This window comes from Pipistrellus kuhlii, unplaced genomic scaffold (assembly GCF_014108245.1).
Source record: "Pipistrellus kuhlii isolate mPipKuh1 unplaced genomic scaffold, mPipKuh1.p scaffold_m20_p_40, whole genome shotgun sequence".
Classification (NCBI taxonomy): Eukaryota; Metazoa; Chordata; class Mammalia; order Chiroptera; family Vespertilionidae; genus Pipistrellus; species Pipistrellus kuhlii.
In genome coordinates, this window is record NW_023425541.1 from 4,182,148 (window position 1) to 4,253,894 (window position 71,747).

The 71,747-nt window shown below is 43.1% G+C and overlaps 3 protein-coding genes across 5 annotated transcripts in view; 2 read left to right on the plus strand and 1 right to left on the minus strand.

The window, feature by feature from the left end:
• Window positions 1-17,731: 17,731 nt before the first annotated feature.
• On the minus strand, window positions 17,732-21,535 carry RTL5 (retrotransposon Gag like 5). Of its 2 annotated transcripts, XM_045571929.1 has the most exons (2): window positions 20,366-21,535; window positions 17,732-18,310 (listed from the first exon to the last, which is right to left on the minus strand). In XM_045571929.1, the coding sequence occupies exons 1-2, from the start codon at window positions 21,327-21,329 to the stop codon at window positions 18,105-18,107; spliced, it is 1,170 nt and encodes a 389-aa protein (XP_045427885.1). In that variant the 5' UTR covers window positions 21,330-21,535; the 3' UTR covers window positions 17,732-18,104. The 2 variants fall into 2 exon arrangements, with proteins under 2 accessions (XP_045427885.1, XP_045427886.1); XM_045571930.1 differs by lacking the exon at window positions 17,732-18,310 and having other exon boundaries at window positions 19,427-21,535.
• A 295-nt stretch (window positions 21,536-21,830) lies between these two features.
• On the plus strand, window positions 21,831-43,114 carry NHSL2 (NHS like 2; the record flags this gene model as incomplete). Its single annotated transcript, XM_036411518.2, has 7 exons — window positions 21,831-21,990; window positions 24,801-24,928; window positions 25,233-25,428; window positions 27,468-27,599; window positions 28,725-31,040; window positions 32,503-32,635; window positions 33,790-43,114. Coding segments are annotated over 7 exons (3,390 nt in total), but the record flags the coding sequence as incomplete, so codon positions are not given.
• Window positions 43,115-62,682: 19,568 nt separating this feature from the next.
• Window positions 62,683-71,747, plus strand: part of PIN4 (peptidylprolyl cis/trans isomerase, NIMA-interacting 4) — a 9,654-nt gene continuing 589 nt past the window's right edge. Inside the window, exons 1-3 of one of the 2 annotated variants that reach the window (XM_036411569.1) lie at window positions 62,683-62,832; window positions 65,368-65,441; window positions 71,671-71,747. The exon at window positions 71,671-71,747 is cut by the window's right edge and continues 43 nt beyond it. In XM_036411569.1, coding sequence (XP_036267462.1) covers window positions 62,790-62,832; window positions 65,368-65,441; window positions 71,671-71,747 — 194 coding nt within the window. In that variant the 5' untranslated portion in view covers window positions 62,683-62,789. Of the gene's footprint in view, window positions 62,943-65,367; window positions 65,442-71,670 lie in introns of both variants that reach the window. The other variant, XM_045571921.1, reaches the window with a different exon arrangement.

Genomic DNA, 71,747 nt, shown 5'->3' on the forward strand with positions numbered 1-71,747 from the left:
GATTTATTGTATCTATAATAATAAAAGGGTAATATGCTAATTAGACCAGACATCTTCTGGATGTCATTCCAAACATCCTTCCTGATGAAGTTGAGGCTGGGAGAAAGCCAGCCCAGGTTCTGGGTGACTGCAGGCAGCCCAGGGGAAGCCAGACAGAATCCCAGGTGCCTGCCAGCAGCTGGAGGAGGGAAGCCCAGGTCCCAGGTGCGGTAGGAAAGTCAGTGCTGGCAGCTGGGGGAATGAAGGCCTACTCTTGCATGAATTTTTGTGCATCAGGCCTCTAGTTATTTAATAACAGGCTTATTGAGATAGAATTTACATGCCATATAGTTAACCCACTTAAAGCATACAGTTCAATGGTTCTTAGCATATTCCAAGATATGACTAACTATCACCACCATCTAATTCCAGACATTTGATTTACCCCCATAACGTTTATCCATTAGCAGCCACTTCCCGCTTCCACTACTACTCTATTTTCTGTCTTTATGAATTTGCTTACTCTGGGCATATATAAATGGAGTCATACAATGTGTGACTTTGTAAGTCTGACTTCCTTCACTTAGTTTAGCATCAAGTTTTCAAGATTCATCCATATTACAGTATACATTAGAGCTTCATTCCATTTTCTTGCTGAAGAATATAGCACATTTTGTGTATCCATTCATCTGTTGATGGCATGTGGGATGTTTCCACCTTTTGGCTGTTATGCATAATATTGTTATAAGCATTTGTGTACAAATTTTTCTGTGGACATGTGTTTTCAATTTTGGGGTAAATAAGTATGAGTAGAATTTCTGGGTCATATTGTAACTTTATGTTTAAACTCTAGGGTTCAAGGAAGTGCAGTCTGTTTCCCATAGTGGCTGCACCATTTGACATTTTCCCCAACTATGTATGAGGATTTTAATTCCTCCACATTCTCACCAATACTTGTTATTATCTGATTCTAGTATTCCTAGTAGGTGTGAAGTGGGGTTTCATTGTGGTTTTGGTTTGCATTTCTCTGGTCACACACACACACACACACGCACGCACACACACACACACAGACGAAATATTTTGTGTTTATTGTCCATCCTCTTTTTTTGTTAAATATATTTTCATTGATTTCAGAGAGGGAAAGAGAGATAGAAATATCAATGATGAGAGAGAATCATTGATCTGCTGCTTCACACTGAAGATTGACCCCGCAACCCAGGCATATGCCCTTGACCCAAATTGAACCCAAGACTCTTCACTCCTCAGGTTGATGCTTTATCCATTGACCCAACCTGGCTAGGGCTGTACATCTTCTTTAGAGAAATGTCTATCCAGATCCTTTGCCCGTTTCTTTTTTAATTGGGTTGTCTTTTTATCAATATTATTGAGTTGTAAGAGTTCTTTATATATTCTAGATACAAGTTCCTTATGAGGTATATGACTGATAATATTTCCTCCAGTTTTCTGGGTTGTCTTTTCATTTTCTTGATGGTGTCTTTTAAAGCACGCTTTTTTTTTTTTTTTTTTTTTAATGAAACCCAACTTATTTCTTTTGTTGCTGTGCTTTTGGTGTCATATCAAAGAATCCATTGTCTCAGCCCTGATTTTTGAGAATGGCCATTGCGCTGGGAATAGGTGAAAGGAATGGCTGCAGATTACCAAACCAGAGAAGGTATGAAAGTGGCAGAGAGGGGTTCTCTGTGCAAAGTTCAGCGACTCCACTGAGCACCAAATGCAAAATCTCTAAAATCTCGGCCCCCTGATTGAGGGCTAGACTGTGAACCCTGCACAGTGGCCCGGACACCAACACTGACATGCTGTCTTCATTTTCTTAAATTTATTTTATGCAAAGCCCATTTCCTGCTCCTCTTTTAGCTTGAACCTGGCTGGGCAACTCAGACATCTGGAAAGACAGGCTCATGGCTAGGTCAGGAGGTGATCTGGATGGCCTTGGGTGACTGGGGAAAAGCCCCTGTCATCCTAACTAAATGTAGGGCCTGAGAAGAAGCCTTTCCTTCTTCTGTTTTGGGGCCTCAATAATCACATCTTTAATATGAGAAGGGTCTGGACTAGGGTCTCTGGCTACCCATGGGCTTCAGGGTCTTCACTTCCCCATTCTCACACAGTGGCTGAACATGGCTGGCAGAAAATATTCACTGTGGAAGTGAGTTTCAGCAAACCACAAAGCATTTACGGTATGATCCCATCTTTGTTTGGCATAGGAAAATTTCCGGAAAGATACATTCCAGGTATCAGCAGGGCTTGTCTGTGGTGTGTAGGACTGTGTGTGTTATTTTCCTCTTTCTATTTGTAAATTCTAATTTTCCACTATGATTAAGAAAAAAAGGACAAAAAAGAAATAAATTAAAGTTGACAATTTCTTTATAAAGAAAGAGATTGCCTAGAAGCCATTAGCAAGGAAAGAAATTGAGAAAGGTAGCAAACTGCCCAATCACCGCTGGAGCTGGTGGCAACTGTGTCAATGTGCCTTTCACACTGCAAAGTGCCCTCTCTGCCAAGGAGCCTGACTATCCAGAAAGTAGACTCTGAGATGGAGGTTAGTGTGCAGAAAGTTTATTAGGGATGTTTTGGAATTAACCCCTGTGGAAAGTGGCTAAGGAAGCAACACTGTGCAGAGAGGCTCAAGTAAACAGCACCACAGTCTCAAGGAAGGTTTCAGGTGACCTAATCTCAGTTCAGAGAGGAAACACAAGCTAAGTTGTGATGAGGTAGATTCTCAGAGCCAACTCTGTCCAATTCAGGTCCCACCCTCTGTCCCTGGTGACACAGCTGCCCAAACTTTCAAGTGATTCATTTTGGTCAAATGGACAAATCTGTTCCTCCTCATTAATGCTGAACCAGTTTGTTCCCCCACACCCACTGGTTGATTTTCAGATGAGCCAGTCTCAGTCTTAGAAATCACAAAGTGAAATATGACTTAAATGATGCAACACATAATGGCCCTTATTCTCCTGGAAAGCTGCTCTCTCTGTAGGAGATCAGAGCTTTCTTGTACCAAGGACAAGCCTGACCCGCCCCAGTTTGGGGGGACATGGAAGGTTTCAGTCATTCCACTGAGTTAATCTTAAGTTAATCTTATTTACCTGTGAGATCAATTGGCTGCAGGCACCAGGCAAGTGACAACAGTGGTGGGGGAGCCTGACACCTGGGGACTGACTGGTTTATCAATCCTTTTAATAGATGGGATTGCATGTAGCTAATTGAGCACAAGACTGGCATGAGTAAGTCCTCTCCTTGTGATGTGGCACTTCTCGCTGGAGGTCCTGCAGTGCAGAGGGATAAGGGGAAGAGAAGAGGGGGCAGATGACAAGTGGTGGCTCGTTCTTGATCAGTGTAAGGAATGTTATGGGGGGCAGGCACCTCTGACCTGTGTGTTGCTGTGCAGAGGGTGTACAGGGCAGGGCAGTGCTTTTCAAATATGATATTTGCACTTGGGAACTTGTAAGAAAATCAAAAATTTGGACTCTATTCCGGACTTACTTGATTAGAAACTCTGGGAGCAGGACCCAGCAATGTGTGTTTTAATAATTCTAATGTTCCCTAAAGTTTGAGACCCATTGGAGGAGTTATGTGAATAAAGCCTGGTGCAAGGAAGCCTGAGTTGCTAATTATGACTTTGGACAAGCCATATAACCTCTAAGTGTCTCTCTTTCTTCACCTGTAAAATGGGGGAGTCAGGAAGAGTACCTGTCTCATAGGGTTGTTGTGAAGATTAAATTTGTGAAGTGCTTGTGAGTTATATATATATAAATATTAACTGCTATTGCTGGAAATAATGGAGCCTAGGACTTCTGTCTGCTCTTTCAGCATGACAGTGGTTGTGAGTAAAAAGCTGCTATGATTTGACAAGTAAAAAATATGCTATAAAATTGTTACTTTATTGTGATTGTACTTATCTAAAAATGTGTATACATATGGATAAGATAAAATTATGGGTGATTTCTTTTTCTAATCTCAAACTTTTGAAATGTGGTTAAATAGAATATATCTTTGGAATCAAAATATTAAGTAAATTCAATCAGACAAAACAAATGTATTGGATCATGGATAGCCAATGGGCAGAGTTGAAGGAAAGACTACTCAAGTCCCAGCTAGTGCTCTTGGTGGTTAGAAGGTCAACCCAGGTACAGAAGGGTCACAGGTTCAATTCCTGGTCAAGGGCACGTACCTGGGTTGCAGGTTCGATCCTGAACCCTGATCTTGGCATGTGTGGGAGGCAGCCAATCAATGTGTTTCTCTCACATTGATGTTCTCTCTCTCTCTCTCTCTCTCTCTCTCTCTCTCTCTCTCTCTCTCTCTCTCTCTCTCTCTCTCTCTCCTCTCCTCTCCTCTCCTCTCCTCTCCTCTCCTCTCCTCTCCTCTCCTCTCCTTTCTCCTCTCTTATCTCCCTCCACCCCCCATAATCCCTTCCTTCCATTCTCTAAAATTCAATGGAAAAAAAATATCCTGCCAAAACCAGTAAACCAGTTTGGCTCAGTGGTAAAGCGTCGGTCTGCTGACTGAAAGGTCCCAGGTTCGATTCCGGTCAAGGGCATGTACCTGGGTTGTGGGCACATACCCAGTAGGGGGTGTGCAAGAGGCAGCTGGTCGATGTTTCTCTCTCATCGATGTTTCTAGCTCTCTATCTCTCTCCCTTCCTCTCTGTAAAAAATCAATAAAATATATATTTTTAAAAAATATCCTGGAGTGAGGATTAACAAAACAAAACAAAACAAAACAAAACAAATGACTACTCAAGAGGATGCAAGTTATACAACTGCCATATGTGGGTCCCAGTTTCCACTCAGGGACAGAAAGGCAGTTTTGGGCTCATCATATCACATCAGAGTAAAACACAAGGTCACTCAGGATTAGAAGAGAAAAGATGTGAGCTAGAATTTGGTCCATCTGGGCAATCTGAATAACAGAAAAGAGGATGGCTGTCCCAGTGAGGACAACTGGGAGGGAGGATGAGTGCTGGGCAATGGATTCATCCTCAGGAAGGGCAAAAGTTTCTAGCTGAGAATCAGCATGTTCTTGGAAGCTGTGAGACCTGGCTGGCAGCTGTGGAGAAGTCTAAATATTTGGTGAGGGCTTCAACTAGATCTCCATCTGTAAAGGAGTAAATGCACTAGCCAGCAGGATCTATGTCACCATCTTTCCACCTATATATCTCTAGGTACCAGGGGAAGTATTGTTGGGCTGTAAAATCCTGGCATAGGGCCAGAAGCTGACTTCAAGATCAAGATCTAGGTCGGATTATTGGGGTTGCTGTGTGGTCTGAAACTCCAACCATAGTTGTCACTCTCAGCACTACTTTCCTTTTTTTAAACTATAATACCTAAAACAAAGACACACCAGCAAATTTTCACTAAGATCTCAATATGATGTTTGTCTCTGCAGAGTATTTCTTTGCACCCCAGTAACCACTTGATTTTTAAAAAGTAGCATACCTGTTGCTATATGGTTACTATAGAATTTACTAAGATGCACTAGAATTTCTGCAGTTTATCACTTGACTCCCCTGATTTTTTTGTGGCCTTTGTTTTGACTTTGAAATATGATATTGTGGTATGTTTCTCACTTAACCAGGTTCTTTTTTTTTCTCTAATAACAGTTTTATTGTGCATATGCCATATAATTCACTCATTTAAAGTGTAACAATTCTATGGTTTTTTGTATATCTAAAGTGTTGTGCAGTCATAATCATAACCACAATTTTAGAACATTTTCTACACCACAGAAAGAAGCCCTGTATCCCAGTTCCCCTTACCTCCATCGCCTGGCAACCACTAATCAATCCTGTATCTATGGATTTGTCTATTCTAGACATGCCATATAAATAGAATAATTTATTATGTCCCATTAGTAACTGGTTTTTTTCACATGGCATAATGTATTCAGGATTCATCTATATTGTAGCAACTGTCATTACTTCATTTTTTTTTAAATTTTATTTTATTGTTTAACATATTACAAATACTAGTTCATATGTCTCCTTTTTCCCCCATTGACCTTCCCATGGCCTCCCCTATCCCCTAGCACATGCTCTCCCCCCCCCCCCAGTACCTTGAGTCCATTGGGAACGCTTATATGTATGCATACAAGTCCTTTGATTGATCTCTAACCTTCCCACTCAACCCTCCCCAGCCTTCCCGCTGTAATTGACAGTCTGATGCTTCTCTGCCTCTGTCTCTACCTTTTGGTTCATCAGTTTATAATGTTCTTTATTATCCATAAATGAGATCATGTGGTATTTTCTTCCACTGACTGGCTTATTTCACTTAGCATAATGTTCTCCAGTTCCATCCATGCTGCTGCAAATGGTAAGAATTCCTTCTTTTTTATAGCAGCTTAGTATCCCATTGTGTAGATGTACCACAGTTTCCTAATTCACTCATCTGCTGATGGGCACTTAGGCTGTTTCCAAATATTAGCTATTGTAAATTGTGCTGCTATGAACATAGGGGTGCATATATCCTTTCTGATTTGTGTTTCTGAGTTCTTAAAATATATTCCTAGAAGTGGGATTACTGGGTCAAATGGCAGTTCCATTTTTAATTTTTTTTTAATTTAAAATGTCATGCTGTTTTCCACAATGGCTGCACCAGTCTGCAATCCCACCAGCAATGAAAAAGGGTTCCTTTTTTTCTGAATCCTCTCCATCACTTATCATTTGTTGATTTGTTGATTAAAGCCAATCTGACAAGTGTGACGTGGTACCTCATTGTTGTTTTGATTTGCATCTCTTGGATGATTAGTGACTTTGAGCATGTTTTCACATGTCTCTTGGCTTTCTGAATGTCCTCTTTCAAAAGTGTCTCTTTACGTATTTTGCCCATTTTTTTATTGGATTGTTTGTCTTGCTTTTAAGTTGTATGAGTTCCCTGTAAATGTTGGAAATTAAACCCTTATCGAAGATAAAATTGGCAAATATGTTCTCCCAGGCAGTGGGCTTTCTTATTGTTTTGTTGATGGTTTCTTTTGCTGTGCAGAAGCTTTTATTTTGATGTAGTCCCATTTGTTTATTTTCTCCTTAGTCTCTCTTGCCCTAGCATCTGTGTCTGTAAAGATATTGCTACAACATATGTCTTCAATTTTGCTGCCTATGGAATTTTGTAGGATTTTTATGGTTTCCTGTCTTACATTCAGGTCCTTTAGCCATTTTGAGTTTGGTTTTGTGTTTGGTATAAGTTAGTGATCTAGTTTAACTTTATGTATGTATCTGAAAATTTTCCCAGCACCATTTATTAAAGAGACTGTTTTGACTCCATTGTATGCTCTTGCTTCCTTTGTCAAATATTAATTGAGTATAGTGGCTTGAGTCAATTTTTGAGTTCTCTATTATGTCCCATTGGTCATACAGTTTTAAGAACTTTTGCTTGGTAATATAGCTTGATGTCTGGTATTATGATCCCCCCAACTTTGTTCTTCTTTATCAGGATAACTGTGGCTATTTGAAGTCTTGTTTATTTCAGATAAATTTTGGGGGAGTTTTTTTTGTAGATATTTGAAATATGCCATTGAGATAATAAACTCCCTTAGTCCTTTAGTTATTGCATTGAATATACAGATTGCTTTAGGTAGTATGGACATTTTAATGATGTTGATTCTACCAATCCATGAACACGGTATGTTTTTCCATCTGTTTATGTCTTCCTCTATTACTTTTTTCAATGTCCTTTGGTTTTCCAAGTACAAATCTTTTATGTCCTTAGTTAAGTTTACTCCTAAGTATCTTAATTTTTTTGGTGCAATGGTACATGAGATTGATTTTTTCATTTCTCTTTCTGTTAGTTCATTATTAGTGTATAAAAAGGCAATAGATTTCTGGGTGTTAATTTTGTATCCTGCTACACTGCCAAATTCATTTATTAAGTGTAGTAGTAGTTTTTTGATGGAGTCTTTGGGATTTTCTATATATGGCATTGTGTCATCTGTGAATAACGACAATTTTACTTCTTCTTTTCCAATTTGGATGCCTTTTATTTCTTTTTCTTGTCTACTTGCTATAGCTAGTACTTCTAGTACTATGTTGAACAGAAGTGGTGAAAGTGGGCATCCTTGTCTTATTCCTGTTCTTAGGAGAAATGGTTTTAGTTTTTGACCATTGAGTATGATGTTGGCTGTGGTTTTGTCATATATGGCTTTTATTATATTGTAGTATGATCCTTCTATATCCACCTTTCTGAGAGTTTTTATCAAAAATGGGTGTTGGATTTTGCCAAATGCTTTTTCTGCATCAATTGATATGACTATGTGGTTTTTATCTCTCAATTTTTTTATGTGATGCATCACATTTATTGATTTACAGATATTATACCATCCTTGCATCCCAGTAATAAATCCCACTTGGTCTTGGTGTATGATTTTTCTGATGTATTGCTGAATCCAATTTGCTAGAATTTTGTTGAGGATTATAGCAGCTATGTTCATCAAGGATATTGGCCTATAGTTCTCTTTTTGTGTGGTGATCTGGATTTGGGATTAGGGTCATGCTGGCTTCATAGAAAGAGCATGGAAGTATGCCTGCCTCTTAAATTTTTTTGAATAGTCTGAGGAGCATAGGTTTTAGTTCTTCTTTGAAAGCTTGGTAGAACTCCCCTATAAAGCCATCCAAACCAGGGCTTTTGTTTGCTGGAAGATTTTTGATCACTGTTTCAATTTCTTCTGTTATTGGCCTATTCAGGTTTTGTTGTTGTTGTTGTTTTTTTGTTTGTTTTTTTTTATTATTCTTCTTGGTTGAGTTTTAGGAGCTTGTTTTTTGTTATTTTGGGTTTTGTTTTGTTTTTTTCCTTTTTTCTTTAAGAATATGTCCATTTCATCTAGGTTATCCATTTTGTTGGAATAGAGTTGTTCATAGTAATTTTTCATAATTGTTTGTATTTCTGTGGGATCGGTTGTTACTTCATCCCTTTCATTTATGATTTTGTTTATTTGTGTCCTCTCTCTTTGCTTCTTGGTGAGCTTGGCTAGAGGTTCATCAATCTTGTTTACCCTTTCAAAGAACCACTCTTGGTTTCATTGATCTTTTATGTTGCTGTTTGTTTGTTTGTTTTTGTCTCTATTTCATTTATCTCTGCTCTGATCTTTATTATTTCCTTCCTTCTGCTTACTCTGTGCTTTTCTTGTTGCTCACTTTCTAACTCTTTGAGTTGTAGGGTTAGATAATTTATTACCATTGTTTCTTATTGTTTGAGGTAGGGCCATAGAGTTATGAACTTTCGTCTCAAGACTGCTTTCACTGCGTCCCAAAGATTTTGGACTATTGTGTTTTCATTGTAGTTTGTTGCCATGATGCTTTTAATTTCTTCTTTTATCTGTTTGGTAACCAAGTCATTGTTTAATAGCATGCTAATTATCTTCCAGGTGTTTAATTTTTTTGTTGCTTTTATTGTTGTTGATTTCTAGTTTTATGCCATTGTGATCTGAGAATATGTTTGATATGATTTCTGTCTTCTTGAATTTGAAGAGACTTTGCCTGTGACCCAATATATAGTCTATCATTGAAAATGACTCATGAGCACTTAAAAAGAATGTATATTCTGTGGATTTGGGATGAAATGTTCTGAAGATGTCAATTAATTCCATCTGATCTAGTGAGTCATTTAGGATTGATGATTTTTTGCTATATTTTTGTTTAGAGGATTTGTCCAATGGTGATAGTGGGGTATTAAAGTCTCCTACTATGATTGTATTGCTGTCAATCCCTCCCTTGATATCCTCCAGGAGGTTTTTTTGTTTGTTTGTTTTTGTGGGTTTTTTTTTTTTTCATGTATTTGGATGCTCCTGTATTGGGTGCGTATATGTTTACCAAAGTTATTGCTTCTTGTTGGATTGCTCCCTTAGTATTATGAAGTGGCCTTCCTTATCTTTTTATGTCCTTCACTTTGACATCTAATTTGTCAGATATAAGTATTGCTATCCCAGCTTTTTTTCAATTCCATTCACCTGAGAAACCTTTTTCCATGCCTTCACCATCAGTCTGTGTGCGTCCTTTATTCTGAGGTTGGTTTCTTGTAGACAGAAGATATATGGGTCATGTTTTCTAATATACTCAGCTACCCTATGTCTTTTGATTGGGACATTTAATCCATTTCCATTTAAAGTTATTATTGATAGGTACTTGCTTGTTCCCATTTTTATTCTTTACCCATGTGTTCCTTCTTAGCTTTCTATTTCTTTTCTTTTCTTTCTTTCTTTCTTTCTTTCTTTCTTTCTTTCTTTCTTTCTTTCTTTCTTTCTTTCTTTTTCAGACTCTTTAGCATTTCTTGCATTGATGGTTTGGTGATAATAAACTCCCTTAGTCCTTTTTTATCTGTGACGCTCCTCATTTCACCCTAAATTTTGAATTATAGCCTTGCTGGGTACAGTATTCTTGGACTCAGACTCTTCCTTTGCATGACTTTGTATATTTCATTCTATTCCTTTCTGGCCTGATGTGTTTCTGTTGAGAAATTAGTCACTATTCTGATGGGGAGAGATCATGGGGAGACAAAGAAACTGCCCACATATGGAAAAAAAAGCAGGCATCACCAGAAAAGAAAGTAAACAAAGTGGAAGCAAGCAATCTGTCAGAGAAAGAATTCAGAGAAATGGTCATAAGGAGGTTTAAAGAATGGAAGACAAATTCGACAATATGTTAAGAACCAAGAGAAAATGAATAAGAACCCGGAAGAAATGAAAAATGACATTGCTGCTATAAAGAACTTTCTGTCTCTCTCTGGCCACTTTTAAGATTCTTACTTTGTAGTTGGTGTTTGCCAATTTAATTATAATGTGCCTTAGCATCGGTCTTTGGGGGTTCATTTTGCTTGGGACTCTATGAGCTTCTTGGATTTGTGTGGGTTGTGTTCCTTTATTAGGGAAGCTTTCTGTCATTATTTCTTCAAACAGATTTTCTATTCCTTACTCAGTTTCCTCTCCTTCTGGCACCCCTATTATGAGCATGCTGTTTTGTTTTGTGTTGTCCCAAAGTTCCCTTAGGCTCTCCTCCTGCTTTTTATTTTTTTTTTTCTAGAAGTTGCTCTACTTGGATATTTTTCTACCTTATCTTTTAATTCACTGATGCGGTCTACTCTTGATGCTTTCTATTGAGTTCTTTATAGCAGTGATGTCATTTTTCATTTCTTCCTGGTTCTTTTTCATTTCCTCTTGGTTCTTACATATATTGTCAAACTTGTCTTCCATTCCTTTTAGCAAAAGGCCATCAGGCAAATATTGATTATTTCTGAGTAAAAATTGGAGTTTAGGGAAGAGCAGAAGGCAATACATCCTGGCCAGCTAGGATCTCCAAGCAAGGCATTGTGAGTAGATCTGGGGCCTGGGGCAGTGCTCTTTTTTAGTATTGAATTGGGATGGAGGCAACTTAGAAAAAAGAGAGACCTACTGCTTTTCAAACCATTTGTCTCCTTGGTCGCAGCCTCCAGGATATGCTGCTCTGGTTGGCAGGGACTCAGCTGACAGGTGGCAAAGCCAGGAGGTTAGGAAAAAGCATTTGGTATTTTGGAAAAGTACCAATTCTGACTGGTGTTTTGGGATGCATGGCACAGTTGATAATCTTTCCCTTTCTCTCTGGGAGTCCTACGCCTGGCTGGAGTGCTAGGGCAGAAGCACCCATTAGCTCAGAAAATACCTTAGAGCCAATAAAATGTCCACTTAAAGATTATTTCCATGTAAATAGGAAATCTCTTTGTGAAAGATTTTTAAAATAAAGCTAAACCCACCAAAATTTTACTGGTAAGGAAATGGCAACAAATCAACTTTTAGGGATGGGTGTATGATGAGCTTGATGCTGACTCAGGACCAAGAGGAAGAGGGATCTACCAGACTTCAAGACTTTTGTAAACAGTTCTTGAAAGAGAAACCACACACTTGTCTTTCTGCCAGCCCCCTTCCTCCTCCCATACCTTCAAGCTTCTCACAGCTGACAGTGCAGCCATTATCTTTTTTTCTGACATCCAAGGGCAGAGGTCGTTAACTTGAGCTCCATGAACCTCCAAGGGCTATGTGGAGAGAATTTAGGGGATCTGTGAACTTGGATGAGAAAAGTATTTGATCTTTTTTTCACTAACCTGTACTAGTAAGAGCAATTTAGCATTTCTTCAACTTAGGAATATAGGCTACAAGCCACAATAATATTAGCAGTATCTGTGACTTTATTTCCTAATAGAAATAACAAATATTTTCATATCATATTATGGTTGTTGTATCTCAAAAAAGTTACTGATTTTCATCATTACTTCAATCTATAGACTTGCCACTAAATTTTGTCCTTCATTGCACTATTAAAGTAGTACTATAACAAGATCATAATTTCTTTTTTAAAAATATATTTTATTGATTTTTTTACAGAGAGGAAGGGAGAGAGAGAGCTAGAAACATCGATGAGAGAGAAACATCGACCAGCTGCCTCTTGCATACCCCCTACCGAGGATGTGCCCGCAGCCAATGTACATGCCCTTGACCGGAATCGAACCTGGGACCTTTCAGTCCGCAGACCAACGCTCTACCACTGAGCCAAACCGGCTTTGGCAAGATCATAATTTCTTAAAACATATTTTATAACTATTTCAATGGGAGTGGTTTCCTTTGTAATTCTATATATTTTATTTTATGCGTCTGAAAACATTATTCTGAGGAGGGGTTTAGAGGTTTCACCAAACTGCTAGAGGGATTGGTGACCTAGAAGAGATTAAGACCCCTGCTCTGGATCTTGGCACTCTCCTGCTCCACTTGCCTCATTTCTGACCCACAGAACTTTCCCTACTCTGTCTGGCAAGCTCAAAAGCATTTGCATACTAGTTGTTGTGACAATGGGCAACTTAAACTTTCTGTGCCATTTATTATATTAATCTGCAGAATGAAAATAATACTACCTACTTTATAAGGTTGTTGTGATGATTCAATAAGTTAATAAATGTAAAGCACTTAGTGCCCAACAAATAGTAAGTGCTAATAAGTATTTACTATTTTTTATTATTGGTTCATATCAATTATCTCACTAATCTATCCTATTATTATTTCCAATTTTAGAAAAGGGGAACTGGGACTTAGAGAGGGAAAATGACAAACCCAAGGGTACCCAAGGAAGTGGCAGAGCCAGACTTCAAAGACAGGTCTGTGTGACTCTGATGTCAAGTGGAGGTCACTCTCCACCACACCACTAAGAGCACATGATGGCCCCTCAAGAGGCAGAAGCCAGCAACAGGGTGCTTAGTTGGGAATGAACAACCATCTTTGCAAGCTCCTGCTTTTTCTTTCCCAACTTTTCCCTGCCATCCACATGTCCAACTTGATGGAGGTAGGGGTGCTCCGAGAGTCCTCAGCCAGATCTAAAGAGGTCAGGGCTTCTCCAAAAGACTACTGCCAATGCAGACCCACCTGCAAAGGGGACAAGTGCATGTTCTCACACTGAATAAGAGTCTCGCAGCAACAAACTTTTTTGGAGTCATGAATCTGCCTTTGGTCTCTGGAACTACTCAAGCTTCACAGATCAATGGGATTGGAGGAGTGAGTAAGGATTCAGAAGGGAAAGAGTTTGTCTGGGGAGTGAAGGCTGCCTCCTGGAGAAAGTGGTCTAAGAACTGAGGAGATTGCCAGTCGGAGTAGCGCCAAGAGTGTTTATGAATTTTTAAGGCAGATGGAATAAGGATGTTCAAAGGCCCTGGTATGCAAGGAATAAGGGAGCAATTCAGAATGTCTGAGGTTTGGATTGAATGGAAGAGGGAAGAGGATGGCATGGGGAGGTGAGACAGTATACATAGTTTATGAGCATGTAGTGAAGAATGCCAACATCCAGTCCACAAGTCTTCTAATAGAGGAAGGAGAACTACAAAAGGGTTTTGTATAGGAGCAACAGGACCTATCCCTCTCCCCTGCAAGCATGCAGAAGGTGGGTTGATTAGAAGGGGTAAAGACTATAGGCTGGTTAGACCAGCAAGCAGGCTACTTCAGTAGTCCAGATGAGAGGTAAGGAGTGGCTGAACTTGAGGGTAGAAGTCTGGAACTTCTGGAAACTCTCTCTAGCTTATGTGTCCTCCATGATGAGGAACTGGTAGGATTGTAATTGCTGGGAGACTTGCCCTTCTCAGGTTTGGTTGTGCATGAGTCCTGTGAGGCAATGTTTCCTCAGTTCAGAGGATAATCACCATGAATCCACATACTGACACCTTCCATTTTAGCCTCTCTCATATTAACAGTATACAGCAAGAACAGAATAAAAAAACCAGGACCCACCTTTCTGTCACCCTCACCCACCCCAGTAGAGTTGCTAAGGTAAGGGGCTCCAGCTCTATCCCAATGTGTCACAGGCAGGAAGGAGTACAGGGACTCAAGTAGTAGGTCAGAACCTGCCCTCTGTCAAAGGAAATATCCACCCTCCTAAGCCTTTCAGAGACTGTTTTCTTACAATTAAGTCCCGCTGTTACCAGGGCAACTAAGAACTCTGGGCTTTGTGTTTCTGTGTCTGTTGAATCCCTGGGGACAAGTGGCCTGCAGAGCTTTCCCTAGCCTGGGAAGGATGAAAGAAGTGCTAGTGGGGGGTGGAGACCCCCCAGTTGGGGGGGAATCTCTTGCCTTGGTAATGCCTATTCTTATTTTGTGGGAGGGGCAAGCGCTCCATGTGTGTCAGTTCTGATGATGTTTCCAAGGGTCAGACTTCTGCACCAATCCTATGTCACCTCACTCTCGGTGGGGGTGTGTGTGTGTGTGTGTGTGTGCAATCTGAGCAGGTGTCTAGCAGGGGCAAACTCACATCAGACCATGGGATATGCTGGGGTCATTACACAAATATTTTTTTGATCACTTACTACGTGCTTAGTGTGGGATCTCCTGACTGGTTTCTGCTCTGGGGAGCTCCAAGGGAAGGCTCAGAACCAAATTAGCCATTAAATGTCCCTGTGCTAGTTAGTCCCAAGACTCTTTTATGCAGTGGTCTGGGCTGGGCATTAAACTTGCTTAGAGTTTTCTTTCAGACATAGAAATTCCTGGAGATTCGGATTCCAGGATCAGTGTGGGTGTGAGTGGAGGGTGCTGGTTAAGAGTTATAAATACCAAACTGCTGGGGTTCCCAGTAAAATTGTGCAAATGAAACAAGTGACCTTGAGCTACCAGTTCCTCACAGAATGAATGAGGGGAACAGTAAATTCAGCAAAGTTTTCTCTTTCTTCCCCCATCCCTTGGGAACAGGATTTTTATGGCCCTCACCATCCTTATCACTTACCCACTGCCCCCATTCTTTTCTTCCTTCTCCTTTTCCTTTATACTAGAGGCCTGCTGTACAAAATTCGTGCACAGGGGTGTGTGTTCCTCACCCAGCCTGCACCCTCTCCAATCTGGGACCCCTCAAGGGATGTCCGACTGCCCGTTTAGGCCCGACCCTACTGGGATCGGACATCCCTCTCACAATTGCTTGCCTGCTTACTTTCCTGATTGCCCCTAACTGCTTCTACCTGCCAGCCTGATCACCCCCTAACCACTCCCCTGCCAGCCTGATTTCCCTTAACTGCCCTCACCTGCAAACCTGGTCACCCCTAACTGCCCTCCCCTGAAAGGGTGGTCCCCCCAACTGCTCTCCCCTGCAGGCCTGGGTCCCCTCCAACTGCCCTTCCCTTCTGTAAGGTGCAACCTGACCACCTTCCATTGACTGCCCTGGACCCCAGGTAAGGCTTGCCTATCTCTTGGACACCCTCCCCCACCCATTCTGCTGCAGCAGCCCAGGAAGGCATAGGCATTTCTGGCACCCTGTCTGCTGATTCATCCTGAATCCCATCAACTGAAGTTCTCAGATTTCTTTTTCCACAAGTTTCCTTTAAGATTCATCTTCCCCACTCAGTCTCCCGCAGTTGGTTTCTGAACCTGGCTGCAAGATCTCACAGGTGCACCTGGCAAAGGTCATATCAGTACATCCTTCCAGGTTAGGGAGATCTGGATTGTGATTCCATTTTGGAGGGGAGCCTCCAGTCCTCCAGGCTTTATACATTCTACAGATGCTCCTAGCAGGCAACATCTAGGTCTTCATTCAGCAGCCAACTTATTCATTCATTGATTCGTTTATGCGTCAGACTAGGTTTGAGATTCTACTGTGCACACAGCCGTGTGCTAGACCCCAGGGATCCAACAGTGACTGTGGTCTGAGTAGGAATGGGACTCATGCAAGTTCCAAATGGAGTCAGTGGCAGAACCAGACTGGAATCAAGGACCCTATTCCCTATACTCATGGGGCTCCTAGCAGAGTTGGGCAAGGCTCACTCTTCTTACTTTCCCCACCTGCTCTGATGGGCCATGAGACAATCTGGGGTCACTTATCTCTGCCAGCAATGAACATGAGAAAGGGCTATGGAGACCTTATCTGAACCCTGAAGCAGAACAGGAAGCCCCAGTGCTCACGATGCAACTCATGGCCCCCCAACCTTGTCCCTCCCCAGAGGACAGCCAGCCACACACTCATGCAAACTCATCACCACAAATTTGGCACTAGCACTGCCTGTCTTTCTCTGCAGCACAGAACTTCCACCTGGCTGGTTCACCCAGAGCCTCCAGAGATCATGTACTTGATGCAGCTCTTGTTGCTTGGGCAAAGACCCAGAATCTAGTCAGGTTAAGGCTTGAGTTCATCAGTGGCTTTTCTAGGAAATAGCATGGTGGATTAGAGTTGAAAGTCTGTGAGTTTGGAAGTCACACAGAACTGAGTCCACTGTGGAACCTAATATCTCTAAGATCCAAGTCCCTCAGCTCTAAAATGAGACACCTGCCTAACTGAATTGTTGTGGGAATGAAATGAGATGATGCTTGTGAAAGTGCTTGGCACATGGTCAGAAACACACTGGTTGCCTCCCTCCCTTCCTTCCCCTGAAAGGGGCAAAGACAATGTACCTCTGAAACTGGGCTTTGTCTCTTGCTGTAGTCCTGTCATCTGGAGGGAAGGTGGGCAGTATGGGGCAGACCCAGAAGACAGTAGGGTCTGTGAGTGGAGGCAGTGAGGAGCTGATTACTAGGAAGCTGTGGGGCTGAGAAAGAGCCACTTACCAGCTAAAAACCTTGGGCCAGTGACTTCTCTCTAAGCTTGTTTCCTCATCTCTAATATGAGGGTAAATGAACTGGGATAATAGATATCAAGTGTGTGGCTCTGCACTTGTTCTTAGTAGGGGGCTCAATAAACCTTCCCACCCATTGTACCAAAAATAAATTTCCAATTCATGGCTGGAAAACTTGAGTAAATCCCAGAATGGGGCTCAGTTTCTTCTGACCCACATGCTATGAGAGCAGTGAAATCTTGCTGGGAGGGTCTGTGTGTACTGTGGGTCTGTTTAAAAACTGCACCTGCTAGTTTACTGGTGTCACACAGCACCATCTAGTGCCCAAAAGTGGAAAGGCCCTCCTGCCTCACCCTGCTTGTCCTCCCTCCCCAAGGCCAGGGTGTGTGAGGGGGTGGGGTGGAGGGTGTGAGAGAGAAAGAGAGAGAGGTGTGGGAGCACTGTTATAGGTGGTATAGCTGGGCCACTCAGAGCTTTATATCCCAGTTAGTGGGGAAGTAATGCTATTTTTCAGATGCCTAGTCCCTCCACTTCCTTTCAACACAAATACAGATGACTATAGGTAGGTCCCTTGAGCCTCACTGGGCCATAGTTTCCTCATCTAAGGATTGCAAGGCTTCAGGATAGGGTTGTTTCAGGCAAGGTGCCTGGTAAGTGCCTGATGCCTCTCGGTCCCCACCTATGCTTGCTCAATAACCCAGACAGACACAATCTTTACACACCCTTTATATTTTTATTGAGGAGAAAGCTTTAGCATACAGAACAATTTCTTATCTTCACAACACAGTAATGCAACAATAACACCATAACAATAACACATTTATTTCCAACCTGTTTTCTCCCCAGTCTCTGGGAATCCTTGAGCTGTTTTCATATCCCTGCATGCGTTTTCCCCCACCCCTCTTTCAACCCAAGAAAGTGCCCATAGCCAATAGCTCCTCTTACAGTTCTGGTGTTTGTCACATCACAACAAATATTAAAGACCTGGGAAAGGGGGGAAGAGGGTCAAAGGGGGAACCCAGGCCCCCTTGCCATCAGAGGCCCAGGAACCAGCTCATTCCTCACCCACTCTTTCCTTGGCTGAGGCTACAAGGTCTCAGGGTGAGAAGCACCATGGGAACAGTCAGAACCTGTGCCAAGGAGTCCCTGGAGGTGGGGATGGAAGGCACCTGTCCTTTGCACTTCTCCGGCAGGGACATGAGCAGTAGGGCCATTGTGTTGATCATCAGCAAATAGGGTCCACAGCCTTGAAAAACAGTAGTTCCCCTTTTGGAACTCTTCTGAGGAAATAGCTGAAAAATAGACAAAATTTTCTTTACAGTGTTCACTCCTGCACTGGTGGGAATGGGGAAACCAGGTTACTGAAATATCCAATGAATTAGGAGAATACCTCAATTATCCAGTGTGCATGACTGCATAGGTGGCAGCCATTTTAAATCCTGCTGATCATGAGCTTGCAGGATGATCTCAGCTTTGAAAAGACATACTGAAAACACACTAGAAAGAATGACAGCAAATAGTATTTGCGTCTGTGTGGCGGGGTTCTGAATATTTGGGATTCTTTTTGTCCTTATGTTTTCTCTATTTTCTACATTTTCTATAACGATTATGCATTACTTTTCTATTTGGAAGAGGAGGAAGCCTTTTTAAAAGGTAGCAACAGGTAATAGGAACCAAGCTCCCCTGGTCCCGAGCTGAGAAATTTAAGATAAACAAAAGGGCTTCTTACCTTCTGCTGATGAGTAGAGACCTCCCCAGCAACCAGCCAGTGAACTGGTCATCCTCCAGCTCCTTCCTCTTGCTTCCAGGCTCAAAATCCTAAAACTGAGGTGAGACTATCTGCCAGACTCCAGTGAGGAACATAGGCTTGATTTACTCTGCTCTATTCTGTCTGACTACAGACACTTTGACTGCACTTACCCAACTGCCAGGCTCAGTGTTGAGGGCAGTTCAGGCCAGCAGTGGATTTTCCTGGAATTCTGTGGCCAGTAATATAGTTTCTAGACCCACAGAAAGCAGCAGGACTCTTTATATGAGTCCCTAGGTTTGTACCCAGAAGTCCCAGGAGTTACTAGGAGGCAGTCACCCTCTTCAGTCTTGCCATGGCTTGCCCCCCATGTGAGAGACGTGAGGATGGCCTGGCTGACAGGCTACAGTCTCTGTAGAGAGAATTTTTCTCTCTTCTGAGAACTAAGGAATCCTTTAAGTTGAAATTAAAGAGCAGGCCTTGTGCTCTCTCTGTCCTTGGCAGTCTGGAAAGGAATGGCCAGTTAGGTCATCTGTGAATCCCCAAGGATGGCAAATCTTCTGCAAAGACCTTTTGGTGGGGGGCTGCAGTCCAAGACCTGGGCTGGCCATCCCTAAGGAGTCACTCCTCACAATGTCAAACTGAGTTGTTGCTGCTCTTATCTCCTCTTCTTCCTCCTCCCCCATTTTCCAGGCAACATCAAGGAAAGGGGTAACACTGGGTTCTGTCCAGCGGGGATGCCCGGGAGGACAGTGTGGTAGGAAGAGAGGGCCCCAGATTTTGTGAGTTTGTCCAAGGACCTTGATACGGTAGTCTTTGGGAAGGTTGAACTAGCTTGCTCAGTCATCAAGAACAAACCTCAGTGAAATGTCCACTTGACAAGTGGCTTTGCCCACCCTCACTGGACTACATGTAAGGTCCTCTTTGGGCCCTTCTGCTGGAGAATGAAGCAAGTGTAGGCTTCTAGGCACATTTAGAGATCCCATCCTGCTCTCCGTCAATTATATCTAGTAAATATCCTCAGTGGCCTTAGGAGTTTAGTGTAGCCCGCCCTTTCGCTCGCTCACTGGGGCAGATCATTGAGGCATTGGGTGAAGCTTTGGTGAGCCAGTCAGAGTTGATAAAACCATAGAACACAGTATTAGGAATGACTAGAGGGGAAATGTGAGGGTGTGACCAGTTCATTTATGGGAATAGGCCCAGAAACCTGCTCAGCAGCTTGTGGTAGATCTGAGCAGAGTGCAGTCAAGACGATAACTATTGCTGACCCCTCCTTTACCAGGTGGTCATGGCTGCAAGATGGTCTGTAGTTCTACAGGTCTTCTTCAGGTTTTTCAGGTCTGGAACTCCCTTAAATACTAGTCAGAAAAGGGGCAAGGTGTGGCAGCAATAGCAAGGAAAGGGGACGCAGTAGAAGGGTGTGTTCTGGGTGGCCATCTCCGCAGCACTCACACGCGAATTCGGCCACGGGGAGCCCGGTGGCCCCCCTGTCTTGGAGTGAGGCGGAATAGTACTGGGGGCCGTCTTCGAGTTTGGCGTTGCACCAAGCGACCTGCCTGGCGAATCAGTGATGGTGAACTGTAGAAGGGTGAATTGATACCTGGAAGGCCCTCCAGCAGTGGGACTCGATCCTGGTTCCTCCGTCTGTTGGCTTGTATTATGGGAGTTGATGCATCTAGGAAATTTTCATGATAGTAGCCAGAAGTCTGGGATGAAGCATTGGCATAGGTCGGCATCACGTCCACGAACTCATCTAGGTCATCATCCTGGGCCTCATCCTCTGTCTCTTCCTCCAGTTCTGGCTCCTGCTCTGTTTCCTGCCCTGGTTCCTGGCCCTTGTCCTCATCCTTATTCTCACCCTCATTCTTCTTCCTGATTGCCTCCTCTTCCTTGTCTATGTCGCTGACCTCCACTATCTCGTCTTCATTATGATAGTCCTCCTCCTGTTTCTGTTTCACCTCCTCCTCCTTCCTAATCTCTTCCTCCTTTTTCCTCTTTTCCTCCTGCTCCCTCATCTCTTGCTGAATAACTCTCACACACCTCCACTGGTCCTTGTGAAGCCTGCGCTTCAGGAATTCAGGCAGGTAGACCTGGTCGCCTGAAAAGGGCTCTAACTCAGGCCACTCCAGAGGTGGCATGGGAAGCTGTGGGGGCAGCTCCTTGGAGGTGGGCAGGAGCAGCGCCAGAGCCGGCGGGGGTGGGCAGGGCTGCGGGGAAGGGTCGACCTGGCCTTCTGAGGTGTCGCAGTCCTGGGTGGTGTTGACCAACAGCTCCTCTGAGGCGCTCCCGGGATCTGTGCGTGGGGGAGGCGAGCACATGAAGGGCAGTTCGCCCTCGGGCACGGAGTCTATCTCGCTGAGCGGGAACTCAAAGTTCTCCTCTAGGACCTGCACTGGCCAACGCACCAAGCTGGAGATATTGCCCCTCAAGGAATTCACGTCGGCCAGGGCTCTTCCGAGCTGAGGGCCCAAATTGTCATTCTCCCTGCGAAGGGCATTTAATTCTTCTCGCAGGGCCACGTTCGCCATGCGAAGGCTATTGAGATTTCCTGATACCTCGGACATCTGGACTCGCCTGGGGCTCTGGGTCCGCGAGCGGAGTAGTTATGGGGGTGGGGCGCGGACAGAGACCTAGGCACTCGGAAGGAGGCCAAAATATGGAGGGACATGGGAAGGGAGCGGTGGGGCCAGGTAGGCCGAGCCACACCCACAGGGGCGAGCACGGGGAGCGGGCGCTGCAGGTGCAAGGCCTGCCAGCTGGGTCTGGGGTGCGTTACCTCGTCCAGAGGACCGGAAAGGGCAGACAGCGGCAGGAGCCCAGAGGTGCAGAGCGGAGGTCGCGGGAGGCGAGTCAGCAGCACCAGGCGGCACCGGAGCAGAGCTGGAAGGAGCGGACTGCTGCACTATCTGTAGAGGGAAAATATTGCCGCTGCCTGATCCCCGCCTTTTAAGTTCAGCCTCGCCCCGCCCAACCCCCAATGGCAGGGGCGGGACTTCGGGCATTGTGGGCGCCCAGTGGCCGCCTCGCCCACCCTGGGCTGAGCCTCTCACTGACTCTCTCCTTCCCTAGCTGCAGCTAACTCAGGTCGGGAAAATGCGACAGCGACTGCCCACTCGAGGTCGTCATGGCGACAGCCAGTGAACGTGTTCCTCTCCTCAGGCAGGCCCCCGAGTGTAGAGGAGCTGCTTCGAGAGGCGCAGCTTAATCTCCAGAGCCTGTTGCAAGGTACCGAGAGGGTATGGGGCTTTGTCTGGACCCACAGGCCAGATACGCAGCAGCTGAGTAAGGCACTGAAGAAAGACAGGGACCAGTGAGAGAGAGAAAAAAGTTTAAAACCCATTGTAAAATAAAACACACATTTTCCATCTGTCACCTTCCAGACTGATTCTAAATCACTACCACCACCACCACTTTTTTTTTTTTAGCTCAGTAGTCCATTGGGGGCGGGGGGAGGAGGACAGAAATTGAGACAGGGCAAATGGTAAAACCATTCATTTCCAAAGACAGATGGGTGAGAGACTCTCACAATGTAGCCCACATACCTCCCAGACCTTCCTTGCCACATCACCCATACCTTTGGAATCCTGGCAGTGAAAGCCAAAGAAGGCACCTGCAGAGTCTCCCTCTGGGCTTCACTCATTCTACTCTTGCATTAGCCTTGTCCACATTATCTTCTGGATAGCTACTGCTTTACCAAAGCAAGCCCAATTACACAGCACCTAGCGCTCACTTCACCCCCAATTCCCAACCCACTGTCTTTGAGCATATAATATGCAAAACTGGGTCCACAGACCCAGAGAAGCAGCCCAGTCAGGGTGCCTGAGCAGTCACACTGTACCCACCAGGCAGGTGGAGAAAACCCAGACTTGGAAAACAGAGCTATCATAGAACATAATTCTATTCACATACCTACCTAGCTGTGTAACATTATGCAGATACCCACCCTCTCTGAGCTTCACATCAGTAGTCTTTAAAATGGGAATTCCAATTCTCCACATGGCACAGTTTTGTGACAACTAAAAATAGGGCTTAGCAAGAGTGTTTTGCTGCTGGAGAGACCTTGATGAGATGCAGCATCAACTCTCAGTACATGTCCTTTGGAACATGGGATGAGCTAAACACAATATTAAAGTTAATATAAGAAATAAGGTGTTCCCTGATGAGACTTATAATATAAAAAAATACACATTTACCAGATGAATTTACCTAATGTAAGTGGCAAAAGTATTAAAGCTCAGGTCTATGAGAAACTATTGGTGAGCTGCAAATACCTGGGTGGAGATTACAAAGGGGCATGCATATGTCCAAGTTCACTGAACTATACACAAGTATGTGCACTTTACTATTGGTAAGTTATATCTCAATAAAATAATACAAATAAAAATTCAGTGCTAAGTCACAAGCTCCATACCCCCTTTCAGCCTTCACATCCCATTCAAACCTCTTTTCTAAACCTAGAAGACATTCCTCCCTCTTCCCACTCCAATCCTTATACTTTCTTTATAGTTATATTCTTGCCTCCTCTAAGAATACCTTTCACACAAGTTCTGCACTTTGCACCATTCCCTCCATAAGCACTCATATGAGGCGCTTTGTACATCCAGTTCAGGAGGACTGTTATAGTTCTGAACTGCTTTTCCTTTCATTTGTTCACTCATTTACTCTTTCATCTACTAGTCCTGGGTATATATTTTGTCCACCTGACCAGACTGAGCTTGTCAACATAAAGAACCATGTCTCTTGGGTTTCCAGAAGCACCTGGCACAGGGCTTGTTCCCCAAGAAGTGCTCAATAGACATTTCTTGAGTGAGCATTAAATGTGAAAAAACATCTTATCAGCTCTCATTTATTCATGCCAATGAATATTAACACTGGTGGAGAATAGAAAGTGGCACATGGCCACCCAACTGGACTATAGCCATAACCCCCACCTCCTTGCCAGGGCAGCTCTGACCTTAGAGAAGCAAGATACCAAGGGACACCATGAGCCTTGTGTTCAGATAAGAAAGGAGCTACCATGCAGGAAAAGAGTCAATGTATTCTGTGATGCCTCCATGGACAGTTAGCACTGCGGGAGGAACCTAGAGGGAAGCAGATTTCATATCAAGATGAGGAACAAGTTTCCTGACTCCTGACAGCCCCAACTGTCCTTGGATGGAATCAGCAGCATTGGGAAGAGGGCTGCTCCCTCTTCTGCAAGTGTATGCAGAGGCTCAAGAGACACGCTGAAGAGCTGCTAAGGAGAAAGTCTGAGCCCAGAATGGGGTGTTGGACCAGAGAACCTTTGAGGACCCTCCTGACTCTGTTGATTCTTAAATCTTTGCTCAAATATGCATAGAGCCCTGCCTGTTGATTCCTTACTCTCACTTCCTTCATTTCATTGGATTCCTTCCCTTCCTTTGAATTCATCGGTTAAATGAAACCAATTCAAATCTTATGCATCCTTCATATTCCCTGATGATGCCACTGAAATTCTCCTTCCTTCTATGCCACTTCCTCACTTTCCTCTCCACCTACACTCCCATGGACCTGTCACCACCTACAGCAGGATTAAGATGCAGGAAGCCAGGCTTTTGGATGCTTGAGTAAGAGTTCTTGACATTCAAGGGAACACCTCACATTGGACTTCCCAATACAAATCTCCATCTGTTTCACCCAGGTCTCTTCTCAGCTAAGGTTACAGAAAACCTGAAGAACTGCAGGGCTTCAAAGAGAGAACCTTGCAGCATAAAGTAGCAAGAGGTGTCTGCACCCTGAGCCTCCACTCCAGTTGAACACTTAAGGTGTGGACCACAGAGACAAGGACTTAATCCTAGAACTGGCACAACTCAAATTTCTTGATTCTCTTTTCTCCTTGGCTCTCATAGTCCCAGAAAGTATTCATTTTCCAGAGGTTCAGAGGCCAGGAAATATCCTAAAGAAATAGTGCAAGTCAGGCCTGGCAGCTAGAGCAGGAGCCCTGGCTCATGGTCCCTCCCCTACTTGGCACTTGACAGTGGCCCCCTAGAGTTTGTATCTACTATGCTGTTTTTCAGAAGAATATGAGGAGCAGTACTCAGAGGCCAGACTGCTGGGGCAGACCTTCCGCTCTGCTGATGAGGCCCCTGAGCCCACTCCCAGCCCAAGGCCCCAGTCTGCCAGGCGTCTGGAGTTTGTATTGATGGTGAGTTGCATCTTCCCCTGCCTGGGAGAGCCAGTACAGAGCTCTCCCTGCACCCATCAATAGGGGATCTTGAGCTGCTTACATTATCCCCTGGATATTGCTGCTCATCTCTGCTCACCAGCAGAGCTACCCTGAGGCCCAGCCCATATGGGTCTTTCACACTAGGTGTCTGGCCTGGCAGCCTGTCCATGTTCTCCTGCCTCCCAGACGAAGCCTCCAACCAGCCTGCCTAGACAGCTATTTTGTGGGCATGGCTCATCTCCAGTCAGGAGCACACCCTTCCCATCACCTTCTTTCCCAACAGCCTACAAAACAGCAGCTGAGAGAGGATGAGACTACCACCCAGGGTGTGAGGGCCCCTGAGGCCTCCCTGAGCCTGTCTACCACAGCGGACAAGCAAGTTGCCTGGAATATCCCCTTCCCTCTGCCCATCCTAGAGGAGAAGCGGTGGCTTCAGCCTTGTTCCACGCACTCTGACATTGTGCCCATCAACATCTCTGGTAGAGTTGCTTAGCACCACCTCTGTTTGCTTCCCCCCATGCCAACTACAGACCATCCTCTCCAAATGCACTGGATGCTGGGGGAGGGAGCAAGACTTTCTCTGCTACTGGCTCACCCTGCACTGTCAAGGTCATGGCTCCTGCCAGGGAATGGAGGCATGCAGAAGATGGGGCTATGGCTGCTCTTTCTTCACTCTACTAGCACTTCCACACTAACTGAGATCATCTGATAGCAAACAAAATGTTCTTAAAGAAAACTCTGAAACTTTATGAACTTAAGTGCTCTTTGGAGTGTCCATGGGTATTTAAAATTTGTGAGTTATATTTGGGTTGGGAAAAGGAAACTTCTCTGCTAGAATCTATGTTTGGATAGGTGTCTGAGGGAAAGCGTGGGGTTCAGAGTGTTGATGATAAAAGGTAGGCTCATACCTAGGGTGCAGACCATGGGCCTGATGGCACTTTAAGTAGACACTCAGTCTTTAAGTGAGATGGGTCTCCTCAATTCACACATGGCAAGTGTTTAGGAAGGAAAGTAACAGAAAGAGACCAAGGCCCAAAAGGCCAAAGGGGGTGAGGGGGCAGTACTACCTCAAAAGTGGGGGAAATGATGTATGTAGCTTAGTTGGATGTGGCTTTGGGAACATGTGACACTTGTTATTAATTCATGCTCCACATTCCATTTACTGTAAGTGGAAGAGGAGGAGTCTTGGTCATTTCAGAAGGAGATAGGGCCAGCAACCCAATGAAATCAAGACTTCATGACCTAAAGGAACCAGAGGCGTTGTGTGATCTAGCATTGGCTTGTGGTATGCTGGGAAAAGTTGATTAAGATGAGGACTCCTCTGGTCACATGTGGTGACGCTCTCTGTATATGGGGCCATCCAGCACCATTGGTGTCATCTCAGGAAAATAGAGGAAGAAAATAGAGCCCACAGCCTAGGGAGATGTACAAAGAGGCGTGATGGTGGGCACTTTATTTCTAAACTTCTATCTTACTCTCAATAAGGCTGGCCCTGAGCTTTGTCCATGGAGTCATGTGTGGGAGGAGGGTATCTATGCAGCTGTGAAGCTGTGAGGGGAGAGTTTGGTTAGCCAGCTATTGAATGAGAGACAGTGAGGAGAGCAGCATATTCACCCCCTGTCTCACCCTGACCCTGTCCCAGCAGTTCCACAGGAACAAAGACTGACCCAGTGCTTTAAGAGAAATAGATCTCAGTCACTGCCCAGGGGTGAACTTTGACAAAATGTAATCAAAGGTGGCTGGAGGACAGACTACCAAGCTGCTTCCCAAATAAAGGGGGAGGCAAGGCAGCTTCTGGGAGACACTGTCCTCTGTCCAACATTAAGACTTTTTTTAAAAAAAAATATATTTTTATTGATTTTATAGAGAGGAAGGGAGAGGGAGAGAGATAGATAGAAACATCCATGAGAAAGAAACATCAATCGGCTGCCTCCTGCATGCCCCACTCTGGGGATTGAGCCTGCAACCTGGGCATGTGCCTTGACCAGGAATCAAACCATGACCTCCTTGTTCATGAGCCAACATTCAACCACTGAACCACACCGGTCAGGCTAAAGGCTTTTTATTATTTATTTATTTATTTATTTATTCATTTATTTACTTACTTACTTAGAAAAGATTATAGTCAAGCAACATCTAGTCTCAACCTGTCTCTCTAAATCAGTGGTTCAGAATGTACATCTGAATAATCAACTACCTGGGGAGTTTGAGAAATAGCTTCTACCTGGGCCCTCCTCTCAAAGACTCCAATGTTCTGGAATGGGGTTCAGGTATTGGAATTTCAAAAACTGCTCAGTTTATTTCTATATGTAGTCAGGATTGGGTGAGGCCTATGTATGCCTTGGGGCTCTGGGTGTCTGAGGTCATGTTGGGAGGGATATGGAAGAAGGGCCACCTGCCTGGATGCTACTCATGCTCATCGCTACTGCCATCATCCCTTCTCTCTATCTCAGGCCCATTCCCACTGTACTGTAAACAGAAACCAAGATGCACCCAAGTGTCTTTATTTTGGCTACAGGGCAGCAGTTCGATAAACATGCAAGTTTGCGACACTCCTTGTTTAACACAGAGACAGCCGTGAACCCCAAGTCCACCCTGAGACGGAGGCGGACCATTATTGGATTCTCTAACTTTTCCCAGCGAGATCAAGGTGACCCCACCAGAGCTGATTCCTCAGACCCTTCCCCTTTTTCTCTCCCACCAATTCTGCCACCTGGGTGGTATTGTGGTTATGGGGATCAAGAATAATTTGAGGGAGGGGGCTTTGGACATCCTGAAAAGCCAATGTGGTGATTAAAGATAGCCAAGGGTCTTTGGTCAAGAGGAGGAACTGAATATGAAGAACAGGACTCCCAGGCTATAAATTTATTATGTTATTCTTTCTCATAATGATTGGAATATATTTCAAATTTAGGCAAGTAGGTAAAGGGAGGAAGTATCACTAAAAGAACCATCTTGGCAGAACCATTATGCTGTTAAATGAATGCTGTCCAAAGAGAACAGGCCTTGGCCAGGTTATATAACCTCTCTAAGCCTCAGCTTCTTCATCTATAAATTGGGGCTAACGATGCCAACTGATGGAGTTGCTGTGAGGATTAGAGTCATTGTATGTAATTTGCCTGCCATGTGCCTGGTACATAGTATGTGTTCAACAAAGGGTGACTGTTATATAAATTATCATAGCAGTAGAAGTAGTAATAATAATGATTATAGAACAGTAATAATTGTGTGTATGAGTAATCTTTGGGGATTCTGAACATCTGAACGGTTGCCTCACATCTGTAGATTATCTTAAGTATCTCATGTTGCAAACCTAAAAACTTACAGGTGCCAAAAATGCAACCAGACTCTGGGCTTTCCAACTGTGGCTTACTCCAAATTCATTTCTGGGGCTAAAAGTCACACCGTGCTGTCCTTTATAGTTCAAAAACTTCTGCTTTCACCTCGAGAGAGGTGAACTCTGAGGTCTGTGATGGTTTCATGAACCTGAGGTGAAAGGCCTGGAAAACCCAAGGTAGTCCCACCTGCTACTTCAGCTCCAAAAGGAATAATCAAAGCTGGAAAGTCTTTGGAAGCCATCTGGATAATTCAAGGCCACCCTGTGACTCACCATGTCATGATGGGCAGGGACCCAACTTCCCCCGCACTCTTATCTGCGGAAAGGAAGAACCAAGGAATTCTGTCCATGTTGTTGGCAAATGCTTCTTGGCAAAAATTTAGTGCTGCTGGGGGATCCCTGGCTGTACCAATAATGTTCTATTTTTCCCTCCTACAGGTCTCAGCAACAGCCCCACAGGCAGGTTGGCTTGCTCTACCAGCTCAGACATCAAGCCCAGTCATTCTGTTCCAGAAGGTGTTCATGGAAGAGTTTCAGTTGGTCAGGAAGCTCGTTTCCCAAATATCACCTCATCAGTACTGAGAAATCCTTCTAGTGATCCAGACAAACCTCTCCAGGTGTGTGGTGGCACCAAGCCTCCTGGCATGGAAAGCATTGGAATGGTGTATAGTGTCTCCAGTTCTTGCAATGGACCAACAGAATCTACATTCTCTGCTTTGTGGAAAGGAGATGCTTTCACCTATATGACTCCAAGTGCCACCAGTCAGAGCAATCAAGTCAATGAATATGAAAAAAACCCTGCTTCTGGAAATTCATGGGTCTCTCTGCACACACTGCCACCTCTGGTTCCTAAGGAGGCTGCTGCACTCCTTGTCACTCGTGATAACCCAGCAGGATGCAGTGGATCAGCTGGCTTCTCTGAACCCTCTACTCAACAAAGGCAAGTATCAGAGCGACCCTTCAAGATTGGCCTTCTGACTGGTGGCACCTCAAGGCTGGAGACAGGCCCAGGTGGGACCAGCAGGTTCCGGGAGCGGTCACTCTCTGTACCCACAGACTCAGGCACCACAGATGTAGACTATAATGAGGAGCAGAAGTCCAGTGAAGCCTGTGCCCTGCCTTATGCCAATACAAGTTCTGAGGGCAGTAACAGTGCTGACAACATTGCCTCCATTAGCTCCCAGCAAGAAGCCCACCACAGAAGGCAGAGATCCAAGAGTATCTCACTCAAGAAGGCCAAAAAGAAGCCTTCCCCACCAATGCGCAGTGTCTCACTGGTCAAAGATGAACCAGTCCTCTTGCCAGAAGGTGGGTCAGCACTACTCAAGGACCAGAGGTCCAGGAGCCTTTGCCTCTCCTTGGAACACCAAGGACATCATTCATCCCAGGGTCACCCAGCTGTGCCCATCTTCAAAGACCCAGAAGATTCACAATTCTCCCACCACTGGTATCTTACTGACTGGAAGTCTGGTGATACCTACCAGTCCTTGTCCAGCTCCAGCACTGCCACTGGCACCACAGTCATTGAGTGTACCCAAGTTCAGGGCAGCTCAGAGTCTCTTGCCTCCCCTTCCATCTCCAGAGCTACTACTCCTTCCCAACTCTCCATTGAGGTAGAAGCCAGGGAGGTAACCTCTCCAGGAAGGCCCACTGGGCTGATGTCACCGTCCAGTGGGTACTCCAGCCAGTCAGAAACACCAACACCCACTGTCTCCATGTCCTTGACCCTGGGCCACTTGCCTCCTCCAAGTGGCAGTGTCCGGGTGCGTCCAGTGGTACCTGAGAGGAAGTCATCACTGCCCCCACCATCGCCAATGGAGAAAATTTCTAAGTCACGATTATCGTTTGACCTACCATTGACCTCTTCTACCTACCTGGATCTATCTGGGATGAGTATCTCCTTACGAAGCAAAACCAAGGTGAGCCGGAATCACTCAGATACAAATTTTGGGGCCAAGTTGGTCCAGAAAACTGGCCCCAATCAGCCAGTCATGCCCATGGTTACTCAGTCTGACCTACGTTCTGTCCGCCTCAGGTCAGTAAGCAAGTCTGAGCCAGAAGATGACATTGAGAGCCCTGACTATGCTGAGGAGTCAGGAGAAGTCTTTACCTTACAAGAGAGAAAGATGAGACCTCCCATAGCTGAGAAACCTCCGCTGGCCCGAAGGCCTCCAAGCTTGGTTCACAAGCCACAGTCTGTCCCTGAGGAGTACCCATTAACTTCGCCTACATTAGCTATGACCCCTCAGAGCTCAATTCAATACATGAGGCCATTCCCTCCAGACATCTACACGGTGGTGAGGAAACCAAAGTCCTCCAGCTTCCCTGAGGCCAGAAGCCCAGGGGAGTCAACAGCACCCTCATCTCTTGTTTTTACACCTTTTGCCAGTTCCTCTGGTGCTTTCTGCTCAGGAACACAGCAACCTCTCCAGGGAAGTACAGAGGATGAGGGCCCAAAAGTGAGAGCTCTGTCTGAAAGAATTAGCCTCCAGAGCCAAGAACAAGCTGAGAAGAAGAAAAGCAAGATTCCACCTCCTGTACCAAAAAAGCCCAGCGTGTTATATCTGCCTCTCACCTCACCCACAGCTCAAATGGAGGACTATGTTGCTGAACCGAGGCTGCCTGTCAGCCCCATCATCACCCTGGAAGAAGATGCTAAGTATCCCCCCACTGGTGACCACCTGCAATCATCTGGTACAATAAGGACAACTTCCACACCACAGGCTGATGATGGAAGGGAGGCAAGCCCTCCAGGTTAGTAAATTATCTGATGGCTTTTCTTTTCGATCCCAGGAGAGATGGTGGTGAGAATGTAGTGCCAGAGACAGAAATCCATGATCCTGACCCTGGGATGACCAAATTAGTAGGGACACCTCTTGAGGGTTTGGGTTACTCTAAATGGGCCTCACTGCCCTTGGGATCAGGGGATTGGGACTGGCCCAGGGGTTGATCTCCAAAGCTCAGTTTGAGGCAGCCTACTCTGGAACCCCCAGTGCAGAGGTAATGAAATTAAACTAGGTCTTATCACTTTGGGACCTTAGAAGCCCATTTACCTAATCAGGCATGATCCCCTGCCCTAGGAACTCTCTACATCACTGTACAGTACTTTTCACTACCCATGCTGAATTTAGTTTCTTGCATGGGACTTATACTCTCCCAGGCTGAGGTCAAGTGCTGTGGTGGGCTTGCAGGCTTCTGAAGCAATGCAATATGTACCAGCAGCAGACTTTCCTAGTGGCTTTGAGAGAAAATGGAGCCCACTTTCTTGGCTGTTTAGCTCTTTCTAGAACAAGAAGACTAGGCTAGATAATATTTGTCATCCTTTTTTTATTTTTTTCCTGTCCCTTTTTGTTTTCACTGTGGCAAAATATACATAACATAAAATTTATCACCTTAACCATTTTTAAGTGTACAGTTCAGTGGTGTTAATTATATCCACAATGTTGAGCAACCATCACCACCATCCATCTCCAGAACTCTTTTTATCTTGCAAAATTGAAGTCTACAACCATTAAACAGTAACTCTCCATTGCCCTCTCCCTCCAGCACCTGGCAACCACCATTCTGCTTTCTGTCTCTGAATCTGTCTACTCTAGGGACCTCATATAAGTAGAGTAATGAAGCATTTGCCCTTCTGTGACTGGTTTATTTCACCTAGCATAAGATCCTCCAAGTTCATCCATGTTTCTCACTCTTTTTTCTTTTTGAACTCTTAACACCAAAATCTTTTGGCCTTCCTTGAGTTGATTTGGACTTTCAAAATAAAATAAGTCATTGTGACTAAAACATGCAAACAAATCAAAGCCATAGGTAATTTTAAAATATTCATCCTTAAACTCCAAAGGCTCCCCCTGAGATTCAGAAAGGTCACACTCCCACCCATTGGTTGAATCATTGCTTAATTGCTCTTAGTTCCTTGATCTTTAAAAATGACACATTTAAAATAAGAAAATGCTCAATCATCCTATTGTAATGGAAGAGGCATGAGAGAATAAAGACCCAGGCTTAATCTTTAGCGCTGAATCCACCTTGGCCAAATCACTAACCTTCTGAATATTATGTTCTTTGCAAAATGGAGACATTGAGAGTCTCTGTCCTGCACCCATCAGTAGATGGGTGGACAGAGTTGCACTGAACATCAAATGAAATACATATGATAATGTGCTTGGTCCTCACTATTGTGGTCAAAATAATTCCTTCTGGTTCTTATACCTAGGGAGTACTATGGAACCAAGTACTGAAGAAAAAAGTGTTATCAGTGATAAAACAGCTGAATGGATTGCAGAAGATGATGATGATGTGTTTGTGGCTTCACGTACAACTGAAGATTTATTTACTGTGATACACAGGTCTGGACCAATTTCCTTAGTTCCTATTGTAATCACCTTTACTTTTTATACCAAAAGACAAAATGCTACCTCTAAGCAGCCATTAGAATTGAAACTAGATACTTAACTTCAGATTCCCACATATGTGAAACAGTCTAGGACCTCACATCACCAATTCACTGACATCTTTGGATGAAGTGGAGGAGGGGAGGAGAAAGGAAGACCAGGTGCCAAGAGAGAGGCCCCTTGTCTTCTAGCAACCGCAGGACCTATTGAGGATCTTTCTGCTCTCTTACAGCTTTGTATGCAATCAGAGACATTTAACCCTTCATAGAATTCCTTGTACCAAAAAATCTTATCAAGAAGTGAAGTGGAAAAAAAAAAAAAGAAGAAGAAGAAGTGAAGTGGGGCATCAGGCCAAGTATCAAAGCAAGAACTTAGGCAGAGGGACACCTGATGGGGATTCAGTTATTGGACAAGCGCACAAAGCGAGGACTTGGTGGGGAGGAAACTGAAAGGACCCAGTTGTTGGAGCTAGACCACCAGTTCAGAGCAGGATCAGTTCCCAGCCTGTCTTGATTCAGTCACTGAGCTTGTAGCCTTGACTCCTTAAATTCTTCTTGGGTCCCATAACCTTGGCAGAACTGAGCCTGCAGGCACAGGCCAATGACTCCAGCTGCAGGCATTGAAACGAGTGAAGGGTTGCCCAGCCGATGTGACTCAGTGGTTGAGTGTCAGCCTATGAACCAGAAGGTCAAGGTTCGATTCCCAGTCAGGCATATGCCCCAGTTGCAGGCTCAATCCCCAGTAGTAGGGAGCATGTAGGAGACAGCTGATCAATGATTCTCTCTCATCATTGATGTTTTTATCTATCTATCTATCTATCTATCTATCTTTCTTTCTTTCTTTCTTTCTTTCTTTCTTTCTCTCCCTCTCCCTTCCTCTCTGAAATCAATAAAAATATTTTTTTAAAGAAAAAGACAGTGAAGGGAGATGGGGCCAGACAAGGGAGCAAAGGGACTCAATGGTGAGAGAGAAAGGTAGTGAGTATGATTGCTTGCAAGGCTGCTGTATAGAAGTTACCAGATCATGTCAATGGCATTCATGAAGTTATATGAAGCATTAGGAAATGTCCACCACACGAATTCACTCAAAGCAAAACTTCTCTTCTTTAGGTCCAAAAGAAAGCTGCTTGGCTGGAAGGAGCCCGGTGACACCTTTGCCGGAGGCAGCAGACCGAGCTCCCACTCACCAATAAGGAACACAGCTGATTCTCCAATTAGTGAGCCAACTGCCTCTGTAGGGTCAAGCGGCAGTACCAGCCTAGATGCTGGCAGAAACGATGATTTCAAGGCCTTGTTACAGAAAAAGGGAAGTAAGGCAACTCCAAGGTCCCGCCCCTCAGCAGCTGAACTGTTGAAGACCACTAATCCACTTGCTCGGAGAATTATTGCACAGTTTTCAAACGACTACGACACCACTGGTAGTCCCAGTACCTAAGCCCTGGGTTGAGCAAGTAGGATTCAGTTACTAAATTGAGTATAAAAAGGGGGGAAAGGAAGGGTTCTAAAAAGAAACCATGGAAATAACAAAAGAGCCTACATTTCTTTTACTTAAACTCACACTCTGGACAGCAGGCAAGAGACCACTTTATCTAGAAATCATCAGGCACTTTAATCATATGCAGATTTTTATGTTTTCATACTTAAAATCTTGCCATTATTGACTACAGATTTTCTTATTTTCTGCCAGTGGTGTGCATCAAGAAGAAATTCTCAGATGCAAGGGCACACATGCATCTTTTCAATGAATGACCGACTGCTCCATCCCTGGGTCCTGTTACTGAGGAGCACAGTGTGAGAGCAGATTGGGGGCTGTCAAACCTGGGGAAATAGGGAGCCATTGTTGATTATTTACTTCCTTGGTGAGGCCTTAATGACTTGTGTGGAGAAACAGAAAGACTCTGATGCCTCTTCAACTACAGTTTAACTCTCTCCCACTAGAGATTTGCAAGTGTGCACTTATTTTGGCATGAGTTGATTGGATGGCTTTTGTGCAAAATATGAATGTTACTTGATCCTGAACTTCATGCCTTTTTCAGTTTGTCTACATGGTGATCAGGGTGATGAGTTTTGATAACAAACAGACCCCCCCCCCCCAAACACACACACCCCTTAACTAGAAAAGGTCAGAACCTGGTTACTTTGAATGAACCAAGCTCAGCCAACAAAAAAAAGCAGCTATTTTTCAACTCTGATCTATCTGAGGTAACTTGCATGCACGCCTTTGGACCCTTCTAATGTCTGTCAACAATGATAGCTAAAATCTGTGCCCAGCTTATGCTGCATTTGAAGAACTCTCATTTCATTATCATATAACATTCATTACAGGAAGTAATTAGCTGAACTAATGGCATCATCAAAGGCTTAAGGAGTAGAGAAAGTAAGTGTAACTTGCCCACAACCATTCAATTCAGATTGTGGTTTGTTTTGTTTAAAGGAATTCTTACTATGGTCCAGAACTGAGAATGCATAAACTAAAAAGATACATCCAGAATCTAAAAGGCAGCCTTGCAAGTTGCTATGGCCCATAACACAAAAAGGCCTAATTAGTTAACCAAATGGGGACAGAGGGTAAGAACTGGGTAATTGGGATGCTGATGCAACTCCAAAACAATCATTGTGACTCCTCTTGCCCCCCCCCCCCCCAAGGCACTAAGTCTCCTTGTCAGTTCAATTTTCTAAGCAAATCCAGAGCAGTGATTCATTTGATTTTCATGTCTGGTTTCTGGGAGGTTGGGGGGAAAACAGACCAATAATTAAACAAACAAAATTGGTTGAGCAATAATGGAAAGGTATTTGTCCACTGTCCAAAGAGAGGGAAAGAAGTCAAATAAAATAGTATTCTGTTTCACAAAGAGGGTTCCCTTACCCTTTACTTCTTCATCCCCCCCCCCCAACAGATTCACTGGTCAACAACCTCCTAGAGGATGCAGAAACTGCCCCAGATATAAGCAGATCTTGATTTTGATAGATCATGTTTCTCACAAGTAAGAAGCAAACTTTTAGCACAACTGCCCACACTCCAGAGAACAGAGCAGCTGAAAAACCACACTGTGTGCTGAAAAGACTTAAGCCTCTCACACAGAAGCTCTGGGCCTAAGCACTTGGTTGGTACAGTTCTGAATTCTAGACTTCTGAGTACAGGCCAGACCCACCCTCTCCCTTGCAATCAGCACTTTCCCCTGATTTAGACCAAAGCCATGTAATATAATAAACAACAAAATCCCAGACGCTTTGTAAAGAATTAAAACTATTTGGTTGGTGGTATGGATGTTGAGGATATAGAGCAAGTCGTTCTCAACATAACAGAAGGATCTGACCAAATTTCAAGGGTTTTACCGGAAGTAAAATAGATTCATTACTGGCCTTAATTTATATATGAATGCCACTCTTGTCTGTCCCAGTCTCATAATTCCAAAAGATGCAAACATCTCGCTCTGTAGGGAAATGAAGGAGAGTTTGTGCTTTTGCCTAACAAAGATAAAGAACAGCCAGGGCCTTCTTAAGAACCATTATGAATAGCTAAACTCTAAAACCAAGTATGAGACTCACATCGTTTAAGACTTGTTACTTCTGCTGATTTTCTGGAAGCATCTTGTGGGTTTTACCTCTCCCCTCACCTTGCTATCTTTAGTGGATTCACCAAAAGATTCTAAGCTAAATTCACTGATACCTTTATATTTTCCAATTACCTTGAGTCTTTCTTCCTCTACAATAATCTGTATGCCTGGATTTTTTAGAACATCTCCTACATCATCACTCTGGCCCTCAGATGCTCAGTGGTGTTCCCATTAGCACAAGAGCATTTGGGGCAAAGATTTTATGGTCAGAGGTAACATTGAGGACTGGAAATATTTACTTAATGTTTTACAACAGGTGGACCTAGTTCCAAACAACCAAACTACTATTTCTACCAATCATCAATGAACAGAACACTGAACATCTTTCCTATTCCTAACACTCAACCTCTCTCCTCCTTGCTTGATTATCGTAACACCAACTCTCTCTCCCACCTAGGCACAACCCATAGTATTTGCTGCCTTCTGCACCTATTCTGCTGAAACTGGAGAAGAGAGGCTGAAAGCTCCTCCAGAAAGGCTTTCAGAGAACCTACTACTGCCACTATTACTAGTGTGAGAAATAATAATAACAATTTTTGAAGGCGGAATACAGAAGAGGTGCAAGTGAAATGAAGTTGGCCCCAGGGGGTCAGCTAATAATTAAAGTTGTTTCTGTCCCCTTGTTTCCTCTGATTCCAACTAATAGCAGCAGGTGGCTCTGTAGACTGACTTCAGTCCGGTGAAGAGAGCAGGAAGTCAACCCCAGGAGAGGTTAGTTGGTAGCTAAAAGTGCTTTGCACTTAATTGTGGCATGGATGTTGAGGATAGAGAGCAAGTCATTCTCAACATAACAGGAAGCTTCACTGGTGTCTCTTCTCCTTTGTCTGCTTCAGTCTCTCTCCTGGGACTTCCACCTGGCCTCAACTTGCCCCTTATCTGAAACCCCTGTAAATTACTTCCCTACCTGACAGCTTGCCCTTTAAGGAGGCAAGAGCAAGGCAGCAAATTAATTCATGTTAGCTTAATGGCCACAAATTGACCAGTTGATCTGGAGACTTCACATTAAATATGCAAAGACAGATGAGGTTCCACAAGCATTTTACCAGACATCCATTTTAACTCTCTAGAGTCTAGACAACATGAATTAGGTTGCTATCTCACTATATCATCCATCTGAGCAGATCTGGCCAAGCACCTGCCCTCTTCCTCATAAATGAACTATTCCCTAAAAAGATGAGTTCATGGTCAGTGCTTTTTTCCCCTCACCATTGCAGCCTTTCATTATCACCAGGTCTGTAACACATTGGTGACCTTTCACTTTAATATGATTTACCAGGGCCAGGACTAGAGTGAGGTGACTGAGGCGCCTGGGGCGCAAAGTTTAAGGAGGTGCCCGCTCTCAGGGCTGTGCAAGTGCCTTACCCTCATCCTGGCCCTGCGATTTGCACTCCATAAAGTATTATCAGTTTCTTCTTCCAATGAACAAGCATGGTTCTTCTGATTTGGGGGATAACTCACTACCTGTTGTTGTATCAGATGTCTTAATTGCTATCTGTTTTTCACTGCTATAAACCTTCGTATGCTTAGACATAAAAGAATCTTCATTATTATCAGAAAACATGGTTGCTTTCTAAGTAATTTTCTCCAAGTGGCAAGTTAGTGCCCATTTTAGTAAGGGATGCTGACAGAATATCCCATCAGCAAAACAGTGAATGAGTTGGAGGTCTGTAGTTGGAATCCAAGGTTTATAGTTTCTGCTCCATTTTCCCCAGACCTTGCTTTCCAGCACCAACTCTTCTGAGTGCCTCCTAGTTTGCGCTCTTCCTAGTTAAGAAAAGCATGCTCTCAGGAAAGAAATACATTTATTTACTTTGGGGTTATAAGGCTTAATGCTACCTCTTTTGAAGGTCATTTGCTGTTTAACAGGGGTTTTAAAAGCCTTACGCCAAAGGAATGAAATTCTACTGTAGAATTTTAGGCATCAATTAGTTGCAGAAGTGGTGGGTGTTTTGTTTTGTTTTGTTTTGTTTTTCACCATCAAAAGGCCAAATTACTTGACAGCTAACTCCAGACTATAGAAAATACCTTAATTGCCTGGTATTATTTTAGTAAATGACTAGTAATCGATTCAATCATCCTGATACTCAGTGCTGTTCAATATGGTTCCTACCAAGAGATTCTCAGAAATGCTACCAAATGCCACTGAAAAGGCCTAGATAATTCATATTGTACATTAACATTTTCTCACAAGTGGAATTAATACTATTTATCATTTGAGTAAAAACAAAGGGATTTAAGTAGTTTGTGAAGATGTGTCCTGTTTGTAAAAGGTGAAACTGTCCAATATTGTCTGATTAATGTCAGTTGTCCAGTATTGGTGGTGATTATTAAACTTATTAGAGGTACAGCTTTATTGAACACAAGCCTCTGCTCCCTGCCATCTGTTTTGTGCTATCACTTCAGCTTGGTGTGAGAATGAGACCAGATCTATACCACAGCACCCACTCCCTCCAAAGCCTTTGTGTGTATTTCAGCTATAAGTGATTAAGCATTTAAAAGGACAAGAGAGGGGAAACGAGGTCCAAAGAGCTGCTTTTGTCAAAGGGCGGCAAAAAAAATCTAATTATTTAAACAATGACATTAAAGAAATAGTTTTAGAATACTTGGAAACAGATATATAGAGGAATACAGTAGTAAATTGTTATAGACACACATTTGAGATGTTTTTCATATGTTTAGGAAAAAAGAATTTGCATAAGTAATTGTGTGAAATAGGTATATACTTTGTTCAGTAAAGCCCCAAATTTAAACCAGTGGCTATCAAAGCGTGATCTCAGGACCAGCAGCAGCCCTGGGATATGTGTGTGTGTGTGTGTGTGTGTGTGTGTGTGTGCGCGCACACAAACACACACACGCACATCTATTCCAGTGATGTTACTTCTTCAAGCCCCTGAATCACTGTAGCCACGACTCTCCAATGATTCCAACCTCCCAATCATTTCTGCTATCATTACTAGTAGAGTGATCAGTCTCTGGCTAAGTGATATATTTTGTCATGTTGGTCAGGTATGTGTTGCTTAGTGTTATGAAATTATCAGATTAAATCAACTACTTGCTCAACCTGCAAAAATATTTTATTTAACTTAGCCAGCATATCTGGCCTGTTTTTTACTTAAATTTTTTAAATTCACAAATAAGGAAAAGGAAAAGATGTTATATTTGTTTGGTATTGCTGGTTTTTCTCTAGAAGGGCTCTGGCAGAAGTATATTTGATTTTAAGGTTTTGCCTAAATAGTGAAATTTGATATCAATGAATTCTCAAACTATGAACTGAAACAACCAGTTAACCCCTCTCAACCTCTCTTTAGTGCCAAGCTTTATAGAAATTTATTCCTTACATTATGTTGAGCTTTTTTAATGTCCAATTTTATAAAATGTTATGCATGCAAACAAAGCATCATGCTCATTATACAAGTCATCCTCAAACTCATTTTCTCCTCAATATGTATGATGGTGAAGAAATATCAATATGTATGTTCTTATCTCTCCTGACCAATTGTAAATTGCAAATCGTTTCATTACTTTTTAAACAAGACATATTTACTCTGGCTAGTAGTTAAAATTTTATTCTTTTTATTATATTTCATTGCTACATTTTTTCTACTGACTCCAAAACTTACTTTGGGGAATAGTTATCATTTCTAGATTATTGTATTTATCTTATGCCTATATTTATCTGTAGTCATGGAATAATAGAGCTGAAAATAACCAACTTCTCATTTTACAGATGAGGAACTGAGGCCCAAAAAGGTTAAATAACTTAAACAAGGTCACACAGTGGTATGACCCAGCCTCAATCTCAGGTCTTCTGTCTATGGGTCCAATGTTTTTACATTTAAAGTATGACATTTATAGAATACCCACAGCTGGCTTCTACTTTTATGACACATGAATTTCCCAGATATTTCAATGAAATAATGTATATGCTTTCATGAAAATGACCAAGAGTTCTTTAGCTCATGAATCCAAAGACAAATTTGATTTTCAGTTTAGAAATAGTAATTCCTTCCAAATTAAGAATATGTGCTCTGCTTTGTACAATGAATGTTTTCCTTCAAGGTTGTTTGAAAAATTATTGTTTTGGATAAAATTCCATATTTTAGAAGAGAAGCTTCCTATGTAATGAATCTTTTGGTGATTTCTTTTGAAAAACAAAGAATCCTCTTGTCAATGTCTCCTAAAAGACTATACTTTTCTTTAATGTGAACTTTTGTAACTGGTGTTTATTTAAAGCAGGGCAAGCCAATATAGGCTTTCCTAGAATCTACTTTATTCTTCCCTTCTTAAACTTTGTGAGATTTTTCAGACTGTTAGATGCTCATGAGATACTTAGTTGTGCTCTAAAAACTTTACCTAGCTTGATGTTTTGTCAATCCCTGGGCTCAAACTCTGTTGCCATCTTATCAAACAAGAACAGAATTCCCTAATCCCTAAATTCTGCATGCAGTCTCTTTTCTAGAACATTCTTTGCCTAGTACTCATTAGTGTAATTGTCTCCTCAGCTATTCCTGGGTTTCCCTCCATAGTTCATGCATAACCTCATTATTCTGTGGAGTTTCAGGCAGTGGTCTTTTAGGCCTATCTTAGTGATATGGAGTAGTATTTACAGATATTTCCATTTACAGATTGTTCCCTTTTTTTCTCCTGGACCTTTTCTGGTTTGTCTTTTCAGGATTGCTTAGAGGATGGTGGTATTTTCCCTATCATCCACACCAGGGGTTGACAAACTTTTCTGTAAAGGGCCAGATAGTAACTATTTTAAGCTTTGTGGGCCACATATGGCCTCAGTAACAAATTCTTCTTTTGTTGCTGTTTGTTTGATCTTTCAAATGGTATGTTTACACCTTAAAAATATAAAAACCATTATTAACTCTTGGGCCATACAAAGCCAGTGGCTAGATTTGGCCCACTTGTCATAGTTTGCTGAGCCCTGACACAGACCATCTTCTGTGACCCACCCTATGTGATCACTGGCTTGTGTACTGGATAATATGGCTCACAAGCATACACAGAAGTGGGTAGAGAGGAGCTGCATATGCCAACTATTATTTTCAATAGGGTGCCCTTTATGACTTCTCTGTCTCTTCCTCCACCTATCTATCTATCCATCATCTATCTATCATTTTCCCTTACAACCTCAGTGTAGGAACCCTCATTGTTTTCTCCAGCCCTCCTATCCTGATTATCCAATGTGCCTCTGCTTCCTTAAGTTTGGAGCAAGCTGGCACGGAAGAAAGGATTTCTGAGATTTCTTATTTCTTTTGTCCCATCATTAACCCCAAATTGTGGTTCATCAGTCTCACCCTGCCTCATACTGCCATCATGAGTTTAGGGCTGTCTCTAGAGAGTCTGGTGGCCCAGGCCATGAGATTCCAGTCCAGTCTACAACTTTCTAGGGAAATCACCAGCTGTTGATTTGGTCCTAATAGCTGGTTTTAAAATCCAGAATGTCCACGTGTTCATTTTCTAATGTTATTTGGACCTGTTCTAGACTCAGCCCCAGCAAAACAATGAATTGTGAAAGTATTCTGTGCCCCCCAGTTTTTTCTGGCCAAACCTCCTGTCTCCTGGGCCCCAGCTTCTGAGGACAGATTCGTTGGGATGCCCTGGGCAGCACCACAACCAGAAGGCATTCAACAGACTACCACCTTCTGTTTCCTGCACCTCTAAAAGGGTTCCTTAAAGCTTATTCACATATCTCTCCATCTTTCTCCATCTCTAGCTCTAATTCTGTTACTTGCTGGTCTAGAGCTCAGTCACATTTTAATATTTGCTTGTATAAACTTGGGGAGATGCACGTGAATGGGAAGGCGTGTACCTGTGTGTACAAGCATGGTTTCTCCACCTGGTCTGTGAAGTCACATTCCCTAATGTGTATCTCTTACACACATGCACATATACCCTATCCAGTGCTCACAGCAGTTCTCTAGTCCAGATCCAGATCTGATGGGGCTGGTGAAAGAAAAGGGGATTGTGGGAGCTCCTGAGGCATCTCCCTTTTCTCATTGTTTCTTTCCTACTGACTTTTGCTCACCTCTCCCAAGAAATTTAAAGAAACCCCTCTGTGACAATTCTGGACAGGCTAACTTTCAGAGAGCTATGACTATCATTCATTAAGGACTCAGACATGCCTCTCAGGCTGCAGATTTTCCTATCTAAGCAAATTGTTTTATAGGACCTTTAGCTTGCTTTTTGTCATTTGAGTCCAGGGATCTACCCACTAACTGTAATCTAAATTTTAAAAAGTCAGACACAAGTTACTTTCAGGATTTCCTAATTTGAAAGTACTCATGAAGTAGCTTCTTTCTGCCTTTTGTTTAGGATTTCCAGACTTAGGAAAGGAAACAGGCTTGCACTGTGAAGTCTAAGGCAGCAAAAGTACACTTGCCAAAAACAAAATGAGGAAGGAGGATTGACTAGTCCTACTATGCATAGTCAAGAGACGGACTTTTGTGAAATTAGTTCTCATGGTTCAATGCTTATTGTGTTCCAACAATGCACTTAAGAAAAACAAACAAGGGAGATTGAAATTTACAGACCAATATCCTAAACTGAAAGGCAGTGATGAGAATGTGTCCATCGATAAAAATTTCAAGAAGCAACAGAAACTAATAAAGATCAGAATCCCAGTCTTTCCAGAATTCCAACACAAAATGGAAGGGAACCCTCTGTGGGTGATATTACAAATGGTTTTTATAGTCTTTCTTTTCTTTTTAAATAAAATGATTCCTTACTGGTTTGCTGCCATGAATTCATTTGCATTCTTTATATAGCTAGAGCTGTTTGTGTCTTCTTAAAATAAACAACTTCTGTTAAAAGCCATTTTTTGTTTCACCCTTTGTTTTCATAGTAGCATAGTGTTATTCAGATACTAAGCCCAGATACTAAGCCTTGCTCATGAGCATGTTTTACTGACTACACAAGTATGGGGCCCACACATGGAATCTGATTCTCATAAACCCCTGAGAACCCAAAACAGACATGCAGAACATGGTGTCTTGCAGAAAAGTGGCACACTGAGCCAGGAACCTCAGCCAAATCTGTGTTCAAAGACTTCATCTTGAGGATTCGAGTTCAACTGCTCATGGAGGCAACAATGGGCTCTGGTGAAGTGGACAGTAGTTACCAGGCTCCTGTGGGGAGGAGGTTACCTTAGCAACTGTGCTCAGGACTGCTCTCCCCCTTTGTTGCTGGCTCAATGAAACCACCCAGTATGGCAATCCAGTATGAGTTGGGGCTGGGAGAAGAAAACAGACCAGATGTAGCCCAGATCACTTCCATCCTTCAAGCTGACCCTTGAATGTAGCTACATTCAAGGGTCAACTTCCATCCAAAAGGAGATTTGTTTTATGTTCCCAACAGGCCCTGACCTCTAAGGCCTTGCAATCTTGTCTCTCTCAGCCCTATTCCAGCTCATGTTTCCAGACACCATCAGGCTGCTCTTCCCAAAGGACACAACAGAGCCGGAAACAACCTAGAAAGCTTACAGGTAAAGGGAGAGAGGCCAGAGCTACACTCAGACAAGAACAGGTGTTAAGATTTAAGATAAGGGTCTGAGAAGGAGGCTGGCTCAAGGGCGGCCTTATACAAATAATACCTCTGTGATACCCTATAGGTCACAATCCAGTGTTTACCGCGGCAGGGTCAGAGCCTCCTTCTGTCACCACACTGTGAGTTGGAGAAGCTTTTAAGGTCTAACTCACAGCGACAAAACTCAAAAGACTTATCGAGGGCTGGGGCTGGCATATTAATTAACCAAAGAGAGAGAACACCTTTGAAGCACAGGTCATAAACACGAAGCCTATGGGCTGAACTGAGCTTACACACATTGTCTGTTATACACAGTGGTTTGTGGGTGTGTTTTTTTTAATTCTTAAAAATCTAGATGTGGCACAACCTCTGGAATTCATCTAGTTCTCCACCACTCCCTGATATGTTAAACCAAACCAGTTTCACTCATTTATATACCTGCCAGACCCCTGGAAGCATTTTTGAGCTTGTAAGCTATGTATGGTATTGTTGCAGGTTGGATTCCCAGAAGCAGGCTCTGGGATGAAGTTCAGTATGCAAGGTGTTTCTTAGGGAATGCCCTAGGGATTGAAATCTATGGGAGAAAAGGGAAGGAAACAGGCTTAGGCGGGAGAAAAGGACAGCAATGCAGACACCACAAAGCCTTGGCTGTCTCAATGGAAAGCTTTGGCTTTAAAATTACCTATCAGAATTGTCCTGCACTGGGCCAAATTGACTGCAATGATCCTGTTTCAGTCCGTCACTGGCTGTAGGCCACTCCATTAAGGGCCTAACCTTGGGTGAGGTGACTCTTTCCAGCTGAGGCAATCCCAGAAGGCGCGGCTAGCTAAAGAAGGTTCTTTGCTGACAGCACTCCTGGCTGCTGGGTCAACAAGTCTACCCTTGAAGGGGAATCAGGGCAACAGAATTCAGTGTCCATCACAGGTATCATCTCTAGGAGCAGTTCAGGTTAAATACTTAAAAATTCAATAAACTGTTTAACTCGATAACTTAAAGAACTAGAAAGAATACAACAAGAAAAGCCCAAAGTAAGTAGAAGGAAGGAAATAATAAAGATTAGAGCAGAAATAAATGACATTGATATTTTAAAAAAATACAAAAGATCAATGAAACCAAGAGATGGTTCTTTGATGGGATAAACAAAATTGATGAACCATTAGCCAGACTCGCCAAGAAACAAAGAAAGAGAAACCAAATTTAAAAAAAAAAAAAAATCAGAAATGAAAGCAGAGAGAGATCCAAGATGGCAGCTTAGGTAAACACACCTAAATTGCTGCTGTGCACAACAATTTCAAAACTACAACTAAAAGATAAAACGTCTATCAGCTAGAACCACAGGAAAACTGGCTGAGTGGAAGTTCTACAACTAGACTGAAAGAGAAAGGAGCATTCATGGCACAAGTGCTGAAAAACTGAGCTCTCGGGTTCTGGTGAATGAAGCAGAATCACTGACTGTTCGTGGAAATGAACTTAACCCTAGAGGATGCACACGGTGACTCTCCCGAGAAGCAAGGAAAAACAGAGAGAAACATCACTGTGAGAGAAACACATCCATTGGTTGCCTACTGCATGAACCCTGACTAAGGCCCGGGCCAGGGAAGACCCTGCAACCAAGGAAATGGCTGCAGATAGCTGCCCACCAAAGTGGGCAGGGACTGGGGAGAGTGCCGACATGGGCAGGGCCCACACAGAGGGGAGATGGACATGGAGTTGTCCAAAGATATGTTTAAAAAGTTGAAATGGAAAAAAAGGACAAAAAAGGACAAAAAAAAAAAAAAAAAAAAAAAAAAGAAAGAAAGAAAGAAAGAAAAGAAAAGAAAGAAATGAAAGCAGAGAAGTAACCGCTGACAACACAGAAATAAAAAGGATTGTAAGATAATAAGATGAACCACCAAATGCCAATAAGCTGGACAATGTGGATGAAATGGACAAATTCTTAGAAAAATACAATCTCACAAAACTGAATCAGGAAGAATAAAAACTTGAATAGGCCAATAGCAACTGATGAAATAAAAGTAGGAATCAAAAATCTCCTACCAAACAAAAGTGAGGTCCAGATGGCTTCACAGGGGAGTTTTTTCAAAACATTCAAAGAAGAACTAACACCTATACTACTCAAACTATTTCAGAAAATCCAAGAGGAAGGAACACTTCCAAACTCTTTTTATGAGGCCAGCATTATCCTAATTCCAAAACCAGATAAAGACACTACAAAGAAAGAGAATTACAAGCCAATATCCCTTATGAATATAAATGCTAAAATCTTCAACAAAATATTAGCAAGTCGCATCTAGCAATGTGTTAAAAATATCATAAACCAGGATGAAGTGGGATTTATTCCAGGGACGCAAGACTGGTACAATAATTGCAAATCAATAAACATAATAAGCATGATACATCATATAAACAAGTTAAAAAACAAAAATCATATGATCATATCAATAGACACAGAAAAAGCATTTGACAAAATCCAACACCCATTTATGATAGAAACTCTCAGCAAAGTTAAAATAGAGGGAACATATCTCAACATGATAATGGCCATATATGATAAACCTATAGCCAACATCATACTCAATGTGCAAAACCTAAAACCATTTCCCTTAAGAACAGGCAGCAAGACAGGGATGCCCACCCATTTGACATAGTACTGAAAGTGCTAGCCATAGCAATTAGACTACAAGAATAAATAAAAGGCATCCAAACTGGAAAAGAAGAAGTAAAATTGTCCTTATTTGCAGATGACATGATATTGTACATAAAAAAAAACAAAAGACTCCATCAAAAACTAATAGACTTAATAAATGAATTCGGCAATGTAGCAGGATACAAAATTAACGCCAAGAAATCTATGGCCTTTCTATACACCAATAGTGAACTTACAGAAACAGATACTAAAAAAGCAATCCCATTTACCATCACACCAAAAAAAATTAAGATACCTAGGAATAAACTTAACTAAGGAGGTATAATAAAAGACCTATACTCAGAAACCTACACAACACTGAAGAAAGAGATAGAAGAAGATGTAAACAAATGGAAGAACATACTATGTTCATGGATTGGTAGAATCAACATCATCAAAATGTCCATACTTCCCAAAACAATTTATAGGTTCAATGCACTCCCCATTAAAATACCAATAGCATATTTAACAGACCTAGAAAGATCTCTCCAAAAATTCATCTGGAACAAAAAAAGACCCTGAATAGCCACAGCAATCCTGAGAAAAAAGAATAAAATAGGAGGGATCTTGATACCAGATTTCAAGCTGTATTACAAAACCACTGTTCTCAAAACAGCCTGGTAGTAGCACAAGAACAGACATACAGATCAATGGAATAGAATAGAGAATTCAGATATCCACTGAAATCACTATGCTCAATTAATATTTGACAAAAGAGGCAGGAACATACAATGGAGTCAAGACAGTCTCTTCAATAAATGGTGTAGGGAAAATAGGAGAGATACATGCAAAAGAAGGAAACTAGATCACCAACTTACACCATACACAAAAATAAACTCAAAATGAATACAGGATTTAAACATAAGACGAGAAACCATAAAAATACTAGAGAAATCCACAGGCAGCAAAATCTCAGACATATGCCTAAAGAACTTCTTCACTGATACTACCCCTAGGGCAATGGAAGCTAAAGACAAAATAAACAAATGTGACTTTATCAAAATAAAAAGCTTTTTTACAGCAAAAGAAACCATCAACAAAACAACAAGAAAGCCTACTGTATGGGAGAACATATTTGACAATGTTATCACTGATAAAGATTTAGTGTCCAACATCTACAGACAGCTTATACAACTAAATAAAAGGAAGATAAATGATCCCATTAAAAAAATGGGCAATGAACCTAAATAGAATCTTTTCAAAAGAAGACAGAAGGAAGGCCAAGATGCATGAAAACCTGTTCAAAGTCACTAATTATCCGAGAGTCACTGCTGGTGGGAATGCAGACTGGTGCAATCACTATAGAGAACAGTATGGAGTTTCCTCAAAAAACTAAAAATGGAACTCCCATTTAACCCAGTAATCTCACTCCTAGGAATATATCTAAGAAATTAGAAACACCAATCAGAAAGGATATATGCACCCCTATGTTCATAGCAGCACAATTTACAATAGCTAGGATTTGGAAACAGCCTAAGTGCCTATCAGCAGATGATTGGATCAGAAAACTATGGTACATCTACACAATGGAATACTATGCTGCCATAAAAAAGAAGGAATTCTTATCATTTGCAGTGACCTGGATGGAATTGGAGAACATTATACTGAGTGAAATAAGCTAGTCAATGAAAAAAAATAACCACATGATATCACTCAATTATGGATAATAAGGAACGTTATAAACTGATGAACAAGAGGATAGATATAGAGACAATAAAAGAAACAGACTGTCAAATTACAGCAAGGAGGGTAGGGAGATATGGGGGAGATAAGAGATCAACCGAAGGACTTGTATGCATACATATAAGCAAAATCAATGGACAAAAAAACTCTGGGGAGGGAGGGCATGTATGGGAGTGGGGGGGGGTGGCAATGGTAAGATATGTCCACATATAATATCTTAATAAAAAAAAATGGAAAAAAAATAAAGACATAATGGCCCAAACTCCCCAAATTTGATGAAATACATGAATCTACACAATACTTAACAAAGTTCAAGAGGATCAATTGTGACCAATGGGGTGTTTGGGGACCCCCTCTCACACCCACCTTGGCTGGCCTGGCACTGCTTACTCACTGGTCCCCACCCCCACCCCCCCACTGCCACCACTGGTCAGGGCCTGCAGGCTGGGGGCAGATCCTGCACTGAGTGTCTGCCCCTGGTGGTCAGGGTGCATCATAGTGACCAGTCATTCTGCCCTTGGGTCTATTTGCATATTAGGGTTTTATGTAGATAGATGATTTAAACAACAAAAGCACACATATAATTATAAGTCTATGTTACTGGACACACAACATATAAAGATGTAGTTTGTTACAACAAAAACATAATAGGGAACTGATCAATATAGGAGGAGGGTTCTTGCATGCTAAGTTGATATCAATTCAAACTAGATCATTAGCATGTTTATTGTAACTACTGTTTACCACTAAAAAAAAAAATCTTAAAATGTAGATATAAAAGGGAATCAACTACTGAGCCACACCAGCCTGGCTGGTGTGGCTCAGTAGTTGAGTGTTGACCTATGAACCAGGAGGTCACAGTTCAATTCTCAGTCAGGCACATGCCCCAGTTGCAGGCTCAATTCCCAGTAATAGGGGGTGTGGAGTAGACGGCTTATCAATGATTCTCTCTCATTGATATTTCTCTCTCTCCCTCTCCCTTCCTCTCTCTGAAAATCAATAGAAACATATTTTAAAAACAAACAACAAAACAGTATACTACAAAAATGATAAAAATATCAGTTCATCAAGAAGTCATAGCACTTCTAAATGTGTATGCACTAAACAATAGAACTGTAAAATATGTGAAGCAACAATCAATAGAATTGAAAGGAGTAAAAGACAAATTCACATTTAAAAGGACTTCAACAGCCATCTCTCAACAATTGGGAGAAGAGCTAAACAGAAAATCAGGAAGGATATAAAAGTAATTAACAACACCACAAACCAACAGAACCTAATCAACATTTCTAGACCACTCCACCCAACAATAGCAGAATACATTTTCTTTTCAAGAGAAACCATATCCTGGTCCATAAAAAAATAAATAAATAAAAGAACTGGAATCATATGACAGGTATTCTCTGACCACCAATGGAATCAAACTATAAATCAATAACAGAAAGATAAGAAAATTGCCAAACATTTGGATATTAAGCAATACCCCCTAAATAATCCAAGGGAATTAGAAAATAAACATTAAACTGAATGAAAATAAAAATTCAAAATCAAAATTTGTAGGTTGCAGCTAAAGCAGTTCTGCAAGGAAATTTTGTATCACTAAATGCTTTTATTATAAAATAGGAAAGATCTCTGCCGAAGCCAGTTTGGCTCAGTGGTAGAGCGTCGGTCTGGGGACTGAAGGGTCTCAGGTTCGATTCCGGGCAAGGGCATGTACATTGGTTGCGGGTATATCCCCAGTAGGGGGTGTGCAAGAGGCAGCTGATTGATGACTCTCATCGATGTTTCTACAATAGTTCTCTATCTCTCTCCCTTCCTCTCTGTAAAAAATCAATAAAATATATTTTAAAATAAATAAATAAAATAGGAAAGGTCTCAAATCCATCATCTAAGCTCTCACCTCAATAATCTAGGGGGGGGGGGGGAAGAGCAGAATAAACCTGAAGCAAACAGAATAAAGCAAATGATAAAGATAAGAGCAGAAATTAATGAAATTGAAAACAGAAAAACAATAAAGAAACCCAATGAAACAAAAAGCTTGTTCTTTGAAAGGAATAAAGTAGACAAACTTCTAGCAACACTAGAAAAAAATAGAAAATACAAAGTACCAATGTTGTGGGGGTGGAGGGACAAACACAGGGGCAGATCCTGCAAACATCTCTACCCTTATAAATTTGACACTTAGATGAAATGGACTAATTCCTCTGAAGAAAATGAAATTTGTAATTAGAAAGTCCTCCAAAAGAAATATCCAAATCTGATGGAAAATTCTACCAAATATCCAAAAAAAGAATTAATACCAATTCCACATAATCTCTTCCAGAAAATGAAAGAAAGGGGAATACTTTCCAACTCATTTTATGAAGCCCTAATACCAAAATCAGACAAAGAAAATATAAAACTAAAACAACAGATCAATATCCCCATACTATAAATGTAAAATTTAACACAAAATATCAGCAAATAGAATTCAGCAAATTATAAGAACTAGTGGCCCTGTGCATGAAATCCGTACATGGCAGAGGGGAGGGGATATTCCTCAGCCCAGTCTGCACCCTCTCCAATCTAGGACCCCTCAGTGGATGTCTGACTGCAGGATTAGGACAGATCCCTGCAGGCTTCTCACCTCTGCCCTGCAGGCCTGATTGCCCCAAACTGCCCTCCCCTGCTGGCCTGATCACCCCCAAGGCTTTTATTAGTATAGGTATGTCGCTTAACAGAAAATTTCACTAACCCTGTTTTACAATGAGGGCTTGGCGATTGAATCATTGGGGCCAGACATCAGGATTTCCTTTATTTGAATAGTGGAGGGAATAATTATCTTGTCTTTAAGTTGCCCTGAACATCATATGAGATAATGACTTAGAAAAGCATAAAAGCACCATATAACAACTGTCTTTTTTGTGTACTGAAAAGACAATAAAGTAAAATGAAAAACACTATTTTTATTCTCCCCTTCCTTCCTTTACAACCTTTATTTAAACTGTGAAGTTTATAAAAATTTAATTCTTATTTTAATTTTTTTACATTCAATATTATTTTGTATTGGTTTCAGGTTTTATATCAGTTACATAATAGTGGTTTGACAATCATATACTTTACAAAGTGTTCCCTGATATTTCCAGTACCCACCTGACATCATACCTTTATTGACTACATTCACTATTTAAGTGACACTAGGTTTACAGGTTCCTTCCAATCTTTCTTTTATGTTGCTCATCCTTCCTTTTCTTTCTCATTTCTTCCCTCATTTTCTTTATATAGTATCTCAATTGGCCCTCAAATTCAGAGAAGGCACTGGGGCGCACTTAATCCATTTTACAGACCAGGAAATTGAGGCCAATTCCAGTGGGCTGCAAAACTTGACTCAGTGTGCAAGGAACCCTCACAGCCATGCTACCTCTGCCCTTCCTAATGGGCAGACGAGGGGGCAAACAGAACAAACCTTCCTGTCAGGCTTCCGAGCCTCTTTCTCAAGCACCTCTTCATCAGGGACACTCCACATTCTTTCCTCTCCCCCGCCCTGCCCCCATTCTTTACTGCACCTCTTTTCTGGAGCAGGTGATAGGCTTACCACTCATCATGCAGATGTGAGCTTGCCTCCCTGGAAGCAAGGCAGGAACAGGTTTGCTTTTGGGCCAAGGTGGGAGCAGGAGTCACTGCCTCTGAAGTGGGAAGGCCGCCTGGGCAAAGCCCTATTAGCACCTGGAGCTTCTCTAAATTGCCTCAGTCAGTTGGGTACCCTGCAGTGCAGCACCCCTCCACTGAGGTGGCACCACCCTTCAACCCCTGCCTCAGGGCTGCGGTTCCTGCCCCTCTGTCCGGGTATCCTTCCAAGCCCCTTGTTCCCCACCAGGCTGACCCACACCTTGGGGCCACTACAGAACCTCGCTCTCCACAGACGAGGCAGATCCCTGCCCACAAATCCCTTACCCCTGACAGAACTCCCTCCAGTGCACCTCACCTCACCAGGTTTTTGCCTTTGATCTGTGACATTGGTGACAACACACGCCCAGCAAGCCTGGTATCCATAGGGGCACAGGGTCAGTTCTTTGCCCAGAATGTTAGAGGTTGCAGTGGCATTTGCAGATGCCACCCAGAGCCTGCTGGCAAAGGCAGTGCCTGTGTGGGGTGTCCTCATAGAGGGATGGTGCAGCACTTGGATCGCCCACCTCCTGACCTCTGCTTCGCCAAAGCCACCACGCTAGCTGGGGAGCCACCACTCAGGCACCCCACAGTCTGCCTCACACCTCTGCTAGGTCTCCACTCTCACCTGAGTCACCTCCTTTCTTCTACATTTGGCCTTCATCCATCCCTCTCTCCTTCAGTGCTTGTGCTCCGGGCCTGAAAGAAAAGGACCAAGACCAAGAAGGACAAAGCCCAAAGGAAGTGAGTCTTGAACCCCACATCCCATTCTTTGGATTTCCTCCAGCATCTCCTCTCTAGTCATATCTTCAATAGCACTCTGGGATGGCCACTGGGTGAACTGGTCTCCAAAAAGCTGTGGATCTGTCACCAGAGGCCCGGCCTGGGTCTCAGCATCCCCATGCCTACTGGAAAGGGCTGTTGGAGGAGGACTGGAGCCCATTGGTCATTAGCTCCCCAACTCCAGAGGGGGCACCACAGGCTCAAATCCCCACCACAAGCCCGCTCCTCCTTCCCCCCTCCCTTTGCCCCTTGTGGAGCCTTCGTGACCATTATGGAGTCCTGGCCAAATCTGCATCTTCCTATCTTGTTATATTGGACTAGAGGCCTGGTGCACAAAATACGTGCACATGGGGAGGGGTGTCCCTCAGCCCAGCCTGCACCCTCTCCAATCTGGGACCAACTGCCAGTTTAGGCCCGATCCTAGGATCAGGCCTAAACAGGCAGTCAGACATCCTTCTCACAATCCAGGACTGCTGGCTCCCAAGTGCTTGCCTGCCTGCCTTCCTGATTGCTTCTAACCGCTTCTGCCTGCCAGCCTGATCAATGCCTAACTGTTCCTCTGCCGGCCCAATTGTCCCCAACTGCCTTCCCCTGACAGCCCGGACACCCCCAAATGCTCTCCCCTCCATATTCCCTCTTTATTAGATAGGGTGTTTTTCTTTAACATATTGGACAGTGTACCTGCTGTGGTCTTCACAAACCAGTAAAAATGTAAACCCAAACTAAAAGTGTCATAAAATAAACTTAAACAGAAATTTCATGAGACCTTGGAAAGGTGATACCATGTGGTTGTTTCTTTTTTTTTTTTTTTTTTTCCCTTCTCTTTCTTGGTGTTTCATCTTCTGTCCTTTCTTTTTTCCTTTTATTCCTTTTCTGTCCTCTCTTTCTCTTAACTTTTCCATTGATAGAATCATCAGTACTTGAATCTGTCTTGCTTCCAGAAGACAAAAAAGAGGGAAACACACAGTCATCTGAAGAAAAAGATTATCTGTGTTGGGATCGGTGGTGTTTCTGCTTTGACTCTTTTCCCAGCCCCAGCATCTTCAGGACTTGTGCGCGGGCACTTCTTATTTATGTCTACAAAACCTCCCTGCCTTGGTGAAAACTGTAGGGGAAAAGGCCTTCCTGGGTGGGCTCGAGCCCTGCCCAAGGTGCTGAAGAACCAGGGTGGGGAGCACCCACCACCACTCTTGCAGAGCCAATCTCTGGACCTTGGAATACTCTCCAGTAATGTAACTGCAATGTGCCAGTTTGCCTTCAGAAATTAGTTGTAAGTTACTTCTGATGTGAAACCCTACCTCAGACATTTCCATTGGGGTTTCTAAAGATTTCAAATAAAAACCATTTACCTCCCTAACCTGGTCAGAAGTTTCTACCAATGGGAGAGGTTTACTGGGCAGCATCGCCCAGATATCACCGCCCATCTCCAATCACTCTGCTGATGGCAAGGGAAGTTCCAAGGCTATAATGTGTGTGTGGGGGTATCACTCCATGGGGGTGCAGCCTGACACCCAGGCTGTCTCTGGGAGGGGATAGCTCTGAGGGGCATGGCTGCCTCCCAGGCCTACACCCCCTGCTGCAGATGGGAGCTGATCGCTGGGGAGCGGGGGTGGTAATAGGTGGCCTGGGCATCTTGCAGGCCCACAGCCTGGGCAGGGACAGGCAATATTATTCTAAAATGTGTATGGAAATAACTAAAATAGCTAAAGATATATTTTTTGAAAAAAGTAATAAATGGAAAAATAATCACTCTACCCAATTTTAAAACTTAGTATGTAGCTATAATAATTGTGTGATATTGGCGGAGGAAAAGATGTACAGATCAGTGGAAGAGAACACTGAATCCAGATCAGACTCAGACAAGTACAGCCAACTGATTTCTTAAAAACATCCTTCTTTTAGTGTACAACTCATGAGGTTTTTAAAAATGGTTTTATTTATTTTTTTAGAAAGAGAGGAAGAATGATAGAGAGATTGAAACATCAATGAGAGAGAAACATCATCAATTGGTTACTCCCTGTATGATCCCCTTCAGAGGATTGAACCTGAAAACCAGGCATGTGCCCTGACCAGGAATCGAACTGGTGATCTCTTGGTTCCTAGATCAAAGCTCAACTGCTGAGTTACACTGGCGGAGCCATCCATCTGATTTTTTTTTTTTTTTTAAGTGCAAAAGCAATTTAATGAAGAATATATTTTTCAACAAATGATGTTGGAGAAATTGGACTATTATAGACACAAAAAAAGGAACTTCAATCTAAACCTCACACCTTATACAAAACTAATTCAAATGGATCACCAATTTAAGTTTAAAAAAAATCTTTTAGAAGAAAATATAGGAGAAAAATCTCTGGAATGTAGGACTTAGTTCTTACTATGCCACCATAAGCATGAACCATTTAAAAAATTAAGGACTTTTGAGGCCTGGTGGATGGGAGGATCCAAGATGGCTGCACAGGTAAACACCTAACAACAGCCATACACAACAATTTCAATAAAATACAACTAAAATATAAAATGGACATTACCCAGAGCTACAGAAAGTCGACTGACTGAAAATTCTACAACAAGAAAGAAAGAGAAAACCAGAAGGAAAACCAGAGGAGCCGTAAAAGCCTAAGGTACAGAGACATGCTGAGTGCGCGCGCATGGAGAGGACAGAGCCAGAGAGGAGGGGGAGGCTTAGTACCTGGCTGGCGTTCCCTAGTGGGAAGGAAATAAAAGCTCCAGACTGGGCTGAACCCCAGTCTGACAGCACTGAACCCCAGTTCTAGGCCAGACCCTGGGGAGACGGGGCTGTGAGGTGGAATCCCAGGGGAGCGGTGAAAAGCAGAGCCCCCAGAGTTGCGTACATTTGCGCAGAGGATGGACTGTTGACTCTGATGCTAGACTGCCCTGGCGGGAAGGAGACAAAGGCTCCAGGCTGGGAGGAGCGCGATGAGGAGCGGGAGTCACCGCCGGGTGCCAGCAAGCCGGGTGCTGGCAAGAAGCCAGGCAATAGGGCCCCCGGGGGTTGGGGGGTAGGTGCCGCTGGGCTCTTGATCGCTGATTGCCGGCCACGGAGCCGAGGCCGGGGGCTGCTTCCTGGGTGGCGCCAACCCCAGCAACAGGCTGAAGCCACGCAGGAGGCAGAGGACAGCAAAGGGGTACCGCAGGCCAGCCTGCTGAGCTTCCAGGACGAGGAGGAAGAAACCGAAGAAGTTTTCAATGTGAAGAAATCAAGTTATAGCAAAAAGATAGTAAAATTACTTCAGAAAGAATACAAAGAAGATCTTGAAAAATTGAAGGTTAAGACAGAACTCAACTCAGCAGCCAACTTGCAACATAAATGTGTTGAAAAAAAAAAAAGACAGAATGTTGGAGCTGCTGCGGCCAGGCCCAGAGTGGCCAGGCCCAGGGCAGTGGCAACTGGGCCTGGAGCAGCAGCAGCCAGGCCCGGAGCAGCCAGGCCGGACCCGGAGCAGCAGCAGCCAGGCTCGGAGCAGGTAGGCCTGGGGCAGTGGCAGCCAGGCCTGGGGTGGAGGTGGCAAGCCCAGGTTGGCGAGGCCTGTAGCAGCCAGACCTGTAGCAGCCAGGCCCAGAGCAGCTGGGTCGGGAGCAGCCAGGCCCGGAGCAGCAGCAGCCAGGCCCGGAGCAGCCAGGCCAGGAGCATCCAGGCCTGGAGCGGCCAGGCCCGAAGTAACCAGGCCCAGAGCAGCCGAGTCGTAAGCAGCCAGGCCCAGAGCAGCAGCAGCCAGGCCCGGAGCAGCAGCATCCAGGCCAGGAGCGGCAGCAACCGGGCCCCAAGCAGCAGCGGCCAGACCCGGAGCAGCTGGTTGTGGAGTGGCCTGGAGCAACAGGGGCCAGGCCCTGAGCAGCTAGGCCCGGAGCAGCTGGGCCCAGAGCAGCTGGGTAGAGAGCAGCCAGGCCTGGAGCAGCAGCAGCCAGGCCCAGAGCAGCAGCAGCCAGGCCCAGAGCAGCAGCAGCCAGGCCCGGAGCAACAGCGGCCAGGCCCGGAGCAGCTGGGCCCAGAACAGCTTGCTCCTCGCCTTGCCATGCCCCAGGGCTGCTTCTCAAGACATGGCTGGAAACTTTTGGGGGAACTTGAGAGTCTGCTGAATCAAGTGATGAAGGCTTAGATCTGGATGTGTTGAGATGTAGCGCTGGGGTGTTGATCTGTGAGTGCCTTGTGTGGGGTCTGGATGAGATTGGTTGATCTATTTGGAAGTGTCTTTTGTGTGAAGTGTATCCTTGGACATGTGGAAGTATTATTGATTTGAGAAAATGCTAAGTAACTGATTTACTACCTGAAAAATTTAAAGATATGAAAGTTTAAGGTCTCTTGCCAAAAAGAGGTTTTAAAACTAACACCTTAATTTTAATGGAGAAAGGGGAGGACAAGCCCTTCCCACCCAGAACAGGTGACCCAATTCCAGCCAGCAGCTATCTTTAAACAATGTGTTCATTTACATTTGAATGGCTACGCCTTTTGATAGCCTAGGGGCAAGTTTACATGTAAACAAGTTTGCTTCTCAGTTCCCAGGGCAGAAAAAACAAGGTTTAACATTATTAGATTTTAAAATTTATTCTTAAAGATATAAAAGTTTATTAATTTTAAAAAAAAAGGAAATTTAAAAACCTGATGAACAACATTAACTGTTGATTATAATAGAATCAGAGATACGGGAGGGGAGTGGACTGACAATTCTTGGGGAAAAGGTGGATGCGGGAAGAGACTGAACATAAACTGTGCACCTATGGATGAGGACAATGGGGGATGGGGAGGGGGTGGAGGGTGGGGTGGGAACCTGGTGTAGGCGGGAAGAAATGAGGAACCTTGTAATAATATGAACAATAAAGATTGATTTTTTAAAAAAATAAATAAAATTAAAAATTAAAAAATTAAGGACTTTTGCTCTTGGAGAAAAAAAAATCTTTTAAGAGGAGAACACAAAGTACTCATATCTAGAATATATAAAGAGCTAAAAGCCAACAGTTTAAAAATCTAATCAGTAACTGGGCAAAAGACATGACATTTTACTGAAGAGGATATACAGAGAGCAAATTATCCCATGAAAAGATGTTCAACATCATTAGCCATTAGAGAAATGCAAATTAAAAATTACAATAAGGTATCAGTACACATCTAAAAATGGCAAAAATAAAAAAAATTGTGATAACACAAAATGCTATTGATTAGAGTGAGAAACTGGATCACGCTTGCATTGCTGGTAGGAATGTGAGGTGGAAAAGAGTATGGCAGTTTCTTACAAAAATAAACATACAATTTACTCTACAACTCAGAAATTACACTCTTGGAAATAATCCTAGATAAATGAAAACTTGTATACACACAAAAATGTTTATACAACTCTTACAGCCACTTTATTTGTCATAGTCCAAAACTGGAAACAACCTAAATGTTTTTAAACGAGCGAATGGTTAAACAAACTGTGATGTATCTAAGGCATGGCTTATTACTCAAAATCATACAAAATCATACAGATGTTACATATAAGCCTAGAGTGCTTTGAGAGTGCCAAGGAGTGCCTAGCCCCAGCCAGAGAGAAGGCAGAGAAGAGGGTTAGGGAAGGCTTCCTGAAGAAAGTAGCACCTGAGCTTGGTTTTGAAAAGTAAACAAGAGTTAGCTAGATCAAAAATGGCGGGGGAGGGAGGGCATTTCAGGTAGAGATAACAGTGTGTGCAAAGGCATGAAGTTTGATGAGAGCATGCTACATTTGAGGACCTATAAATGATAAGGTTGGAACCCATTGGGGACTAGCAAGAGATGAGCCTGTAGATAGCAGCAGAATAGCCATAGGTCCTCCAGGCTAAGGAGCCTCTCAACATCGGATAGCCACTGAAGGGTCTTAATTGGGGAAGTGAGTGTTAAATTTGTGTTTCTGAGAGCTCTGTCAGATGCTGGGTAAGGTAGTTTGGAGGGTGGTGAGACAGACTTAGAGGCTGTTGCAATGTTCCAGAGAATGTGCAAAAGGTTGTGGCAGCAGGGAAGAGACTGGAGAATGAGCTTAAGAAATGTTTGGTGAATCCTAATAAAATGTTCATTGTTTATCGTAAAATGATGAGAGGCAGGGGAGATTTGTTTAGAAGGCAGAATCCATTGGACATGGAGACCAGTTCCTGAAGGTAAGAACACAGAAGACCTCTTCTCCATTGTCCCCTCTCTGCCTAGGTAACAATGCTGTGCCCACTGTCTCCCACCTATTCCATGTTCCTTTTCCTTGCCTTAGTGTTTCTGGGCTTGGGAGATTTGGCAGAGTAAGCAGAGGTGATCACCTTCCAGATTACTCAGAACCAACACACTGAGCATAAACCAGGGGTGCATTTATTTTTGTCCAATGGTGGCAGCGTAGCTTGGCCGTGGCATCTCTTGGACAGTGTTCCCTTGTGAGGCCGTTTGTCTCTGGGAAGCTGACTTGGAGAACATGCACCCAGAACAAAGGGAACTGGGTGCTCTTGGATTTTATTTAGAGAGTGGCAAAGCATGCCATCATGCAGAGAGTACCAGCTTGAAAAGTCAGAAAGACCTGAGTTCAGAGCCCAACCCTGCCACCATCCTAGGATGTGAAACCTCTTTGAGCTTGTTTCTTCAGCTCTAACGTGGCAATGACGATTCTCTGCAATAAAACTTGTGAAAACTAAGAGATCATGAAGGGAAAGCTCCAGACTCATGCTACATATGCCATTTCTGTTGCTTGTTTTCCATTGTCTCAAATGAACACTGCCTTCGACAAAATCTACCTCACTAGATACTGAAATATTAGTGTCCTCTAGAAACTGTAGCTTTTTTGCTTAAACACTACTAGACAAACATAGACTGTTCTTTGGGGTCCTTTTTTAAAAACCAGTTGCTCAAAACTTCATTATCTCATGCCAGACATATTACAACAACATGAAGGGGGACAAAAAGTTCTTTAGCCACTGACTGGGCTTAGGAGACACATCTATTCTATCAGCAATATACCTGCATCCATTTGCCATAATGGGTGCTTACTTTTGCATGTGGCTGATCTCATCCCACAGTGTATTGATTTTTCCTGGTTTCAGTTTCCAAATGTGACCTTTTTCTACCCTTGTCCCTAGAGTCTGGGGCGCAGAGCTTCCCATGCATTGATCGCCTCTGAATGGGATCAATTAGATCTCTGTTTTGTTGCTTCAAGCTCCTCATTCAGAGTAAGCTCTGCTGGGATCTCCAATGGAAAAGAAACTGCAACCTTTGGTTGTGGAGCAGAGTGGGCAGGACAGTGAGTCTGGGTCAAGGTTTGTGAACCTCTGTCCTGGGAAGAGAGCTGCCAGCTTCCCTTCCTGCTTTCCTTGTTTAAGAAATACATGGAAGAATCCATCTGAGGAGATAATTAATAGAAAATATAACTGGGCCCTGGCTGGCTTGGCTCAGTGGCTAGAGCGTTGGACTGTGGATTGGAGGGTCCCGGGTTCGATTCCAGTCAAGGACACATGCACAGGTTGCAGGCTCAATCCCCAGGTTGCAGGAGGCAGCCGGTCAATTATATTCTCTCATCATTGATGTTTCTCTCTCTCTCTCTCTCTCCCTCTCCCTTCCTCTCTGAAATCAATAAAAATATAAAATAAAATAAAAAGAAAATACAACTGGCAGCCATTCCTGGCTCTGATTCATTGTACATACTTCTGCAGTCATTACCATGGTTTCAAGGCTGAAGTTTTCTCCTCTCTGCCCCCTGCCTGATCTTATGTTCACTCTGCTCCACAGACTCCTCCACAGTCGGCCTACCAGACTGGTTCAGACTTAACCCTATATAGAAACTTTTTTGTTGTTGTTTGTTTTACAAATAATGTTTATTGCCCTTTTTCTTGGGGGGAAAAACCATGTCAGTTGACATAAACATAATATAAACGGAAAAAAATGAAAAATAGTCACCAACTGATATTCCAGAACTAACACTTAAGATTTTATTACATTTCCCTCCCCATTTTTACGATGAATACTACATAGTTTAGCTGAAACTAAAAGCATGATTTTGTATCTGTCTTTGAAGTGCTTTTAACCCTGAACCCCCAGCATAAGTGTATCTATCCTTCACTCCTTTGAGCTATGGGCCTTTAGGCACTGCTTTGGGCAAATTCAGCCACTTGCACAGGCTTGCTTATTGCTGTTATTGCTGTTATCTGCTAAAATACACAGAGCTCTCACAATTGTTTCATATACTAAGCATTTGCCTGGCACATCAACCATTGAACACTGGGTTCTTCACTGGGATCTGAACTCTGCTTCGTTCCCACTCCAAGACTGCCATAATCAGTGGTTGCAGGAAAGGCTGTTTCCTATGAAAACTCAGAAGTAAAGGTGCTTCGGGGCTCCAAATGAGCTGATGAACATGTCATTATCAAAGCCCATTCCACATCTCCCAGCTAGACTTACCAAGTCAATACATGGAGCCTGTGGTATCCTCCTAAGAAGTGGGGGAGCAATGACCCCTTCTATGCTGAGTGTGTTCCCCAATCTGAAACAAGGTGTGCCCAAGATGTGCTGTGTCCAGAAATCACAGCAGCACAGCATGAGAAGGTTGCTTATTATGTATGAGTTGGAGGTGGGCATGATCTCAGAAATACCTGACCCACAGGTCTAAGGATAAAGCATCTCAAGTCCAAAAAGGCTCTCTCAAAAACTGAACTCTGAGCTAGAACTCTAGGTTCTAACTGGCAGTGGAAGCTGGCATAGCTATCTTGCAGAATGGAGGAAAAGCTCTAACCGTATATATGGGAGTTGTGGGTAAGGGGAGACAGTGTTTGGGCACAAATTCAAAACTCATTTATCTTGAGCTCTATGAACTAGTGATTGTTTTATGTGTTTTAAAAATATGAACTTATTTAATTCTCTTAACACCCACTAAATGTGTACTATTATCATGAACTCCATTTTACAGATGATGAAACTGAGCCAGAGAAGTGCGGTAACTTCAAGGTCACAGAGCTAGTAGCCAGATAGTGCAGCAGGAATTTAAAGCAAGAATCCCGGCTTTTAACTATTATATTATGCTGCACCATTATAGTAATTTTGGAAAATACACAACTACCTGTGCTAGCACCACTGGTCACATTTTACTGGGTAGCCTTCCTGTCCTTTAATGCATATATTATATGCTACGCTATATACTTTTTCCCTTAGATTGACTTTTATATTTTAAACATTCTGCTCAAGAAACACACCTTCAACAAAGCACAAGACATTACATCAACAGTTCCAAATTCATTTTACAGACTTTATGCAATAAAAAGCCAAAAGCAGATGAACCTAAGACTTGTCTAGCAATCAATGATTTAATAGTTGAAATTCATTAATTTGATTTGCTCACATGACTAAGGATTTTTTATTTATTTAAATAAAGAAACACTATATACTTTAAAAAGAGAAATATTCTATAGCTTGGTCTGTATTCTTAAGGCCATTTCCTATGTCTGTATTGTAAATGGCAAATATCCTTTACTGTGGCTGAAACATTATTTATTTAAGCAATGTCCTACTGATGGACAATGAGACTGCTTTCAATATTTCTCCATGACAGAGTTCTGCAGGAGGCAGAGAGGTTGATAGCCTTTTTTGAAAACTACCTTGTGAACCCAATCAGCTACAGCTGCAAAATAAAATTTAAAACCTCAAGGGAGGCAGGACTTGTGTATACTAGAGAGCAGGAGGAGGGAGCGGCCACGGAGGCTCTTCCTGCTTTCCTTTTGTCTGGAGGAGGCCACAAGGGATTGGTTACACCCGGCGCCTAGGGACTGCAGAGGCCCAAGGCTTCTACTACGCACGCGTGACGGGAGGGGGGGGCGCACTGGGGGAGGGGGAGGGGGAAAATGGAGGGGGCGGGGAAGTTGGGGAGCAGGCACAAACAAGGGCGTGAGAAAGAAGGAACTTACAGAGCAGAGGCGGGGCTTCCTGCCTAGCTTTACCTGTGACCTCCGGCCCCGCCAGCCCAAGCTTCTTATTGGTCAATCATCTTCAGTCCCATTGGTTCGAGAGCCAAAGGACTGTGTCTGCCCCAAGATATGCCTGCTCCCGGAGCCGCAGTAAAAACGGTCAGTTGTGATGCCGCTTACAGGCATTTGTATAGGACAGGCCCGAAGGACCTGAAGGGGCTTTGTGAGGCAACCAGTACAGTTGAGAGTTCAATCAACATCAAGCTTCCTAGATGCCTCCCAAAGGAAAAGGCGGTTCTGGAAAGGGTGGAAAAGGTAGAACAGACAAAGCAACCAGGGAGAATACGGTTAAATGGGAAGCGAGGGGAAGGAGCTGACCAGAGACCCCCGGGGCCCGAGATGGGTGGTCAGTGACTGGCCTCGAGGTGATGAGGGACAATCAGTGTGGACTTCTCAGGAAAGCTTTAATTTAAAAATCATGGAAATTAGATGGTAGGTAGAAGAGGACAAAGGACTAAGAGAAAGTTTTGTTTGGGGAAAACTTGGAAATGAGGCCGATGTGAAGGTTGAATTAGAGGCAAAGGTACGGAAGAATGAGATTTAAGAAAAAAAAAATTGGACCCAGGAAAGAGGAGCAGTTGAGCTTTGAAGAGGAGAAGAGACACCTGATGCTTGAGGTCACAAGAAAAGCGATGTGGGGGGGGGGGGGGGTGTTGTAAAAATTGGAGCCAAAGAGGGGGAAGGGGCCGAGTTTGTAAGAGATCATACTTAATGCCTCAATTTATTAGTAAAGTGGAAGGTAAGGGTAAGTTTTAAGCCTGAGGGGCAAGGACTGAGTAGGGATCTTTAGAGGTAAAAGTTTGGAATGGTCACAGAAGGTGATAGGAGAGGGAATAAAATACTAATAAAGGGGATTCCCTGAGGGCCGAAAGCCTAAGATTGAAGGCTATGAATTTGTAGAGTACACATTCTACACAGTCATGATTTACCTAGTACCGAGCAACAGGCACAACATACGATTGAAAAGAGGTGTAGCTTTGAGCCGAGGTTGAGGTTTTGTTGGACAATGATAATAGAAGGCTAGCAATACAAGAGGATTAAGGGTGCTAGTGGGAAGATATCAAGTTCAGATCGTGGTATCCAGAGTGGGAAGGGAAGAAATCTGATAATGCAGAGGAACATAGCTGGATAAAGGAACTGGAAGTAGGAGTGGTTTCTGTGAAGACGAAGAGTCAGTGTTGTGGGAATGAGACATGAGAAAGCCAGAATTGGAAGTTGTAGCCAGAGACTGAACTACTAGTTCTGAGAGGCACAGTTTCATCCTGTGCTTCTGGGAACAGGTGGCCTGGAGTGGAAGACTTGAGCGTTCGGGGGGGGGGGGGGGGGGGGGGGGGGGGGGGGGGGGGGTCCAGAAGTGTGAGGTTAGGTTTTTGGGTGATTCCTTAGTGTAGATGGTGAGATCATCTAAGATAATGGCAGGAATGAGAGTGGAAAGGAAGCCTGAAGCTGCTGCCAAAGTCCTCAGTCAATCAAAGGGAGGGAAATGGCAGTCAGAAGATGACAGTATCCAATGGGAGAGAGGATAGAGTTACTGGAAGGCATCATTGCTCAACAGTGAATATACAGCAAACCCAGTTAAGAGTTTGCTGTAATAAAACTCCTTTAACAATAATATGTTCTTAGGCATTTAGTGGTCAGAACAGTATTTGGGGTTCTCAGTTTAGTTGAAATTTTTTGAACAGCTGTTATGTGCGAGGCACTCTGCTAGACACTGGAGAAATGAGTAAGATGGAACCTCCTGATTAAAACATTTCAAGGGCTCCCTGTTACTTCTAGGATAAATTCCAAGTTTCTTAATTGGGCCTAAAGGCCCTCATGCTCTAACCATCAGCCACTTCCCCTGGGCTCATCTCACAGCATTCCCATCTCAGATTGGGCTTTATCCATAGTTTCCAAAATACTATGCAGTTTTTCACTTTGGAGTATCTCCTTTGTTCTTTCTTTACCTCATCAGTGCCTATACATCCAGGAAACCTCTCCTGAGTGACTAAAATGTCCTGCTGTGCTTCCCTGTCCATAGAACATAGATCATCCTCAGAAATTATCTGTTTACATATCTGAGGGCAAATGAGCTCCCTGAAAGAAGGTACTGTGTCTTGTTCATCTTTGTATTCCCAGTGCCTGGAACTTAGTAGTTACTTAGGAAATGTTTATTTAACTGAACATTTATTCCAGCAATAGTTCTCAGGAACATGAGGCTCTAGCGTAAGTATACTGCCATCGTCATAGAAGTTGACATTGTAGTAAAATGATATACTAGTGAAATGTAAGTTTCTGCCAGTGGTTGTTAATCTGAATACCAATAACTTTTCTTAGGAAGCTATCAAGTAGGCAATATAGTAGACTCTGGGAATTTGGACATAAATGAATTATTTAAGCCAAATGTGGGTAGTGGGAAATATTATCTTTAAAATATATTCTTGGATATTTTGCATATTGGAGTTATGAGCACTCAAATACATAGTTGCAGTGCTTTTGAAAATCTTACAAGAGCACAGGGGTTTGTAAGTCTAGAAGGCAGGATTTAAAACCAGGCTTCCGGCACTCTTATTCAACCATTAACATCCTCACCTTGTATCTATTTTTCAGTGAAGGGTTTACATAGGGCACACATTTCCTATTTTAAGAGAGGTGAGTCAAATGAATTTAGCTTGATGTAGTTAAAGTATCTGGCAGAGTTCCCTTTTGAAGTTTGGTGCTATGACAGAAGCATCAACTCCTGATGTGTTGGACCTTTCTGTAAATATCAAGGTGCAGTTTAAATGAGTACCTATTATCTCTTCTCTAAAGGAGGAGCAGCATCTGGGAGTGATAGTTCTGACAAGAAGTCTCAGGGTCCCAAAGGTGGTGGCAATGCAGTAAAGGTGAGTTACTGGTTCCTTTCCCCCCCACCCATGTTAAATATGAATAATATATGTACATGTGTTATTTTGGTGCACATAAAATGAAAAGAGAGTTTAATTAACTCATTCTAAGAGAGTAGCCATAGATAAGCCACTGATATAAAAGCAAGATAACACAAAATTGGAAACTATAGACCAATCTCACTTATGAAAAGTAATTTCTTTTAAATATTTTTCAAATGCTTTCTCAGACATCCAGAATGTCTTCATACTTTAGTATTGTTTCTTAAATGTATTAAGTTAGATCTTACCGGTAAGTGAATGAATGAATTTTTAGGATAAAATATCTTATAAAACCAAAAGCTTAGGTAAATAGGCAGAGGCACAGGTTTCACTAGATAGCTACCCTGCTGGTGAGCTAAAAGCCAGGACTCTGACCATGAAAATGGAGGTGGGAGACAATCGCAAATAATTACTTGAAGAGCTTGACCAAATTTCAGAGGAGTGTCTGCCCTGGTAAAATATAATCTACAAACAAAACTATACTACTTAGTACTGTTTAACAGGCCATTTTCCATGTTTCAGTCAGGATCCCATACTTTGAATCATTCATTCAACAAGGATTTAGTCACATCTGGCCTATGCCAAGCAGTGCACTAAGTTCTGGGTATTAAAAAACAAACAGCTCAGCTGGTGTGGCTCAGTTGATTGTGTCATCTCATGCACCAGGAGGTCACAGGTTCGATTCTTGGTCAGGGCATATGCTTGAGTTGTGGGCTCAATCCACAGTAGGGGGCATGCAGGAGGCAGCCCATCAATATTTCTCATTGATATTTCTCTCTCCCTCCCCCTTTCTCTGAAATCAATAAAAACATATTAAAAAAAAAAAACAGATAAGAGATTGTTTCTGACCCGGTTTGGCTCAGTGGATAGAGCTTCGGCCTGCAGACTGAAAGGTCCCAGGTTCGATCCCGGTGAAGGGCATGTACCGTGGTTGCAGGCACGTCCCCAGTAGGAGGTGTGCAGGAGGCAGCTGATCGATGTTTCTTTCTCAACAATGTTTCCAACTCTATCTCTCTCCCTTCTTCTCTGTAAAAAAATCAATAAAATATATTTAAAGAGAGAGAGAGAGAGAGATACTGTTTCTGTTATCCCCGTCTAGTTGGGAGCAGTTAGGCAAAGAATTAAATTTTATCACTGTATGATTAGTGAAATTATATCATATAAATCCAACCATATACATGCAACCAGAGAGAGAGAGAGAGAGCAGGGGACAGGGAGAAATAATATAAATAGTGAGGGCCATTCTTCCCACTTTTCTAGAGGGGATAAGATGGGAGACATGAATCTGCTTTTCTGTAGTTGATCTCCATTTTCACATGGACTTCCAACTCATGAAGTGGCATTTGGTATCCAAAGATATGTTTTTATAAAACATGGCCTTCTAAATACAAACCAGCTACTTCAATCAGGTGGTCAGCTGAAGAAGTGGCCATTGTTATAAAATGGTTGGGAAGACAAGTAATGTTGGGCTTAAGGAGGGCTGGCATATTGGTCTCCAGTATGCCATCTTCTGATGGGCACCTGGGCTGTTTCCAGATCTTAGCTACTGTAAATTGTGCTGCTATGAACATAGGGGTGCATACATTCTTTCTGATTGCTATTTCAGGTTTCTTAGGATATATTCCTGCAAGTGGGATCCCTGTGTCAAATGGCAATTCATATTTAAGTGTTTGAGGAAACTCCATACTGTTTTCAATAATGGCTGCACCAGTCTGCATTCCCACTAGCAGTGCACGAGGGTTCCCTTTTCTCCACATCCTCATCAGCACTTGTTATTTCTTGATGATAGCCATTCTGGCAGGTGTGAGGTGCATCTCTCTAATGATCAGTGACTTTGAGTATTTTTTCATGTCTCTTGGCCATCTGTATGTCTGCTTTGGAAAAGTGTCTATTTAGGTCCTTTGCCCATTTTTATTAAAAAAAAATTTTTTATTCTTTAAAGTATTACATGTAGTAGTACATATATATCCTTTTTTTTCCCTTTTGACTTTCCCCTAGCCACATGCCCTCATCCCACCCCCTGTGTCTTGTGTCCATTTGTTATGCTTATATGCATGCATACATGTCCTTCGGTTGATCTATTTCCCCTCCTCCCCAACACTCCCCAGCCTTCCCGCTGTAATTTGACCATCTGTTTGGTGCTTTATTGCCTCTGTATCTATCTTTTTGTTCATCAGGTTATAATGTTCTTTATTTTCCATAAATGAGTGAGATCATGTGGCATTTTTCTTTCATTGCCTGGCTTAGTTCACTTTTTAACTGTGTTGTTTGTTTTCCTTTTGTTAAGATGTATGAGGTCCTTATGTATTTTGGATATTAACCCTTTATCAGATGTATCATTGCCAAATATATTGTACCATACAGTGGACTCTCTTTTTGTTTTATTAATGGATTCTTTTGCTGTGAAGAAGCTTTTTATTTCGATGTAGCCCCGTTTATTTCTTTTCTCCTTAGTTTCCTTTGTCCTAGGACCGTGGTTGACAAACTGTAGCTCGCAAGCCACATGTGGCTCTTTGGCCCCTTGAGTGTGACTCTTCCACAAAATACCACGGCCTGGGAGAGTCTATTTTGAAGACGCATTAGAAGAAGTTTAAGTTTAAAAAATTTGTCTCTCAAAAGAAATTTCAATCATTGTACCATTGATATTTGGCTCTGAGTTTGTCGACCACTGCCCTAGGAGATGTATCCATAAGCATATTGTCTGAGATTTTGCTTCCTATGCTTTCTTCTAGGATTTTTATGGTTTTCTGACTTACAAGTCTTTTATCCATTTTTGAGTTTATTTTTATGCATGGTATAAGTTGGTGGTCTAGTTTCATTTTTTTTGCAGGGACTCAGTAATTTTTAAATATTGTTATAATTTTCACAAGAAACAGATGGTGAGTCCAGAACTCATTGGCTTTCCAGCCCCCTATCAACAAAATTATCTTCACCTGTATCGCTCTTCCACTCTCTCCTTCCCTTTTTTCCTTTGAGGCCACTTGTTTTTCAGATAGTACTCTGAATGCCAAACCTTGCTCTTTCATTTATCTCCACCCACTCTCTTTGCTTTGTCTTAAACATTTCCCTCTTCCCCTCCATTCTGAAAAGTACACTCAGTGATCTTTAAAATATATACATGTCTGTGATCCTTTTCCTCTGACCAGAGCCCTTTCTCCTTTTGTAACTCAGTTGAGGGAGAACTCTATATGCATCCCCTTCCCATTTCCCATTACCTTCCTCCGTCAGCCTGCTGCATTCTGGCTTCTGCACATTACCAATCTTCCAAAACTACTTTTGCTAAGGTCACCGATCACTCACTGCTAAACTGATTGTGCTTCTTACCTGACTACTCTGCAGCATTTAACATGTTGACCATTTTTTCTTTGAAACTTTCTCATACCTTGGTTCCTGTCAACACATCTTCCTCTCCCACCCACCTGGACCTTCCTTTTTATTGTGCTTGTTGAGCTTCTTTTTTTGCTTATTGCTCAAATATTGATATCCTCCAAGGATGTATTTAGCCTTTTCTCCTTCTCATCCCATTCTACTTATCCTCCCTGGGTCACAGCATCACCTTCTGTAGCATCAGCTACTCCCTCCATGCTGATTGCTCCAAAATTCTCTCTATAGCTTCGCACTCTTCTGCGATGCTAGTTTTATATCGTTGCCAGTTGGTCAATCATACTTGCAAACCCCACAGGTGCTCATTATGTCTAATCTGTCAAACTGTCCAAATCAGAATATGTATATCTATACTAATAAAAGTGTAATATTTGAATTAGACCAGGAGACCTTCTGGATGTCCTTCTGGACAAAGCCATGGTGGCAGGGCCAAGGCAGAGGCGACTAGAGGTGATCAGGCCAAGAGGGGGGGGCAGTTGGGGGCAAGAAGGCCAGCAAGGGGTGCAGTTGGGGGTGATTAGGCTGGTGGGGGGGGGCAGTTGGGGGCAGGCTCATGGGGAGGGCAGTTAGGGGTGAGAAGGCTGGCAGGCAGAGTGGTTAGGAGTGAGCAGGCAGGTAGGCAGGTGAATGGTTAGGGGTGAGCAGGCAGGCAGGCAGGTGAGTAGTTCGGAGCCAGCAGTCCCGGATTGTAGGGATGTCCCCCATGAGGCCCCAGATTGGAGAGGGTGCAGGCCGGGCTGAGGGACAACCCCCCCCATGGGTGAATTTTGTATGACTGGCCATAAGTTCAAATATAAAATGGCAAGCGGTATCCCCATTCTGTGATCATGAATGTTGTGTGCACCTTCGCAGTAATTGAACCAGAAGATTGGTTTGGAAATGTGGAAGCAGAAAAGGTGCAGGGGGTGGGTGGGCAGTCTAGAAGCTGTTTTAGCCAGATTGAGTGAGGTCTAATGAACAGTCCTAGTATCCAGATCACTTATTCCTGTCTCTCCTAGACATTGCTAGACATATTCTATAGAAGTTTGCCACTCTGAGCCCTGCTTTTTGACACATTCTTTCCTTTGCTGTGTTCCTATGTCCTGTGCAGCTCCTCTAGTCATGAAGGTATTCCTGTGGGTCTAGAATCTTCTCATCCCCATTTTTAGTAGTCGAACCATGAGGTCAACCTTGGTTTGCTTGTGTCTAAATTTATAAGGCAGACACCTTTAGCCCCACCCCAGTGTATCACCTACAATATGAAACAAATAACAGATTCTCTTTGAATAGGAAATGAGAAATCCTGTAAAACATATCTTGACAGAATCATTTTTAAGGATATATTAAAAAACAACAACAACAACAACAACATGGCTTTAGATGCCCAGTGCATAAATTCATGCATGGGTGGGGTCCTGGGGGGTGGGGCCCTCCAGGTGGGCAGTGGGATGCTCTTGCCAGCATGAGATCTGGATCTGTCCCACTGGCGTTTGCACCATCGTCGGGAGCCACCTGGAGGCCACTTTCATATCCTTCCTTGTGGACTGTCTAGGGAGGGAAAGTGGCCATGGTGCCCAAGGGCAACTTCCAGAAGGCCAGTGGCGCCATCAAGATCGTGTAGATGGCACTGGTCCATTGGTGCCTGGGGGAATGAGTGGCTGTGGCTGAGCTGGGGGTGCCAGGGTGGGTTGGTTAGTTGAGTGGTGTTCCCACTGTGGGACCACCAAGGGACAGCTCCTGCATTGAGCTTCTGCCCCCTGGTGGTCAGTGCATATCATAGCAATTGGTCATTCAGTTGTTCTGGTCATTCAGTTGTAATGGTTGCTTAGGATTTTATATATATATATATATATATATATATATATATATATAAAATTTCATTACTTCTATGAGGTTGAGTATTCTTAATCAGTTAACTGATATGCATCCAAAGACACTTTTATCTCACATCTATAGATGCTTATGGCATACAAAGGGTTAATAGTCAACATAAGATACTTATTCAAAGTGTTGAATTGTGGGGAGGCTTTATACATTGGGCCTCTTTTGGTAAAAAGTATTTCTTAGTGGTGCCCTGGCTGGTGTGGCTCAGTTGATTGGGGCCTTGTCCCATACACTGAAGATTTCAGGTTCAGTTCCCAGTCAGGGCACATACCCAGGTGTGGTTCAATCCTTGGTCAAGGCACGTGTAGGAGGAAGCTGGTCGATGTGTCTCTCTCTCTTTCTCTCTCTCTCCCTCCCTCCCTCCCTCCCTCTCTCCCTCCCTCCCTCCCTCTCTCCCACCCTTCCCTCCCTTACTCTCTCTAAAATTAATAAAAGTATTTCCTTGTGGGGTTTTTTCAAATCATCCCCACTCTGATGAAATAATAGCATTTATTGAATGCTAGCTACAGAATCTCAATCTTCACAAACCTATGAGGACACATAAGTACTTTTATTATCTCAGTGCACAAATGAGGAAAACAGAGGTTTAAAGACATGCCTACGGCCTCACAGCAGAGTTGGGATTTGACTCCAGGACCCCAAATCTCAACCATTATCGTGTTTCTTCTTCCTGTTACCATTGAGGTACCTGGTAAAGATAGGAGCTTCCCATAGCCAGGTGCCTGTTTTCCATGTAAATTGGGGTCCAAAGATACTATCCTGTTATGCAAAATGGGTTTCTGTTCATTGCCCCAAGTGGGCAGACTTCTAGAATTTCCCATTGCCATGAGCTAATGTGATTTTTCACTAGTGTGGGTAATCCAGACATGACTGCTGTACTGTGAATAAATGAATGGTTTGCATCTCCAGGTATTATGTGAATATACTTTTTTCCTTGTAGGTCAGACACATTTTGTGTGAAAAACATGGAAAAATCATGGAAGCCTTGGAAAAGTTAAAGTCTGGAATGAGATTCAA

Bases quoted from the DNA above. Each gene is read 5' to 3' on its own strand.
- RTL5 (XM_045571929.1), bottom strand. From the start codon at position 21,329: ATGTCCGAGGTATCAGGAAATCTCAATAGCCTTCGCATGGCGAACGTG. The intron at 18,311-20,365 runs GTATCAATTCAC...TCTATTTTTCAG, and splicing joins ACTGCTGGAGGGCCTTCCAG to CTATTTCCTCAGAAGAGTTC.